Source organism: Perognathus longimembris, chromosome 11 (genome assembly GCF_023159225.1).
Source record: "Perognathus longimembris pacificus isolate PPM17 chromosome 11, ASM2315922v1, whole genome shotgun sequence".
Lineage (NCBI taxonomy): Eukaryota > Metazoa > Chordata > Mammalia > Rodentia > Heteromyidae > Perognathus > Perognathus longimembris.
The window spans coordinates 56,446,228-56,518,038 of record NC_063171.1 but is presented as its reverse complement, the minus strand read 5'-3'; the positions used below and the strand labels follow the sequence as shown (position 1 = coordinate 56,518,038).

Sequence of the window (71,811 nt, the reverse complement as noted above, 5' to 3'; positions counted from 1 at the left end):
AAAAAAACAAAACAAAAACTACAGGACAGTGCTCAGGGGCTGAGTTCAAGCACACTGTGTGTGTGTGTGTGTGTGTGTGTGTGTGTGTCTGTATGTCTGTATGTCTGTGTGTCTGTGTGTCTGTGTGTCTGTGTACCATAAAACAAGCTGGGCATGGCCTCATATGACTGTAATCTCAGCACCCAGGAAAATATGACAAAAGGACCAAGATTAAAATAAGACAAGTGGACCAAGATTTTGAGACCAGTATGAATTATTTAGGGAGACTCCATCTTAACAAATGATAGCCTAATACAATAGACATTTCTTCTGTAAAGTACAAAAACCAGTTCTTCCTGGTGAGCTCTCCAAGCAGGAACTGGAGCTCAATTCAGGTCTCCTTCCTTTTCAGTGTGTGGGTTCCAGAGTTACCATATTTCCTTACAGTGGTCAAAGAAGGGAAAGAGAAGCTACTCAGAAGGTAGAGCTACTTCTTAACCAGCTCACGGTCTTGTCTTGGAAGCTGTATATGCAGAAGCTTCTAGAGAAGGAGATGGCAGATCTTCAGAGCAAAGCTAGTTGTCTCCACCATACCCAAAGGGAGACAGATTTCCATGATTGTGGATCTTCTCTCTGGAGTTAGTAGCTTGGGCCCTAGTACAGAATATAGAAACCATAATTCAGGTGACCTATGGCTGGAATGAGATCAGCCAAGATGGCAGAGGGTGGTTGGAAAGCTGACTTGACATCTCAACTTGAAAAATCACATAAGGCTTCTCAACTTAACACATTTCCAAAGTAGCCCTTTGCTTCCTCTGTCTGCCCTGCCCAGTCTATACAATCTGTCCCAGCTTAAACTACTTCTGTTGAAAAGCCTCAACTCCTTACTCAGACCCATGGATCAACTAAAAGCAGAAGAAAAAGAGAAAGCTCAGTAGGTCTGCCTCCATTTTGATATCTACCTTTGCGCTAAGCGGTCCTCTCTGCAGTCACTTTGCAGTCAGCTTGGGATCCGGGAAGAATGGGACTTAATGATAACAAAGGAAGATGGAGGGAACTGTCACTAAAGGGAACTTCTCCTCAGGACAGAACACTTCACAAGTGACAATGTCTCATTGATCCTCACTAAAATTGCCCTCCCACATCAATCAGCAAGTCATATTTTAACCAGGACTGTTTAGTAATTATGCATATTTCTCTCTATCTGCCCCCATCTCTCTGTCTACTGAAATCAAAAGCTCATGTCTCTATCAGAAGATGGCTGAAGATGGGCTGAAGTGCTTGCTTCACCTCTCCATGCCTGACCGTATCACATAATAATAAATGTCCTTTCTCTGACCTTCACCATCATGGTTGCCTCTCTATTTGGTGAAGGGGAGCAAAGAGCTGGACCTGACATGTCAGAATCCCAGAAATTTGGACCAGGGGCCTAAAACTCAGGTTCTATGCCATTCTGCTTCCGGTCATGATAATATTAGTAAATAGTACTGTCAGCTTCCCAGGGTCCAAATAAGAATACTACAGGGGCTGGGGATATAGCCTAGTGGCAAGAGAGCTTGCCTAGTATACATGAGGCCCTGGGTTCGATTCCCCAGCACCACATATACAAAAAAAGGCCAGAAGAGGCGCTGTGGCTCAAGTGGCAGAGTGCTAGCCTTGAGCAAAAAGAGGCCAGGGACAGTGCTCAGGCCCTGAGTCCAAGGCCCAGGACTGGCCAAAAAAAAAATAATAAGAAGAAGAATACTACAAATTTCTGACCCTGTTTTGTATTCTCAAAAGTTATCTTTAGGGGCTGGGGATATAGCCTAGTGGCAAGAGTGCCTGCCTCGGATACACGAGGCCCTAGGTTCGATTCCCCAGCACCACATATACAGAAAACGGCCAGAAGCGGCGCTGTGGCTCAAGTGGTGGAGTGCTAGCCTTGAGCAGGAAGAGGCCAGGGACAGTGCTCAGGCCCTGAGTCCAAGGCCCAGCACTGGCCAAAAAAAAAAAAAAAAAAAGTTATCTTTAAGTGGTGCAAAGAAGTTTTGATTCAATGTGTCACCTTGTGACTGCAATGCAAGTTGATCCCTCCATTCACCATTTCATCACCACCCCATTTCATCATTCTCAATGTGATCTATTCTCAAATGCTGTTGAGTCTACTTCCAAAACGTATTTGAAGTCATTCTACTTCTTTCTATCTCTTCTGCTACTTCTATAGTCTAAGCTATCATCATTTCTGACTCATAATGGTTCATTTTCCTCACCTTTTGTCCCCTTGGATCCATTTACATTCAGCAGATCTTTCTAAAACACAAATTGTAGCAAATTAATCTCTTGCTGAAAAGCTCTAATACTGAACTTAGAACAAATTCCAAACATTGCCCTTTGGCTACGGGATTTTGTGGGCTTAGAATTCCATCTAATCCTCCAAGTTCTACCAGAGCCACTTTATTGCTTTTTCCTACTACCTTGGCCTTTTCTGTTGTCACGTAATCCTTGTACCTGGCTATCACCCTCACAGACATTCTCTTCCTGCTTTGTAAGCAGCTCTGTTTCAACAACAATTCCTAACCATCTTTCATGATTTAGCTTACATGTCATTTCCTCAGAGGATACTTCCAAATTTACTTCCCTATCTTAATATCCTTCATAGATCTTTGTTTATAGTTATTTTATAATTTTATGTTTATTGGTATATCAATTACTTAATGTATCTCATCTGTGAGGAAAAACAATCCCATAAAGGCCGAGCTCATGTCCATTTGCTTACAGAGTCTCATCCCAGCATGGAGCACAATGCTTGGTACCCAGTGAGAGCTTGAAACAGCATGTATTTACGAGGAACTACTGAAAACCCTTGACTGAAGGTTAAATTGAGACGTATGATGCTATGAGAAATTGATGGAGTGGGGAAAAACTTGATTAAGACATCGGAAGAGTCCGGTGACAGTCAGTGGTTATGAAAAAAATTGGATGAGTGGATAAAGATACAAAATAGGGATGAGAAGTTCAGTAGGGAGCAGTGGATATGGAATTTGGGGGCTTTAAGAGATAGAATTTCTTAAAGATTTCCCACCATGCTCGTGGGAAATAAAGAACCAACCAGACAAAGAAGGATCAGGATGCAAGTACTTAGGGCCACTTTCAAAAAGTCATTCCATAAAGTAAAGGATGACATCAGGAATCTGGCTGAAGAATGAAAAGGAGAGAGAAAATGTCATCAGTCAAAGGCAGAAAAATCTTGGGCTTATATATGGAGATTTAAAAAAGGGAGAAATGAAAGGTTGGCAGGATTAACAAAGACTAGTTTCTCTTCTACCTTGAAACCAGCTGGAGGTGGGGATTTCATAACCAACACCAGTTAGGTGTGAAGCAGGAAGACAATTGAGATTTGGTTTTATCTATAAGGTAGGAAGGAAGAAAGGCCAATTGTTTGACACTGGACTAGCAGCCTACCAACAAATCAAGGTGGAGCTGGTGATGGATTCATTTGAAGAAAAGTCAGGGGAATTTTGGTTGGTTGGCTGTGGCTGTGTTTTTTGTTTTTTTTCTGTTGTTTTGTTTTTGTAGTAGGAGTAGATAACAGAGATGAAGGAAACTGATGGCTTTCCCAGACTAGAGAAGAGACAACTGGAAGCACAATCCTGCCGGTTGAGTTTCAGGTTAGTGGCAGAGAGATGGCAAATTGATTTATTTGTGTAGGCAAGGCCGATTCCAAGTAAACACTCAGCTGCCTGGTTAGATTATTTAACAGCTCAGTAAGGATTCTTTTTTTTTTTTTTTTTGAGTGAACTATTTCTTTTCTTAGTGAACAGAAAATATTTTTTTAAACCTTGTTTTTGTCAGAATTTTCCTGTGTTCCTGAACTCTGCATTATCAGCAGGTCAGAAGGCCAAGTGCTGCTTTTCTTTGTAGGGCCAACAGCTTAGAGGGCTGTAGTCCCGTTTCCTTAGCCTTCCCAGGCCAAAGGTTGGAAGTAAAGCCTTTGTCTTTGGAGGAATAAGTACTTTTACCATAACACATAGGCTTCTTTTCCAGTTCCTTAGATTGCCTTGTGGTTAGAACGACTGAACTTAGAGGCACCCTCTGGTAAGGACCAAATTGCCCAATCTTTCATTTTGGTAATTAGAGATTGATCATTGCAAGCCTAGTTCTCCTAGCTGAAAGTCTTCTTTCCAAAGCTCACCCACTTAAACCAATTCAAGGCTTGGGATAGATTTGGGCAAGCTGATCTCATGAAAACAGAGAAAATGAAAGCCTTTAAAAGAAGTAGAAATCTTAGGTGAGTTGATCAGCAGGAATCATTTCATAGGAAAAGCTGCCTCCCTCAGCACGCTAATGAATAACACAAATGCAGTGATGGGGTTCAGCTTATCATGACAGAGTAAGAGATAGCTCTTGAACAGCCCCTGTTCCTTATACACTCTCCTCCTTGTATGACCATGGCAAACTTGTATCACCCATGTGTGGTATTTTGCAGTGTTGAGCCGCCACAGTGTGAAGGTACTTTCTAGTGTGTGGAATCTGGGAAATCTCTTCTAAAAATACTGATAGTCATGGCATCAATCACTTGGCCAAAATAATGGTTTTCTCCAGCGAAGTCACAGAAAGAGGTTGGGGACAAGAGAGAGGAAGTCCTGGTGCCTGCATGAAAATCTCTTTGGACCTGGACCACAATGTAGTCAAGAAGGCTAGAAGGAGTTAAGAGTCCTAAGATGTTGAGACAATTCCTTGTGTAGGAAGCCAAGCTTGAACTAGTCCTTGTTAATCCTGCCAACCTTTCATATCTGCCTTAAAACACACACACACACACACACACACACACACACACACACACACAGAGTAGAGGGATATAAATTGGTGCCAGCTGTTTAGGATCAAGTAAAAGAATCCCAGAGAGAATATAAATCAGGACAAGTGCCAGGAACTTTAGATACACAGCCACACCTGTACAATTAGAAAACTGTAGTTCGTATACCGGAACATTCTCAAGTGCTAGTTCATTTTGTGTTTCTTTTAGTGCATTTGTTTGTTTTACTTAGTATTTAAAAGGGCTTCCGTGAAGTTCTAATCTGCTAAAGGGGAAAACATGGAGCATGTGTCCACACTTTAGCTAAAGTTTAAAGGCACAGAGCTGGGCTCTGGTGTCTCATGTCTGTAATCCTAGCTACTCAGGAAGCTGAGATCTGAGGATTGAGGTTCAAAACCTTAGGAGGCTAAGATCTGAGTTCGAGGTTCTAAACCAGCCCAGGCAAGAAAGTTTATGAGACTTTTAATCTTCAATTAACTGCCAATAGGCCAAAAGTGGAACTGTGGCTCAAGTGATAGAATGCTAGCCTTGAGTGTGAAGGCATAGGGACAGTGCCCAAGTAAACCATAAATAAATAAATGGCACAGATTTCAACTAGGGGTCTACAGAAGATGGCAGAAAAAAAATAATAATGTGAGTGTTGGGGAAAAGATAGCATGAATGAAAGGAGAGAAAGAAGGCAGAGGCAGATCAGAACAGGATTGAATCATTGCTCCAGGGGAACTCCACATAACACCTTACCACCGAGCAGAGTCAGAGAAACAAGGAACCTCAAGAGTGCAGAGTGCAGGGTTTAAGTCTAACAAGGAAGTCACTTCTGGTACTTGGTTTTAAAAAAAACCAAAACTCCTCCTAGGGGTAAAGCATCCTTTCTAACAGGGGGAGGGGCTTCCATGAGTGGCACTGGGGTAGGGGTGGGGGTGAAGGAAAGGTCTGGTAAAGTGGATCTTGAAGACAGCATTGGGATGTGAGAACAGTGCACATTCCCACTGGTGAGTACCTCAAGGAGAAGGTGGGTTGGGAGGGACAGAGAAACTTGCCCGGCTGTTGGGTTCCATTCGCAGATAGGATGCAGAGTAAAACACCGGTACTGGGCTGGGAATATGGCCTAGTGGCAAGAGTGCTTGCCTCCTATACATGAAGCCCTGGGTTCGATTCCTCAGCACTGCATATATAGAAAAAGCCGTATGTGGCACTGTGGCTCAAGTGGTAGAGCTGCTAGCTAGCCTTGAGCAAAAAGAAGCCAGGGACAGTACTCAGGCCCTGAGTTCAAGCCCCAGGACTGGCAACAAAACAAAACACTGCTACTGCTGCATTTGCTTTTCCCAAGGGATCTGCTTTTCCCTTTCCAGGCAAACCCAGATTCTAAACAGTCTCGGATCTGAGATTCATTGCTGACCTTTAGTTGTTGTCATCCCAGGATGTTAGATCACCAACCAGCTGGGTGAGGTGGCCTCTCCCTTTCTAACGCAAGCAACCCAAGTAGTTTGGGCCCTCCTATTTGTTCTCTTATTTCTGTAAGAAACATTGGTTGCAGCTCAAGCTGGCTTCATGAATTCCCACTGTCAGTAGTTGCTAACTCAAATTAAATAAACAAAAGTTTCAGCATCTGGATTGGATTCAAGCTTGAACTGCTGTCATAAATAACGATGTTGTACTAATTAGCACTCTTTCTTTGCATCATCTTTTAAAAATGTTTCCAAAACATGTAAAAATATATCAAGTCTTATTTTTAATAGGTATTAGTTCTGTTTTAAAGTTGGGAATGATATTAAAGAACTGGAAATTTATACTAAAGAAAACAATGCTGTTGGTGGATGGGAATGGAAAAGTGCAATTGTGAAGTGCACTTACTAGACACTTTCTATTTAGAATTAGTCATGCTCTTGTTTTGTCTTGTTTTTCTTTTACCAGGTTTTTTTCAACCAGATTGTAAATGCAAATGAACTATAGGATTGCAATCAGATTAGCCCAACAAAGCTTATCATTTAACATGGTTTGGGGGAGGAGTTGCTTGTTTTTTGAGGCAGAATCTTAATATGTAGCCCAGGCTGGTCTTGAACTCTGAGATCTCCTGCCTCACCTTGCCAAGTGCTGGATTACAGGTCTGTATCACCATAATTAATTCTTTTTTTTTTTCTGTGCCCATGCTGGGGTTTGAACTCAAGAACTTATGCTCTCACTTGGCTTTTATCTGCTCAAGGCTGGTACTCTGCCACTTGAGCCACAGCTCCACTTCCAGCTTTTTTTCTTTTTGGTTAATAGGAGATAAGAGTCTCACAGATTCTTGTTGGTTTTCAATATGTAGAACATCTTTGACGATTTTTGTTGTTGTTGTTTGTTTTGGTTGCCAGTCCTGGGGCGTGGACTCAGGGCCTGAGCACTGTCCCTGGCTTCTTTTGGCTCATGGCTAGTACTCTAGCTCTTGAGCCACAGCGCCACTTCCAGCTTTTTTCTATATATGTGGTACCGAGGAATTGCCAGGGCTTCATGTATACAAGGCGAGCACTTTACCAACAGGTGTTTAATCCTCTTGCCTGATTTATGTAACTGTTTCATTCTGTGTTCAGTGTTGCTGAAGTTAAAGATCTTCCTCCAAAGGTTGCTGGCAGGTTGCAAGATGACAGTGCCTCTTGCTATTAGAGGGCCGCTGTCCCCAGACAAGGCCCGTGGGATTCTACTTCAGCCAGTCTTGTGGAATTAGCAGCCAGAAACTCACAAACAGTTTACTAGTTGGACTCTGGAGTGTAAACTGTGGAGGGAATCAATATGCTCTGATGGGACAGACCAAAGAGAAGGCAGGAAGGCTGTTCATTAATTAAGCTAGTATTTGATGAGCACTCAATTCAGGCTTATTGATGCAGGTATGACCGGAACATAAGTGGAAAGCTAAAACAAGAACTTCACACTCTCACGAACCCATGTCCATTCAGTCAGGTAAAGCTTCATGACTAAACTGAAGTCCAGAGTTGTTTCAGTTAAATATAAGCACCATGCGTAGGAATTCAGGGTCTAAAGAGACCCTTTTAACTCAAGGACTTTCTGGAAGAAGTGAGGCTTCAACTTTGTACCTGATGATAATTCCCTCTTAGCCTTACATGTGCCTAGAAATTTTGAACATTACAGTTTTTGGTACCTCTATTGGTCCAACCAGAGATGGAACAGAAATGGCATGGCATTCCTGAGACCATGTAGGCCGATGGGATTGGAGAAAGATGGCTCACCACAGGCCTGGTTATTTTACCATTAGGAGCCCTGTTAGTGCTTAAGTCAGAGACCAAAAAAAAATAGATTTTGTGTTCTGAGGGGGATTCAGAACAAATTTAAAAAATCTGTCTTTGTGACTCTGGGAATGTTGAAGCTTTCCCCAGCCTGGCTTTTATCCTGCCAGGCAGGAGCTCAGCCAAAGGCATTTTGAGGTGTCCACCATGACTCTTTCCATAGCTGGGAATTAAGACCAGACATTTATTCTCGTGTAAAACTGAACAGATTTGAGATTGCCAATGGACATGCTCTCCAGATGTCCAAAACATATGTCAACAAGACATACAAGGCCTAAAGAACAGGAATTCTAAGGTTGTAAAAAATAAATGAAAGAAACAGAACCCCAACTCATCTGACAGATTGGATACCCAGGAAATTTCTCCTGAAATGGTTGCTGTTTGGGAGGAAATGGCAGCAGTGTATTATGTGTATACATGCTTTATCTTGCGGTATGGTTTTCTCTGCATAGAAGCACATCATCTATAGTATACACAAGGAAGGTTTGCAGTGGTGTAAGTTCTTGGAACTAAAAGAACTCCTAGTTTAACAAAATGAACTCTGGGAAGCTGAAACATGTGTTGTCAGAAATAGGGGAGGTCACGGGCAGGGGGGAAGACAAATGGAGAGAGAAAGAGCAGGAGACTGCAGTGATAATACTCAACATGCATTTATGAAAATGGAGCCAGCTACTTTGAGGAGATGCATGGGGTTGGGAGGGATGGGGGAGAATGATGGAAGGGTTGACATTGATCCAGATGCATTGTACCCATAAATTAATATGTTGAATTGGAAACTCTCTGTACTGCTACTTAAAAGATAGGTTATAAATTTTAAAAATACACTAGGAGAGAGCAAGGGAAGGAGTGACCTTGTCCAAAAAAAAAAATGTACTTTGTAGCTGACTTATGTAACTATAACCCCACTGTCAAACATCACCTTTATAATAACAATTTTAAAAATTAAATTGGAAAAATTTTAAAAACTGAAAATCACCTACAGTTGGAGTTATTCAGATGTGTGATTTGCACACAATGGGGTATACTTTATGAAAGACTAGCCTTTAAGCAACAGGTAGCTCTAACAACTCTCTCTCTCCTCAGCTTCCTCAACAACTTGTATTTCCTTTCTGTAATTTCCTTTCTGTAATAATGTTGTCAAACCCCAGAGACATGAGTCTACCCAGATACTGTGAGAATTGTGTATTACCCAGATATTGTGAGAATTGGGTATTAGTGGGAAGAATATACCCTCTGTTAAAATCTTCCTAACCATAAGAGCTTGTGGTATGAGATTTCTCAGCCAGACAGAAAGAATTTTCCAGGAAAGTGATACCTCTTAGCCAAATCAGTGAAAGGAAAGGATGTGGCACATGCGCAGTAATTTCCTTGTGGTTCAGAGTCAACAGGAAAGAGTTGTTCATTTTTTACAGTAAGATTCCAAAATAAATCTTTAGAAAGTATTTATATAATTATAACATGGGTGTGTATCTTTTTAATCTGCCTAGCTCATCCTCCTTTGGATTTTCTGTCTGTTTTAAAGGATTCTACATTTAAAAGAAAAACCCTCAGCTATATGTTAGCCATAAAAGTCATGCAAGTTTGTTTTTTTTTTGTATTGGATGGGAAAGATATTTTTCTCATATATTTTCTTCTAGTTTAAACAAGAGACTTGCTTGGCATATCTATTTGGGGGTGGGTTGGTTACATGTAAAGATACTGGAGATGGATGGAGGAGGATATTTCTGTTCTCATACCTCGTATTTTGACTTCTCAGCTCTGCTCAAATTAACAAGAAAAAAGAAGGCATAAATGTCTTTCACAGATGAAGCTGTTTTCCTGCTCCAAACTCACGGTGCTTTCAGACTTTGAAAACAGTCCTTCCCTATGCAATAGTCATTTGCTGTAGGATAGGAAGAGGTACCAAAGTCATTCCGTGCTGACAGCACAGGCAAACCAACAGCCCCTGGCTAGTCTTGATGAGCGAGGATATGAGGACCACCCTACACCATCCTGTAGTTATTCCATGATCATTTATAATTTGACAGTGTGTCTTATTCTTAGCAGATCCCTTTTCCCAAGGGAAAAAAAATTCATGTGCTACCAACTTTTCAGGAATATTTTTGGAGGAAAACTAGCCACAAAATAATCATTGATATACCCAAAGTTCCACACCCCCTTCAGTAATTGCTGGTTAGTACTGGCAAGAGTCTACTTTAGAGATCACTAACTAAATATTATGGTGTCAGGGATTCCTCAGATTTCTAGTACAACTGCCCTTGAATAGATGTACTAATCCCTACCCAGACACTCACGTGCGTGCACACACACACACATACACACACACTTATGGTTTGAGTCCCTGACAAAAGTCTGAATCAGCATGTCAGCTTTGGATTAATTGGTGATTAAAAACCTTCTTCTTTCTCTCTTAAATCTTCTACCCAGGCTGCTGCTGAGCAACGTCCGAGGATCCCCAGGGCTGCCCCAGCCAGCTGGGGTAGGCACGCCATTTGGCACAAGCACCACGGGACCCAGCAAGCCGTGCAACCTATAATTCCCAAAGCGAGAGTCGAAGAGGGAAAGGGGAAATAAATAGATCTCACTTGAAGTACAATTTAACCAGCCATAGCTCCCTTTGGAAGAAACCAGCTCAAAAACGTCCCTGGGAGTTACTGATGTGAAAGTCCCATGATGAGCACAGGCTGGTAAAACAAGCGTGAAGATGAGGCGAAAGGTGACTGGAACGCCCCTCATACAGCCAAGGTCACCGCGCTCAGAGGCAATGGCTTTGCCTGGAAGTTTTTTTAATCAGGATAGCTGGTTTGTAAATGGGGGATTAAAAGTTTAGCCTTAAAAAAAAAAAAAAGTGTTCCCAGTGGTGACCATCTCATGAGCCAGAACGAGAGTTGCCCAGCAACCAAAGGAAACAAAGGCAAGTTCCAAGAAGGTCATTAAAACCCACAGCTGCAAGGCTCGCCTCGAATGTTCTCCACCCAAATGGCCAAATGGAAAAGACATTCAGTCAATATGGATCCTTCTTTTCCTACGAGCTCCCCCTCCAAGTCCCACACTTTACACTGCTGTCTACCAGAGTGCGTGTTGCTCTATACGGTAGCGTCTAGTACAATGGCATATTTTCCAATTAGATCGCTGGCCTTTGAAAGGCAGGCATAATATTCTGTTTGTCTCCTTCTTAGCTTCATCCTTAAAACAAGGTGTTATGGACCATAAACTGAATGTTCATGGCCAATCATTGATCTCTACCTATTAGAAGTTCCAATTTTGCTTTAAGATCTATCTCGAATGTTCTCTCTGAAATCTTTTCTTACCTCCTCATGTGATTTAATTTTCCTCTGGATTCCCACAGACCTTTTTTTTTTTTTTTTGTCAGTCATGGGGCTTGAACTCAGGGCCTGGGCACTGTCCCTGAGCATTTTTGCTCAAGGCTAGCACTCTACCACTTTGAGCCACAGCTCCACTTTCGGTTTTCTGGTGGTTAATTGGAGATTAGAGTCTCATGGACTTTCCTGCCTGGGCTGGCTTTGAATTGCTCTTTAGATCTCAGCCTCCTGAGTAGCTAGGATTACAGGCTTGAGCCACCAGCGCCTTGCTGTGAAGAATGTTTTAAATTTACATCGTTACTTTTCCTTTAAGAAACTGAAATCTACCCAGATAAGGTACTTATTTTTAAAAAAAAGGGAGACCCAACTTCATACATATAGCTAAATTAGCAAGGGCCTCATATATTCTGCCTCTCTACTATTACTAAATAGTCACTACTCTTACCACTTAATATTTTAGCTTCAGCATTTTTTTTCAATGTGAAGCCTCTCTTTCCTTATGGAAATATGTTGATACAGAAAGAAGGTCATTTACGACTCCCTACATCATTCATAAATTTCTGTTCTAGTTAAACAGTGGTGTTTTTGATTGTTCATCTTTGGAGAAAGAAGCCCAAGAGTGACACCTGGATCTTCCTCACAGTTAAGTTGGATGCCCAAACAAGGAGGAGGACTTTACAGTCCATGGGCACGTGGTTTCAAGGAAGCTAGCATTTTAGGAAACCAGCATTTAGAACATTTATTTTGCCCATCTACAAAATTTCAACAGGGAAGGAAAAAACAAAACTATATATAGGGTGACTATATAATTTACCAACCAAACTAGGACACTACTCAAATGAAAGAGAGAACCATTCATAATTACGCAGAAAAAAACAGGTGCAGCCTGGGGCCACACAGGTAAATAGGGACATAGGATCGTTCTATCTATAACTAAAATTCTTCAGAGATTTAGACATCTTGCTGTTCTTTTCTTCATCTTTATTGCAGATCTCTTTGTATAGAAAATGCTCTGCAAATAGTTGATGGTCAAAGAATCTTGCTAGCTATATCCTAGAAAATAGGAGAACATTTTCCCCTTTCCTCAGTGTCAGTCCTTGACACTTGGGTATTACACCTCTATAAAATCTCTAAATTCTGGCCAACTGCACAGCCAATTTTCATGAGCCTATATAACTACCTAACAGTGTTGGTGAGCTTGTACTGACTAATTCACAATATCGGCACTACCCAATAGAACTTTCTGCAATACTGCAATGTTCCGTATTTGCTCCATCCTGTGTAAGAGCCATTAGCTACGTGAATCACTGAAGAACTGAAACAGGCCTTGTATGACTTAAGAACTCGATTTTCAACTTTAATTTTCAGTAATGTAAGAATATATTCAAAGCCAGGTACCAGTGGCTCTCACCTGCATTTCTAGCTACTCAGGAGGCTGGGATCTGAGGATTGTGGTTCAAAGCCAGCCAGAGCAGACAAATCCAAGAGACTCTGATCTCCAATTAACCAGCAAAAATCTAGAAGTAGAGGTGTGGCTCAAGTGGTAGAATGCCAGCCTTGAGTGAAAATAGCTAATCTAGAACTCCAGGCCCTGATTTCAAGACTCAGTAGTGGCACACACAGACCACACACACACACACAAAGGGCAGTTCATATATTGGATCTCTAGATCACCAGAAGTAGATGGCACTAAAGTGAAAAAAACAGACAACTTTCACATGTGTGACCCCTGTGCATACACAGAGCTGGATTCCGAGTAGGTTGGGGTCGGGGCCCTTCCTTTGGTTGGATTCCACCTTCACAATCAGTTTCAAGGGCCTGGCATGGTGGTGAACACCAGTAAACCTAACTACTCAGGAAGCAGAGACTGGAGGATCCTGATTCCAGATCCATCCTGGCCTGAGCAAAGTTAGCTCTAGATCCTGTCTGAAGACTGAAATCTAAAGGACTGGGAGCTTGGTTCAAGTGACAGAGTTCTTGCCCAGCAAGTGCTCATGCCTGAGGCCTGAGTTCAATCCTCAGAACTGCCAAAAACCTTTTTCATTTCTGATAAGTTTAAAAAAGGAAGGATCATAAAGTATATAATATACAGTTGTCAAGAGTGTTTGCAAAGCAAACTGATGCCTATCCATTCTACAACAGCATGGAAAGTATTCATGAGTGTGGAAGGATATGAACAAATTCACAGGATTTCTTCATTCCACACATACATACTTCAAAGAAATCCATAATTCCTAATGGAAATCGTGTGGCTACCCACACTTTCTACAAATGGATCCTGTACCACCAGAGCTAAAGGCTCTATCTCCAGCATGTTTTTATCCCTCTGAGGGCTAGACTCAAAGCAGTTGATTTTGAAATCCCCATCTATTGAAATGCTTCCTTCTGTTCTCCTGTATGAAGCCTTCTATGTCCCCTCTGTGTCTCGTTACTTTCTAGAGTGTATGAGTTATGTCACTAAGAGAAAGAGCAAGAACGGAATACCGGGAGACAGGTGCACCTTACCTCTCTTACTGGGGACTAAGTATTGTGAAGGCCAGTGCTCTACTTTTCCACAACACTGGGCCCAGTTCTTCATACATAGCACATATTCAGGACATGACAGTTTACTAGGAAATATTTTTGTGGTTGTACTTCACGTACTATAAGAATTAAGTTTCTGGAGCATGAAAGAGGATCAGGCAAGTTCTTATACAACAAACCTGTTGTCAGAGTCATGGGGTTTCCTGTTCTCTACATCCTAAAGCCTCATTTTTATTTATTTATTTATTTATTTATTTATTTATTTATTTATTTATTTATTTATTTATTTATTTATTTTGCTAGTCCTGGGGCTTGAAGTCAGGACCTGGGCACTGTCCCTGAGCTTCTTTTGCTCAAGGCTAGCACTCTACCATTTGAGCCACAGCGCCACTTCCAACCTTTTCTGTTTATGTGGTGCTGAGGAATCAAACCCAGGGCTTCATGCATGCTAGACAAGCACTCTACCGCTAAGCCACGTTCTCAGCCCTTATTTTTATTTTTGAAAATAATATTTTAATAAAAGTGAGATGGTGGGGTTGGAGGTATGGCTCCATTGATATAGCGCTCACCAATGAGTAAAAGCATAAGTACCAAGTTTGAGTCCTGGTCTCAAACCTCAAAAAAAAAAAAACAAAAAACAAAAAAAAACAAGTGGCTCATGCCTGTAATCCTAGCTACTGAGGGGGCTGAGATCTGAGGATCGCAGTCCAAAGCCAGCCAAGGCAGGAAAGAAAGCCTGTGAGACTCTTATCTCCAATAAACTACTCAGAAAAGGCCAGACGTGGCCTTGTAGCTCAAGTGGTAGAGTGCTGAACACAGAGAAGCTCAGGGACAGAGCTCATGCCCTGAGTTCAATTCCCAGAATCAGCAAAAAAAATGAGATGGCAAAACAATTTTGATTTGCATGTCCCTGATGAGCAGTGATCTTGAGCACCTTTTCATATACCTACTGGCCATATGGTTGCTTTTATTTAGACAAAACTCTACAGTTTTTGTTTTTTGGTGTTTTGTTTTTTTGGGGGCCTAGTTTTAATTACATTATTTGGGTCTTGTTGATGTTGCTATTGCAGGCATTTCTTAAATAATTTGGATCTGAACACTTTATTAAAGACATGATTTGCAAATATTAATATCTTCTCACAATCTCTAGGCTGGCTCTGCCTTTTGCTGATTGCTTCTTTTGCTGTGTAGAAGAGCTGGAGTCTCGTGTATCTACTTGGTTTTGTTGCCTGTGCTTTTGGTATCATGTAGAAGAAATCATGGCCAACACCAATGTTATCAAGTTCCCCATCCCTCAGTGTTTTCTCCTAGAAGCTTTTTGGTTTCAGACCTTAGGTTTCAGTTAGATCCACTTTAAGTTGATTTTTGTGCATAATGTAAGCTAAGGGTCTAACAATGAAATAATTTAAGTCTTGATCAAAAGAACACAAAATATCCATCTCTACCATATTTATCACCGTAGAATACCAGAAACAATCTAAGCATCCCATAATAGAAGCATGTTTACTAGAGCATTGACTAGAGACACTATGGTATGACTATTCTGTGTGTGACTGTGTATGTGTGCACACACTTAATTTTTTTTCTCAAAACTGGTGATCTACCACTTGAACCACACCTTCATTTCTGGCTTTCTACTGTAATTGGAGATAAGTGTCTCATGGACTTTTCTGCCAAAGCTAGCTTTGAACCTTGATCCCCCTTTATCCTTTTTTAAATATAATTTTATTGTTATTATTAAGGTGTTGTACAAAATTCAAACTTCTAGAAAGCGAAGACATCATGGATTGGTTCTTCTCCTTTTAGTAAGGGTTAGGTAAATAGTAGATGGCTGACCATACGATTTTGATCAACAGGCTAAAATATCAAGCTCTTTTTTAAAATGGCTGCACATATAAGCACTGGCTGCCAAAGTGAACCGTGTCAGAAATACTCCCGTGGAAATGGATCCAATTTTTATATGTATTGACTTTTTTTTAATGGGTCTTGTAAAAGAATAAATTATCACTCTCATAGGAAAACTGCAATCAGTATAACGAATGAGATTGGGTCCTCTGTGTATTTATACTATCATGAGAAACTTATTCCAGCAGAAGTCATGCATTTTTATACCTCCCTCTGACAAAACTGGGACTGCTTTTCTGCCAAGAAAAATGTAAAAGCAATAAGTATAAGTGTCATAGAAGCAAAATAAAATGTTGGACAAGTCCCGATGCAGGTGGGCCGCTGAGGTCATCGCCCTCTGCAGTCCATTCTGGAATCTGCATTGGATAAATGTGAACCTCACTGCCCAGAGCCAACAGTCAATAGGCCCTGAGTGGATGAGAAGCACAAGTGGGTTCATATTTCACCTACTCAGAGTATTTGTTCCTTAGCATATCCCTTCAGGCGGCCTCTGGCTTTTCTAATAGCAATTGAAACAGAAGCCATTTAAATAGAACTGAAAAATGATAGAAAACAACGAGAAACATCGAAATGCAGTCTTTTCTTCGATGATTCACCATGTAAACCTGCAGCTGCTTTGAATGCCAGGTATCCTTGGTGGCCAGGGCCAGGGAAGGCACAGAAGGCACAGAGAGCAGGGTTCAAATGCTCCCCGAGGGCTTGGCTTGTAGCTTTCCACTCATTATGGAAGCAAGCCTGGAGAGCCTGTCCCCTCTCAGAGCCCATTGCAGTGGAGAGAGAGAGAGAGCCCTAAGGAACTGAGGAACATAAATTGGCAGGCATTCAGTGATTGCATTTAAGGAAGGGCTGTAACTTTTTAAGATTCAATTTTGTTTTGAATGGGACGAGAGATGGAAAGAACATGTTTAACATTCATAGCCAGGCTGGGGAAAGTGATATACGACAAGGTAGAATGGAATTCCAGCACTGAGTCCTCAGAGGATGGGACCTGAGGGTAGGTTTCCAGTTATCTTGCAGTGGGGTTCATTAATACCACAGGTTCTTTCTTCTGCTGCTGCTTCTGAACCTTTTTCCCGTCTCATCTCCTCGACCCCTTGCCGAAAAGCAATGGGTATTTTATAAATGTGTCTAATATTTCAAAATCACCTTAACTTTAAGCATGGTTACAGGGAAAAACAGGAGCTTTGGCACCAGAGAAATTTGTGTGTGGTCTCCATCTCATTGCTTCTTACTAGCGGGTCTGAGGGCAGTTGCTCAACCTGCGACCATGGGATTCTCTTATTGGTCAATGCTACCCACATCTAAGGGTTGTAGTAACACAATAGCCTATTTGCTTGTATACAGCAATCATATGAGATATTTTAGTTATGATTATCTGCTCAATCGTTGGTTTGAGGCTCTTTATGTGCTACCGGTCCTTACCATCACATTCAAAGGTAAAACGAAAGTAGGGAAATATAGGGCAGTAAGCAATTTAAAAAACAACAACAACAACAAAAGGCAGATATAACAATAAACAGCACCATGGATCCAGAGAAGAAAGGTGCTGGGGTTGAGACAGTCTCAGGTCTCCTATTTCACTTGATCCTCCCTTTACTCTGAACTAGAGGCAGCACAAGTGATCAAACACAGATGGCTTTCAGCTGTGGTAGATGGAGTGATGGGATTAAGAACATTCTGAGGTTTTTTTCAGGGCTCTCATTCTATTCTTCTTTGGCTTTCCTAAAGCAAGCCAGGTGGTTTGAATTCTACAACTCACATTTCTTGTTTCTCAGCCCAAGGACTTGGTGCTAGGCCCTAAGTGCTTGGTAAACAGGAGAATCTTGTTTGAAAGGAAAATAACAGATCCAGCTGTGCAGCAATACCCTAGTGTTAGTTAACATGTTCATCTCAGTGCAAAATTCCATTAAAACAGCTTTGACAATGTTTGTTCAGGTGTGATGGTGTCTGAAGAGCCATTCCTGCCTTCACACCTCGAAGCTCTTCTGTTGTACCTGCAGAAGGTCCTACTTAGTCCTGTTTGCCCCGTTCTCTCCCAGCTTCCTTCTACTTCAGCTTTTCCTTTTGCCACAAGAAACACACAGCTCTCCTCCTCTTCAACTTATTTCTTTTCTATCTGGCTGTTCATTCTGTTTAAAATAAATGCATACTGCTTTCCAAACTAAACCTTTCAACTTGAGTTTCTGTTCAAAAACAAACTAAAACACCCTAGCAGAAGAGCAAATGACACACTTAGAATACTGAAGATGGAGGCCATGCTCCTCTTTATGACAGTGTATGGGCGTGTGCTTTATGCCTGACTTCTTTACACTCTAGGCTGAACTGACGTCCAAAGTGGCCTGAGCTCCCCAAAGACCTGGGGACCTTAATTTGTTCCAAGAGACAATACCATAGCAATGTCATGTTTGCTTGGTTACAGGGACTTCCACAGAGGCCACTGTATTCCTGGCAAGCTTGAGCAGGCACTGGATTTTTAAATGACTATGGCATCTTTCTAATTTGACTGTGGATGTATGTAGTAAATCCCTACTATCTGAATTATGGAATATATTTGAGCTACCTTATGGTGTTGGATAAATTATGTTTGCATTACAGGTAGAATAACTACATTTTTCCTGAAGCTTTTCATTCTCCCATACCAATGATGCCACATCTGTTATGATAACAAAGATGGAGCACAAATGTGGCTTCCTGTGGCACTGTGGTAAAAAATGGTCTTTTGAGAGAGAGCAGTTCTCTGAAACTCCACATGAACTGTGTTCTCATAGAGAAAAGGAATCATAAAATGTAGCTGCTGAGAGGTCTAGAATCTTGAAAAGAACTCTGCTCAGAGAAGACCTGTGTCTCTGTGTCATACAGAGATGGGCTCAGCTAGCTCCTCTGAATTAAAACCCTTGATACTGTGCATAGGTCCCCAGTAGGTTCATAGTGGGAGTTTCTGATTTTGTAGCTAGAATAGGCATTTGGGAGTCAGCAGCTATGGGCTCTATTATCACACATATGCTGTTTCAAACTCCTTTTCCTTCTGGAAAAGAATAGCCATCTATAACAGCTACTTGTGTTGTATGAAATCAGAGAAAGTGTAGATTACTGATGTCAATCAAATCGATGTCAACATCACTTTGAGGCCTGTTATTAAAATATACCTGAATTGACTATTATTTAAACTTTGGAATAAACATAAGGAATATAGCATTAAGAATGGTAGGCACAAGCCAGGCACCTGTACTCGTGTCTGTAATTCTAGCTGAGATCTGAGGATCATGATCCAAAGCCAGCTCAAACAGCCAGACAAATCTATGAGATTCTTATCTCCAGTTAACAAGCAAAGAGCCAGAAGTGAAAGAGTGACTCAGGTGTTAAGGACAGGAAGCCTTGAGCAATGAAACCAAGTGAGGGTATAAGGTACCGAGTTCAAGCCTCAGGACTGACACCAAGAAAAGAATGGTAGGCACCCATGACATGCACCACACGAATTCTGCAAGTAACCAGTGGGAGCTTCAGGACCAAGGTTAAATGGACACAGCAGAAGTGCTGCGAACTCCCAAGGGGAGCGATGAGAAGCCAAGGGAAAGGAGAAGAAGTCAAGGGTTGCCTGCATTGGTCAGAAAAAAATAAAAATAAAAAACATACTGGATATATAACACAGGCAAAACCAAGCTGAGGCTGTCTCAGTTTGTGTTTCCTTTGTTTTTTTGAAATTAAGATATCTCAAGCTGTGTGCCAAATCTTAGACCAGGAGGGCAAGACAAGCATGCCACTTTCCCTTGTGCGAGAGCCTGACAAAGATTATTGTTAGTGATTTCTACCCATGCATTAGTTTGGGATTAGGATCTGGAACTCATAGCCAGATCAAGTTCAAAGGTGACATGGAGGTTTCCTAAATTGGAGTAGAGGTAGACCCTGAAAAGGTTTGAAGCAGCAGGTAAGATCCACCCAGCACCCTGTAAAACAATGCATATTTTCTGACACCTGGCCAGGATTTTTTCCTTATATTATCTCTCTCTCTCTCTCTCTCTCTCTCTCTCTCTCTCTCTCTCTCTCTCTCTCTCTCTCTCTCTCTCTCTCTCTCTCTCTCGGTATGTGTGTATGTGTGTGTCTGTATCTCTCCCTCTCCCTACCCTCTGTGGTCAGTCTTGGGATTTGAACTCGGGGCCTAGGCAATGTCCCTGAGCTCTTTTGCCCAAGGCTAGCATTCTACCACTTTGAGCCACGGTGTCACTTCCAGCATTCTGGTGATCAATTGGAGATAAGAGTTTCAGGGACTATCCTAGCTGGGCTGGCTTTGAACCACAGACCTCAGATCTCAGCCTCCTGAGTCGCTAGGATTGCAGGTGTGAGCCGCCAGCTCCCTGCTCGTTTTCTCTTTGACTGTGGCTACAATTATATTTAGCCAAGGAGTTTTGCTATCATTTTGTTTTTATTATTTAGAGATTAAAAAAAGAAAACTTCCCCCTCACATAGTGACCTCTTTCTACTACCAAATCTTAAGAAAACAAAACAAAACAAAAAAACAACACTGAAGTATCAGCATTTTTCAGTCCTGAGGCTCGAATTCAAGACCAAGTGCTGTCCTGAACTTTCTTTTTTTTTTTCTTTTTCTTTTTTTGGCCAGTTCTGGGCCTTGGATTCAGGGCCTGAGCACCTTCCCTGGCTTCTTCCCGCTCAAGGCTAGCACTCTGCCACCTGAGCCACAGCGCCCCTTCTGGCCATTTTCCATATATGTGGTGCTGGGGAATCGAACCGAGAGCTTCATGTGTAGGAGGCAAGCACTCTTGCCACTAGGCCATATTCCCAGCCCCTGTCCTGAACTTTCTTAGTTCATAGCTAGCACTTGCCACTTGAGCCACAGCTCCACTTCTGGATTTTTGGTGGTTTGCTGGAGATAAAAGCCTCCCTGCCTGGGGTTGACTTCAAACCACAGCCCTCAGATCTTAGTCTCCTGAATAGTTAGGACTACAGATGAGAGCCACCACCAGCACAAGGCTGGAGAAGTTTTAAAAGCAAGTGTGGCCTGTCTCGTATTCATTCCTCTGCTGATACCACCTCAAGGAGAAGGTTCCCAGGGGTTCAGGCAGCGGCCCGTAGTGCAGAGAGATGTTGCCTATGCGGAGGCCATGCTCATGTATGTGCTCAGGAGGTCAGTGCTATAGACACCTTGCCTTGAGAGAAGTGAGAAAGATGAGAATTAGGCCGAGACAGAGAAGCAGCTTTGGACTACTAAGAATCAAAGCCTTCCTTTCTCCTAAAATACCAGCCAAGTGAAGCTCGAAGATGGTCTTTGTGACAATGGCTGATACTTGCCCTACATGTGCTAATTCACATTTTAAAACTATCTTCCACTGAGGGAGGAAGAGGTGCTTGGAGGAAGATGGAGACAGGGAGGAAAGATGGGAAGGAGGGGACACAAAGGATGCAGAACGTCAGCCAACAAACACAAGAGCCAATAAGGCTTCTGTTCAGTTTTGTGTTGCAAACCATCCCGAACACCTTGTCCCGCCACGGCCGCCGGGAGCAAATCAATGGTAGAGACTGGACCTGGGAACCGGTTTTGGGGTACCAAGGGACTTGCCATCAGCAACAGCACCAGAGGGACCCGTGAACAGGGCTTTTATTCTTTATCAAACAGGAGAGTACGTGCAGAAAACAAGGTAGCCTTCCTTTAGAGATAAAAGCACCAGAAAGGGAGAGGGGGGGAAAACAATCCTAGGATTAGTGACTTCCTGAAAACAGGAGTTGAAGATGACCAGTAAACAACCAAATGGAATAGGCCCCTGGCTAGCTCCAAGATCTTGGGAAGGCCCAGCACTGAATAGATTACCTCTAGGATAGAAACTGTAGCCCTGGTAATGCTAAGAGCAATAGATCTTACTAGGGCCACTTTCAGCCTTCTGAGTCAGAGGTGGCATTCCAATTCTCTTTGGCAGACCTCATGGCTCTGCATTTATGAGTTCCCACAGTTTTGTGTCTATGGGCTTCTTTTCCCTCCCCCCCCCCCCCCCCCCGCAGTAGATCATCTGAGGATTTAAGATGGTGAGCTTCATCCAGCTTTGGTATTTTATCTGGAAATTACAAAGGAAAAGAGCAGCAAGACAGGAAAGTTAAGTGCACTGAGAATAAAATTTTTTTTAAAGTTTGTACCATAGATGTCAATGAGTTGAGGAAAGCATGAGACCAGATAGGGACTGAGGGAGACAGAGAGCAGGGAACTCCTGAAAGTCTCAGTGAGGATGGAGGGACAGGCTGCAGCCCGTTTCTCAAAAGCTATGCGCAGAGAATCCAGTGTGTGAGAAAGCAATGTGTTCAGAGCTGGGACAATCCCAGCAGAGGGCAGGTTCCAGGGTGTGCCTGTGGCAATGGTTGGCTGAAAGAGAGGACATCCTAGAAATGAGTAAGACGAGGAAATAGGTATACAAAGTGTCACACATGGATATGAGATCACTCTGTATAATGGGTGGATAGTGGGTTGGAAAGGAAAGCTCTGGATGCCTTAGTCTGCCATGAATCCGGAACAGTCAGAAGGAGAGGCCAGTCGCTGACGGCAAGCAGAAGGCATGGCATAGAGTTGCTCAACAGAAATGTTTCCAGACCAGTGGGATTTTTTTTTTGGGGGGGGGGGCAGGGGTTTGAACTCAGGGCTGTCCCTGAGCTCTTTTGCTCAAGGCTAGCCCTCTACCATTTTGAGTCACGGTTCCACTTCCAGTTTTCTGGTAGTTAATTGGAGATAAGAGTTTCCTGGACTTTCCTGCCCAGGGCTAGCTTTGAGCTGCAATCCTCAGATCTCAGTCTCCTCTGATTAGCCAGGATTATAGGCCCGAACCACCCATGCTCAACAGGACTTTTATTTTCTTTTCTTTTTTTTTTTTTTTTTTACAAGAGGGTGAAGGAGAAATAATCTGAAGTTGTCATTGTGGAGCACAGAGATTTTCTTTAGTAATATATAGAAACAACATCGAATTGGTGATTGGTGTTTTTAACTTCCTTTTTAGACTTTTTAAAGTAAATATGAGTTAGTACCTCATAAATGGAAGATGGTGTGTTCTCTTGGTTGTATATTTTTTGGTCATATTTTCTGTCCCTTGAGCTTAGGTTAGCTGTAGACTCTCCATTATACTTCCCTGTTCCTGGTAACGATTATCTTTCTTATACAGCCTTGTAATAAATATAATCCTATGACACAACATACATACATACACACCCAGCCCCTGTGACTCATAACTGCTACAAGAGATTGAGAGACATTTAATCATTCAAACTGTGATCTATTATTGTTTTATTACTATAAATTCCTGAGATGAAAGACCTACAATAATCCATAAGGTATGCAGTGACAACAAAAGGGAATAAAACTGAACTAAACCTCTGTCCTTGGCGGCTCTCTCCTCATTCCTTCTTATGTTTATTGAGTATATCTTATACGTCATGCACTGTATTCATTCCTAGAGATATAAAGGTGATTAATCACTAATCTTTGTCCTTCAGAGGCCATGATCCAGTGACAAAAGTAAATAACTACAAATTATTGTTAAATGCAGTAATATAATACGGTACAGTGGTGTGTGTGTGTGTGTGTGTGTGTGTGTGTGTGTGTGTGTGTGTACACACACACACCATGGAATGTCATTGAAGATTTCACAGAGCTGACCACAGTTAGTCTACATCCTGATAGAAGAGGGGTTGGGAAGTCCTAAGAGGAGTTACAGGAAAAGTGTCCTAGGTAACAGGCAAAGCAGCTGAGGTGACGTGAATACACAATAGAGAAGAGGAAGCAGAATGGCACAGTGCATGAGGAGGCAAGAGACAGGTGACACACACAGGAAGATAGACAGGAAACACATCCTGAAGGGCCTTAGATGCCATAAAGGCCAAGGCTCTAAGCCATAGAAAGTTAAGACCACATAGAATTTGAAATACATTACTTGCTTAATGCAGTCATTAAATTCAATCTATGTTATATAAAAACTGAACCACATAACTTGAGGGTAGGGCTGGGAGAGAATGATGGAAAGGATTATGTTGATCAAGATGTATTGTCCTCATAGCCTTACTTACAGCATTGAAACAAACCTCTTTGTACAGCTATTTAAAAATAAAATGCATTTTTAAAAAATCATGACACTATCAACATGCTTTGGGAATTAAACTGGGTGAGGGGAGAAGAATTCCAGGTCAGAAGATCAATTAATAGATGACAAGGGATTAAGAAAGAAAAGGTTGGAATTGAAAATGAAAAGGGAGAGAGTATGGGCTGGGAATGTGGCTTAGTGGTAGAGTGCTTGGCTAGCATGCATGAAGCCCTTGGTTCGATTCCTCAGCACCACATTAAACAGAAAAAGGCGGAAGTGGTGCTATGGCTCAAGTGGTAGAGTGCTAGCCTTCAGCAAAAGAAGCTCAGGAGCAGTGCCCAGGCCCTGAGTTCAAGCCCCAGGTCTCCAAAAAAAGGAGGGGGGGAGTAAATAAGAGATATTTAGATGGTATAATTGAGAGGACTTGGTGGATGAAAACTGTTACAAATGAAGGAAAGGTAATTCTAGTCTGACTCCAGGAGTCTAATCCAAATTCTTAGGGTGTCTTGGATGGCCATTAATTCTAATACACACTGACGAAATAGAATTTGGGTTGTGTGATGAAGAAGAGGTTAGAGAAGCTGGTTAGAAGGGAGATGAGAATTTATTTTTACAGAATGGATTTGAGTGTAGCTGAGAACTCTCAGTGGTGGTCTTGCTTAAGTAGAGGGTTCTATGAGTCTCAAACTTACCAGCATTCAGCTGAAGGCACACCTTGGAAGTTAGCATCTAGATGCTTCCCAAAGCCAGAAAATAAGATGATTATTTAGAGGGAAGGCACAAAGCACAAGACACCAACAATTTTTAAAAAGTTTCTTCCACTACTTTGACAATTACCTGAGTGGTAAGGAAAAAAAAAGGCATTATTTCTCTACCAACACAGGTAGGACCCCAAACAAATCCAACTATAGGGCATCAGACCCTCTTGACATGAGTGGGAAATTACAGGCAGTGATGAGAGAGGGCATACGCCACCCACACCCAAGGGTCACATTCCAGGAGATGGAGAGCCTGCGAAGAGAGAAGACTCCAGTGTTGCTTAATCTTCTGATACTTCAGGAACAGGCATAAACCCATTTTATAGGGCAATTTCAGGTCATAAGAGTTCTATGCAAAAACTTATTTACTTAGTAACATTTACTGGCAACTAGAGTGTGAAGGGCTCTACTCTAGGATCTGGAGACTTTGCAGTGAACAAAGGAGATAAAGGTTTAATCCACCCGGTGACGTTCACACTCAATTGTGAAAAAAAAATTAGCAAGTAAAATGGATAAAATGTGTGAGGAAGAAGCATTGTTGGAGAGAGAGAAGAATGGAGTAGGGCGCTCTCTCAAGTGCAATAGCAAAGAGAAACTACTGAAGATATTTGGTTAAAGTCCTTGAGGGATAAAGAAGGGAGCTGCACAGATATATTCTCTCATACTCACAAGAGAAAAGATTCTTGAGCAGGACTTAGCTCAGGGACCTCACTTTAGCCTGTATAGCTAAAGCAGTGAAACCTAAGAGGGGGAATCTGAGGAGAAGAGCTCAAAGAAATAAGAACAGAATATTGTAGGGTCTTCTGGTCATTGTGAGGGTCTGAGTTTGCATCCCGACGAGTTAGGCAGCTATTGGCATACTGCATCCTGTGATGTGTGCTTGCTCCCTGGACAGCATACAGAATACAGTCAGGAATGAAGACCTAGAGGAGGTTTCTGTAGCAGAAGGTAACCCAGGCTAGAAATGAAGGTTGAATAGACCATTAGTAGCAAAGGAGAAAAAAAGAGAGTCAAATTTGGACTGCATGTTGAAGATAGAGATCATAATCTTTGCTAATAGATTTGGGAAAGTGAGAGAAAGTGAGGCATGGAGGAAGATTCCCACGAGTTGGACCTGAGCCATGATGGGATTGCCATTCGTGATGGCACTGCGGGAAGGGCAAAATAGGAGATCTCAGGGGAAAAAATTAATAGTGTATACCTGCTAGGCTTGAGATGTTTATTGGGTTTTCAAATGGAATTACCAATTGGGAAATTAAGTTTCTATGTTTTTAACTTGGGATCCGGATCCAGTCTGGACAAATAATTTGGAGAAATCTTAGCATTTGGAGCCATAAGTGTATATACCGTCATGAAATAAAGTGTCAGGTCAAAGAACTGAGAACACTCTCTTGGGAAATCAGGGCAATGAGGAGGAACCAGCAAATGCAATTGAGAAGACACGGGCAGCAAAATAAGACAAAGGCCAGGGCAATGTGGTATGCAAGAGAAGAAGGTGTCGTAAGGAGGAGACAGCAGTGGATGGGGACACCGTTGGCAGTCACAAGAAATGAGCATTTGGCAATGTAGTGGTGGTTAAGAGCAGGACTGATGGGGGAGAGGGTGCAGCTTAAAAACCTGACTGGAATAGGTTCAAGAAGGAACAGTAAAATTAAACCCAGTGAACAGACCCAAATCTTTTGAACAGAGAAGTAAGGATAGGGTGGTGGCTGGATAAAGAAATGGGCCGGAAATGCTTTGAGCAAACTTTGAACTCCAGACCTTGCATTTGCTAGGTAAATACTCTACTACTTGAGTCACATCAGAGACACTTAGGTCCTTCTAGCTATACCCTTAAAACCACTGGCGTCTCACCGAGGACCTGGTTTAATTGTTAAAGACTGGTATTATCTCAGGGGGAAAAAAATCCTATTTTGTGAACTCCTTTTGGGAACTTAACTCATATATATATAGATAGATATAGATATAGATATAGATATAGATATAGATATAGATATTTGCCAGTCCTGGGGCTTGAACTCAGGGCCTTGGCACTGTCCCTGAGATTCTTTTGCTCAAGGCTGGCATGGTACTTTGAGCCACAGCACCACTTTCAACTTTTTCAGAGTCATTTATTGGAAACAAGAGTCTCATAGAGTTTCCTCCTCAGGCTTCATGCATGCTAGGCAAGCACTCTACTACTGAGCCACATTCCCAGCCCTCATCATATTAAAGTGATGACAACTTCCTTTGAGAAGCAGAGGACTTCAGCTAGAAGTCATTATATTAGCACTCAATGCACAGTGAGTACCTGTGATGGTTGGTAACCCTTCTGGACTGGTTACTTTTTAAAAATTTTATTAGTATTATCTTTAGTGTGTGTGTGTGTGTGTGTGTGTGTGTGTGTGTGTGTGTGTGTGTGTGTGTATGCGCGCGCACGCATGTGCCAGTATTAGAGCTTTAACTCAAGACCTTGTGCTCTTGCTTGGCTTTGTCCGCTCAAGGCCTGCTCTTCCATTGGAGCCACACTTCTACTTCTGGATTTGTGTTCATTAACTGGAGACTCATGGACTTTTCTTCCCCAGTCTGATTCTGAACTGTGATCCTCAGTGTCTCAAATCTCAGAGTCCTAAGTAGCTAGGATTACACACCTGAGCTACCACCACCCAGCAGAGCTGGCTGCTTCAGGAAAGAAAGACTCCATGAATGAGCTTTGACCTCCCCCTCCACCAGGAGAAGCTCTGTTTTAGCGGGGCCAGTGATCCTAGTTCCTGGTATAAGGCCAGAGGCAAGATCAACAATTATTAAATTAGTGAATAAAAATTAGATCTGTCTGCCATTAGGAGCAATTAAGTCTTCCATCAGAACCTGGTCCTCAAATGAGCACTTTTATCCAGCCATTTGCCTAAGAAACAGAAGCATGAGTTTCCTTTGTAACTCACATGTGAATTGGCTTGCAAAAGACAAGATCCACTTTTGTTGCATCTTAATCAGCACTCTGGGTAAGAGCCTGCTCTCCAGATCTTGCACAGGAAAGAGCTGGTTCATTTGTTGGATATTTCAATCCTAAAACAAAGATTTTTTTTTCCAATATCCACAGTCTACTTTTCACTTGTGTATCCAGTTCTATCAAAGTGACTAGCCAAATGTTAAATAAATGCTTATATAGAAAAATATCTCTTTTAGGTTATAATAACATCACATGAAATAATTAAGTATCACACGCACATACAGACATATGCACACACTTCTGGTTTAAAATAGTAAAATGAACATTCATTACATGAACAGTCTACTAAAATGAAGAATCTTCTGGACTTTCCTGCATTGAACTGATATCTGAGCTAGGATTACAGGTGTGAGCTACCAGTGCCTGGCTAGTTTGGATTTTGTTGGTTTAATTGATTGGTTGGTTTTTAATTTACTTTCTTTTATGGTTCTTTTTTTTCTCCACCCTGAACTTCAAAAGGTAGTACAAGAGGGTTACAATGTAATATGACCATCATAGTATCCAGTGCTTCTTAATCAGTCACCTCTTGATCATCCTCCCCCATCCTGTCTGTTCCCTCTGCCCAAGGAAGCCTTTTGAAAGGTAGCAAACACAAGCCAGGAACAACAGATGAGAAGATACTGACAAGGGGTTGAATGGTGAGTGGTGTAGCAAAGGGTACAAAGCCAAACCTTCCTGCTGGTGTTGTTTTCTGGTGCAGAACTTCAGAATGACAAAGGAGTCACCAAGATCCTCTGAGGTTTTGACCAAGAGACATAACTGTAAATGGGGGGGGGGAGCTGAAAATCGATTTGGAGTCCATGGATCCGATGGACTCTGCTTTGTTTTTACTTTGTCGCACCACAGCCAAGCACTCTACCACTTGAGCCATAACCCAAATCCCTTGGCTGTTGTTCTGTATTGTTTTTCTCAGGTAGAGTTTCATGCTTTGGCCTCAATCCGCCTCAGACTGAGATACTCCTGCTTCTTCTCCCATGTAGCTAAGGACTACAGCATATTCCACAATGTCTAGCTTGTTTTTGAGATAGAATCTTAATAATTTTCATGTCCAGGCTGTCCATTAACGGTGATCTGGATCCTCCCATCTCGGCCTCCCAAGAAACTGGGATTACAAGCATGCTCTACCATGCCTTTCCACAGGACCCATGTCATACAAAATCAAGGTCATCTACAGAGCTTATAGGCAACGATTCTCTTCTACCATGAAGGATATGGGATGCAAGGGGCATGAAGTGGGGGGAAAAATCAAACCAAAGGGGTAGGAGGGCAAATAGTGCAACCTTTAATCTCCTTACCTCACTATTAGAAAGTTGGTAGCGGGCTGGGGATATAGCCTAGTGGCAAGAGTGCCTGCCTCGGATACACGAGGCCCTAGGTTCGATTCCCCAGCACCACATATACAGAAAACGGCCAGAAGCGGTGCTGTGGCTCAAGTGGCGGAGTGCTAGCCTTGAGCGGGAAGAAGCCAGGGACAGTGCTCAGGCCCGGAGTCCAAGGCCCAGGACTGGCCAAAAAAAAAAAAAAAAAAAGAAAGTTGGTAGCCAGGTTTGTATTTCTCTGTTCTCCTTAGGCAAGACTTTAGATTTCTTTCTAGTGAAACAAGGGAGACTATGAGAAAATGTTTTTGGAGTTTTCTTCACACTTACACAAATCAAGCAACCAGTGTAGAAGCCTCAATCATGAAGAGAAGAGGCTCTAACAAGCAAATACAGACACAAATAGGAAGTTGGGAAACAAATGACACAATAAGAAGAAACCATACTGACACCAAAACAAAATCCTATGCCGTTACGAGAATCAGACACAAGGTGGGACATTTTATATGTTGTGAGAACAGATGTGATTCAGTCTCCAACCAGAAGCAGAAAGAGAGAGCCGGGAGGGAGGGAAGCTGGGTCTTTTTACAGGTCCTGTTCTAAGAACCTAGGGAGTACATGACAAATATCTTTTGAGTTCACACCCCTTACAGGTTCCACCCCCCAATACCATCTCTCCAGCAACCAAGAGTAATTGCACAAACCTTCAGAGGTACACAACCATATTTACATCATAGATCGAGGTTAGCACTGCCTAAAGCTCCTATACTATATGAATGGGCAAGATAAATGACTACATCTGGTTGAGCAATCCTTGACAGATGACCCAGTAGAGGTTGGAATGGCTGATTGATGGATGGCATGGTTACCATGGTTAAGCACAGTAAGGTCGCAAGCCAAGAACAGCACATCACAGTTGATCGTGAAATGTAAAGTTTTTCTTCTGTCTGTTTCTGTGCAGTTCTAAATGGGTTCAGATTGCAAATCTGCTTCTCCGTTTGCAAGACCATAAATCAAGGCAAACACTGCACATGGGGTTAAAGTGGAGGTGGGGGAAAGAGGCCAATTTTAAACAATGTTGAATCCTTTAGTAAATGATCTAATGTTTGCCAGAACAACTCTATTGGGTGGGGACAGAATATGGAGAACAGCTGGATGAGCTCAACATTGTTGGCATCTGCTTTGAATATCTGATATATTTTAATAGATTTTTTAGACTCTGTATCATGGCATGTTCACTGTTTGTTTGCTTTTTTGCTGATTATATGAAAAACATTCATGCCAGCCATTATCATAAGTTATTGTTAATATTTATTATTTACAGTATAGCACACAAAATACCAAATGCTATCATTTTGTATTTATTATCTACTTATTTAGTGCCAATACGGGAGCTTGACCTCAGGGCGTGGGCATTGTCCCTTAGCTTTTCTGTTCAAGGTTGGTGCTCTACCACTTGAGCCACGCCACCACTTCCAGCTTTTTGCTAGTTAACTGAAGATGAGAGTCACATGGACTTTTCTTCCTGGGCTGGCTTTGAACCTCTATCCTCAGATCTCAGCCTCCCAAGTAGTGAGGATTTAAGGTGTGAGCCAATGCCACCCAGCTAACATTTATTCTTCACAAAGCCCTACAAGGTAGGCAAATGTAATCACCCCTATTTTATAAATGAGGAACCTTGTCACCAAGCAGTAGTAGTGGGCCACACAAGAAGCAAAGAAGCAAAGGGGTCCATTTTTATGCCCACATTTGTCTGAATCCAAAACTTATGCTATCCTGTGTCAGAAAAATGAGTGTCCATGCACACTTGCATGTGCACATACAAACACACACATACACACAAATGTACACACATACACACAAGTGCCCACATTTTCTTGTTCCATTCTCATCCTCTACTCTGGCAGCAAAAACTCACAGCAGGCTCAGAAAATTGTGGTTTGTCAAAGAAATAAATCTGATATTATATTACCATTTGACAGGTGGACCTTTCCTCATATACATGGGGAAGAAAGCTAGCTGAGAGCGAGAGGCCATTCTACCAGATAAAATGTCACCTGGTATTCGGTCAATGTGACCAAATTCTCTTGGATCTGTACCTAGTCAAACAAAGTATCTGCTCTACCACATTCAGTTACTGCTCTGCCCTACCACAACCTCAATTAGTGGACTATTAGGGAATAAAACTCCTTTATATGGAAAAACCTATCTGTTTAATTATTTAGAATCACTTTAAGAAAATAATCATCGCTTATTCTGCACAGCAAACTTGCCTGTACTTATAGTTGTATTTATGCACCAGATGACCTCAGTGGAAAGCTGTTGTTTCTCTCAGACTATATTTGAAGGTAAGTAGTAAACCAGGATTGTGAATGCAAGAAGAAAGGAGGGGCTTCCTGGCAGCTGAGCAAATGACTGGCACATTGAGTAAACTGGAAGAGTGGAGGAGGGTGCTGGGCACAAGGTAAGCTGGGAGATTTCCTAGGAGAGAGGTTGAGCAACCCAATGGAGGCCTACAGAGCCTCAGATGGCTCCACCCCCTTCTGAACTGCTTGGTTTGGGGCTCCATTTCTTAACTTTCCTAAACACCAGTAGCCTTTCACAGTCTGCTGTCCTGAGTGTTCAGAGAAACGAAATTATCCTCTTCCCTTTTTATTTATTTATTTATTTGGCCAGTCCTGGGCCGTGAACTCAGTGCCTGAGCACTGTCCCTGGCTTCTTTTTGCTCAAGGCTAGCACTCTGCCACTTGAGCCACAGCGCCACTTCTGGCCATTTTCTGTATATGTGGTGCTGAGGAATCGAACCCAGGGCCTCATGTATACGAGGCAGGCACTCTTGCCACTAGGCCATATTCCCAGCCCCTCCCTCTTCCCTTTTTAAATCTCCCTCTTTGTGTGTGTGTGTGGGGGGGGGTGTCTTCATACAGCCTGAGCTTCTGTTTGTGCTCTCTCTTGGTTAATTCCTCTTCAACCAGGTTCACACATCATCCTGGCCACATTTTAATATCATACTAGGTAGCTCTGCATAGACACCTTGCCAATGCCTTGTACACCCCACCAGCATGAGGCCCAATCGATTATTTCTTCCTTAAATGACCACCTTACTTTGGACCCTCGGATCTTTCCAACAGAGCCCCTCAGTCTCACAGACTCTCAAACTTCTGAGTCATCTTTGAGTTTGTTTTCCCTGTTTCTTATCTAATCAGGCACCAAATTCTGTGCACTCCTCCCCAGAAATTTCTTTGGTCAGAGCAGGAATGAAAATGCAAAGGTTTGTTAGAATCATTGTGTCTGTCTGGTGCATTCGATTGGTAAAGGGTAAAACAGGACCATTTTCCTTGCTTTCCATTTATTTTTAAGGGGAGAATTAAAGAACTTCTGTTCTCAAATTTTATCCACTTAACTCTTGTGTAGTTAGCTAAACTGGGTGTTGGCTTCTAGAGGCATTTCCATTCCAGCGACTTTGGCACAACGTCCAAAATGACCTGCACTCCCAGCTACAAATCCCCAAGTGTTCTCCAAGACTTCTCAGGGAGGTTCCTTTGGTCTCTTCGCAGCCTGCCTCTTCCTGGCTCCTACCCGGGGCCCCACTCACTCCCTAATTTCCTTGCAATCACCTGTGGCTTTCCTGACCTTTCTGCTTTGTTCTAAGAATTAATACCCATTTGTCATTGGCATTCCTCATGCACACATATATACTGGCTCTCCCTGCTCTTTTTCCCATTTTTCCCTCTCCCTCCCTGTCTCTCTCTGTGTCTCTCTCTGTGTCTCTGTCTCTCTCTCTCACTCTCTATTTCATATCAGAGTTAGAATTCAGAGCCTCATACTTGTTCAGCTTGTTTGCTAGTTTGTTGCATTACCACTTGAGCCATACCTCCGGCTCTGCTTTTTGTTGATTATTTTTATTTTGCAGATAGAGTCTAGCACACTTTTCTGCCAAGGCTGGCCTTGAACTGAAATCCTCATTTCCAGAGTAGCTAGGATTACAGGCATGAGCCATTGGGATCCCATTTCCTATTTCTCTTTTCTAAACTTTGAGTCACTCTGCTGTGTTGTTTTTCATAGCATTTATGACATAAAAATTCCCTAGTAGATTATGGGGTTTTGAGCACAAATATTGACAACTTTTTGTCATAGTAAATACTCTGCAGCTGACTAAATACTGTTTTATTTAGTCACTGGGGCAAAGATGAGAATTGTACTCTCTTGTTCTGATTTAATCATAGGCCTGTTCTGCATTTTCTTGATTTTGGTGCTGGTACTGAGGCTTGATCTCAACACCTGCATGCTGTCCATTAGCTTTTACATTCACGCTTTCACTTTAGAACTTCATCTGTACTCCTGACTTTTTGGTGGTTAAGACAGAGTCTCACAAACTTTCCTGCCCAGGCTAACTATGTACTGCTCTCCTCAGCTATCAGTCTCTTGTGTAGCTAGGATTATAGGTATGTGCCCCCTTATTTTATTTATATGTTTGGATCTAAGTTCATATTCCTACCATTCTGGAAATGGGAGAGACCTATAGATATTTTAGTCCCCTGGCCTTTTTAATCAATGTGGGAAGGAGAGGTATGCTGAGGTATGAGGTGAGTTAGCTGAGAATACATCTCTAATTGTTGGTTATGCAAGAATAAAAACTAGGAGTTACTGTTCACCAGAGCACACCAGATATTTCCCCCCACTTCCTGACACTGTGTTAGAGACATACAGAGGCAAGGAAACATAGAAGCTGGGGCAACTGCTGGAAATAAGACTGTCTTCAGTAAGTTACAAACTAGCAGCTTTGGTTTCCCTAAATAATGCTTAGATTTTAGCAGAGCTATCTTTGCTACATTCAGTCAATATATGTTGAATTTCCTTTTTCTTTCCTTTGCCCTCAGAATGTTGTAATTCTTTGGGTGACCATAAGATTATGGAAGAGGCCACCCAGTTATTTCTTAGAAAAATTACTTAAAAAAAAAAACCTTATTACCAAGAAAACAGCCTTTTGGAAGGTGTATGCTCAGAGTGTGTTTGGTATAGCTAAGTTGGGTAAGAGGGGTGTGTGTGTGTGCATGCGTGTGTGCGTGTGTGTGTGTGTGCTCGAGCCAGTACTGGGGTTTGAACTCAGAGCCTTGCACTCTCACTTGGCTTCTTGCTTGAGGCAAGCACTATACCACTTGAACCACATCTCTGCTTCTGGTTGTTGTTGGGTTTTTTTTTTTTTTTGGTGGTTAATTAGAGTCTACCTGGGTTGATTTTGAACCTTGATCCTCAGATCTTTGTTTCGTGAATAGCCAGGAATACAAGCATGATTTTTAAGATATTTTTCTGAGCTAATTTTTCTACGTGGATTTTTTTTTTCTTTTTTTTTTTTTTTTTTTTTTTGGCCAGTCCTGGGCCTTGGACTCAGGGCCTGAGCACTGTCCCTGGCTTCTTCCCGCTCAAGGCTAGCACTCTGCCACTTGAGCCACAGCGCTGCTTCTGGCCGTTTTCTGTATATGTGGTGCTGGGGAATTGAACCTAGGGCCTCGTGTATCCGAGGCAGGCACTCTTGCCACTAGGCTATATCCCCAGCCCCTCTACGTGGATTTTTTTAATCCCTTGGTTGTTCACCTAATAAGCACAGAGAGCTGCATCAGGTCTCAGTGTTAGCTCCTGTTTTGACCTTCAGCCCTTTCATGACACCACCTTGCCCTTCATATCAATACTACGCATCCCACAGGTGCAAAGGCCACCTGTCTATAATGGCACGACAGAGGAGAGGGCCTTGAAGCTTAACAGCCACAGAAAGCTCTGAGATGAGCAATGAGAGAAGATCACTTCTAAAATATTACTATGCTTTGTCATACTTGTTTTATATCAAACATGGGAGTGTAGTATTTTAATAGCAAATGAGAGGATCACAGAAGATAGTACCAAAGCCCCTTCCATCCCCCACCACTTTCCTGGACTTCTAAGCTCCAGATTGCTCAAATTCAGCTAGGTTCACTGAACACTGCAGAAGCCCCAGTTCTTGGAATCTCTATGGAACTGGTTCCTGCACTGAGCAACACTGGCTTAGACTTACTAAGCATCATTCCAGGTAAAGCTCTTCTAAAGCTCCTACTAACCAATTAAGAGCTACCAGAAATCATTCACTTAGAGACCATCAGGACAGGATGTAAGGATCACTCCACAGCTATTTGAAGGACCCAGACTGGACTCCCGGTGCAGGATTTCACAAGCCAGCTAAGGGAATAAGGACACTTAGGGAATAAGGGCTCTGCAGACAAATTATCAATGGGGAGCATGCTCCTGGAGCTCTTCTCCATGGAGACACTGTGTCTCGCATTGATTTTGATGTTGGAAGGGATGGCAAGAGCACTCACTGGGACCACACCATCACTCTTCCGTTTCTCAGACCTAGATGCACAGTGAAAAATTATGCCGAAATAATTCCCAGTCGTTCCCATTAGACAGACATTCTGGTCTAATTTGCCTGTGGCGCAGCTTGGGCCTCTTTTTCTTTTAAGGTTACTCATGTGATTCTAGTAAGTGACCAGCCTAGACGATTATTGGTTCTTCTTCAGGTCAGGAAATAATCTTGCTCTGGGAATTCCTTTAGCTTTCTGGCCTGTTGCTTGTTGCCAGTCTGCCCAGATCTCACCCCTCACCCTGAAACCTAGAATAATCTCAAAATGGACTGGGACACATGTTCAGGTTGCAAAGAAAGCGATTCCCACACAAATGTGGTATCAACAATGATCTCTGCCTGCTGTGTTGCGCCCCACAGTCCATTTTCTGTCTTTTTGGCTCTGTTAGTGGTATTGTGGCTTGAATTTGGGGTCTCAAGCTCTTCCTTGGCCTTTTTTATTTATTTATTTGTTTGTTTATTTATTTATTTATTTATTATATTTATTTTTGGCTTAAGACTAGAACTCTACCACTGGAGCCACACTTCCCCTTCCGGCTTTTTGCTAGCTAGCTGGAGATTAAGAGGCTCATGGACTTTACTTCCCTGGCTGGTTTGGATCCAGGATACTCAGATCTCAGCCTCCTGAGTGGCTAGGGTTACAGGCTTGCCAAGCTTGTGTGAGCCACCAGCTCTGAGAGGCTTGTCTTTGTCTTCTTTCTGAGACAAGATCTGGCTGTGTAGTCCAGACCTGTTCTCCTGGGCCGTTACCTACTTGCAGTTTTCAGGCTATGGCAACGCGTTCCGTGGGTTTTCACCCCACCCTCGCGAGGCATTTGGCAGACCATCCTTGGGGAAGCCACAGAAGCCCTGGGTGTGACCCACGTCTCAGCCTCCGTGGGATCTCCGGGCTCTCCGCGCCCACCGCGCAGCTGGCCGGCACGGATCCCGACCGCCCCGGGGGCACGCCCCTCTCCTCGGTCGCTCACTTGGCTCAGAAAGCAAATGTTTACCACTCCAGGCCGACCTCATCGCAGGCCCCACCCAGCAGCGGGAAACGGGAGGTCCCCGAGTCGGTCGGTCGGTCGGTCCCGGGGGTGGGGGACCTCGGGGGCGCGTGGGGACCCGCCGCGCCCCGCCCGCGCGCTCGGTCCCAGCCCCGTTCCCCAGCCGCGCCGCGCCGCGCCGCGCCCCGCCCCTCCCCGCGGTGACTCCGCGTCTCGGCCACGCCCAGGGCGCTCGATTAACCGCCCGGGCTCGGGCGGGCGGACCCGTTCCAGCGAGCGACCGGTCCCCAGCGCGGTGCTCCCGCTCGCTCGCTCGCTCCTCCGTCCTGCCGGCGCGCGCCGGGGTCCCCGTCCCCTCCGCCCCGAGCGCCATGAGCCGCGCGCGCCCGGGCGCCCCCGCCGCGCTGCACCTGCCCCGGCTCCTCCTGCTCCCCCTGCTGCTGCTGCTGCTGCTGCGCCCGGCCGCCGTGCGGGGTGAGTGCGGGCGAAGGACCGGCTCGGCGGCCACGCGGAGAGGCTAGGGGCCCGGGAGGGGAGGCGTGAGGGCGGGCACCGGGCATCGTCCTGGTCCTCCACGGAGGCTCGGGCGCACACGGTCCCCGGGACGGGAGATCGCCACTGTGGCAGCACCCCACGCCCCGTACCCCCCCTCCCCTCCCCTGGGCTGTGGCTTTAGGACACTGGTTGGGCTCCGAAAGGCTGATTCTGGACCGGCCCAACTGGAGAACATTCCGAGGGGACGAGATCGAGGAAGCCCCTCTGCCCGTCCGCAGGCGGAGGCCGCATAGCGGACCGCTCCCCATCCGGCTGGGAGTGTGTGTGTGTGTGTGTGTGTGTGTGTGTGTGTGTGTGTGTGTGTGTGTGTCACGCGGTGCCGCCTTATCTTGTGGCTGGCAACGGTATCGGCGTGGACACTCGGTACATTCGGAGCTGCTTTTTAAAGGGAGGGCCTCGCTCTCAACTTCTTCCAGCCGGGTGAGTTTGGCCTTGCCCGGCACCTCCTGGAAGGAGATGGCTGAGACCCCGCTCTGCGCCAAGCTGGGTTTCCTTCAGGGCCTGCCTTTCCCCCCGCCCCTTAGGTGACTGCGGCCTCCCTCCACCCGTACCCAATGCCCAGCCAACTTTGGGGGATCTGAAAAGCTTTCCCGAGGGCCACACGGTAACGTATAAATGCAACGAAGGCTTTGAGAAAATCCCAGGCAAGGCGGATTCCGTGGTCTGTCTCGACAGCCATCAGTGGTCAGAGCTGAGGCAATTCTGCAACCGTAAGTTCTTTTTCTGTTTAGAAAAGTGAGGGGAGGGGAATGGATCTTGGTAGGTTATTTTTATACCTCTTCGGTGTGACTGGTAATTGATAGTTCTCCAGCGTTATTAAGCCCTAGGGTGTTTCTGTGTTGGCACTACACCTGCCAGCTAATTGAAGCCATTGCTTCCCAGGGCAGGTACTGCTGCTTTATTAAGCCTTCCTTCTGGACTTGTATCTCCTGAACAGATAAATGCAGAAAATAAGCAATAGGTATTATTTAGGGGAAAATTATATATGAATATATGTGTGTATATATGTATGCCTATATATGTTTATATATGTGCTTCTGAACAGACTAATGGAGAAGATAAACAATAATTATATATCAAACATCACATATTATTATATATTATAATTATACAATATGCAATGTATATGATAAGTTACATATAATTATTATATATTATATGATACATTGTATGTTACATATATATTCACACACCTTGAGGGCTATACATGGGCTATGTCTTATTAAGTCACATTTTGTAAAGTTGGACTTAACAAATACAAGGTCTTGTTTTTTATTTTCTCTTTATTTTTCATGCGTGTCCATACTAGGGCTTGCACTCAGGCCCTAGGCATTGTCCTTTAACTTTTTTGCTCAAGGCTGACACTCTACCCCTTGAGCTACATGTTCACTTATAGCCTTTTGGTAGTTAATTGGAGATAAGAGTCGCATGGACTTTTCCTACTCAAGCTGGCTTCAAACCACAATCTTCAGATCTCAGCCTTCTGAGCAAATATAAGTCTTGGGTGGCATTTTTCCCCCTAAACTGTCTTCCTTCAAAAATCTATTATAGACACTACCCTATATTCACTGAGATATAGTCATGCATGCTTAAGCGATTCTGTTGCTCTCTGGGCATTACAGGGTGTGCTTACACATTTACACATCTAGGTAGTGTGGCCTGCAGCATACCTGGGCCACTAGGTATAGCTTATTCCTTCTTTGCTATGAACTCTACAACACATTATAGTATTGAATATGGCAGACGAACATAATAGGAATTACTACCCATAAGAGCAAACTTTATAAATACTGCATACTTGGGCTATGCAAAATATATTTACATTTTTCTTCAATAATAAATTATCCTCAACTTACTGTAACTATTTTTTAACTTGATAAACTATTTTTTAACTTTGCTTTTGAGCACCATGATGCCCAGTCTAGCCTCATATTCTTGAGTTTATGTGATTTTCTGCTTCAGCCTCCCAAGTAATTTGGGACTCCTGGCTATCATGTCCAGCCTACCTTTTTTTTTTTTTTTTAATAAAAACATCTCCATGTTTTGACTCTCCCCTAATAATACACAGCTTAACCTGATGTTGTTGGAGACCACTGAGAGGGCCGGGATTGGAGGCTAGCCAGGACAAAAATAGTAATCCTAGAAAAAAAAAAGCTAGGCAGTGTGTGTGTGTGTGTGTGTGTGTGTGCGCGTGTGCGTGTGTGTGTGTGTTCCTAGCTACGTGGGACTCATCAGTAGGAAAATCATAGTCCTAGCCATGTGTTGTCCCACTGAACTGTCCTTTGCAGTTGTACCACTAGGGCTGTCATCATCACGGTGCCTCTTCTGGAACATGTGAAAGACCTTGCCAGAAGCTGACTCACTGTTGAGTTTAAAGCATAGCCAGTACAGGAACTGACAACACCCACTCCTAAGAATATCCAGCATTATAGACTGCATATGCCCGATGTGCTGACCTTTCCTGATTGGACCCACGGTGACATGGGCGAAGGCTCGCCCTGCTGTGTTACTATGGCTACAGCATCACGAGGCCACCGGAATGTTTCACCTCTGTCATAAACTTATGGGAGTACCATTGTGTAGGGATGTGGTCCAGTTGGGCCAAAACATCTTCACATGGTGCCTGGATGCATGTATATAGAGACAGAAATTGTTCCTGCCTCTGAACAATTTGAATCATTAGAAACGTGAGGACATTTAGAGTTCATAATTGCCCCATAGGTATTACTTCATCTACCTTCCAAACAACTCCTTGAGTTCAGCAGACTCTTCTCTGCATTTCACTTAAGGAAAAGGCCCCCTTCCCTCTGATATCACTTGAGAAAAAGACCCCAAAAGGTAACTAACTTCCTCAAGATCAGAGCCAAGTTTCCATTATACTCCAGCTGTCCCTTGTTCACAGTTTGTACTTAGTTTATGTACAGAATTTATCTGCTCCTTGCCCTTCAGAGGTGGTTTTGCTATTCAACGAATCAATATGTGTTAGAAGCACTTAATAAATGTTAGCTACTACTATTACAATTACTGTTGCTGTTTCAGGACTCAAGCCCAAGGGTCTGACAATACTCATTCTTTTTTTTTTTTTTTTTTTTTTGGCCAGTCCTGGGCCTTGGACTCAGGGCCTGAGCACTGTCCCTGGCTTCACTCTGCCACTTGAGCCACAGCGCCACTTCTGGCCATTTTCTGTATATGTGGTGCTGGGGAATTGAACCCAGGGCCTCATGTATACGAGGCAAGCTCTCTTGCCACTAGGCCATATCCCCAGCCCCGACAATACTCATCCATTCCTATTCCACATGGCACTGAGGAATTCCTCAGGATAGCCTCAGTCTCAGAGCTGTACCCAGCTTGTTGTCACTGGTGGCTCACACCTGCAACCCTGGCTATTCAGGAGGCTGAGATATGAGGATCATGGTTCAAAGCCAGCCTAGGCAGAAAAGTCCATGACTCTTATCTCCAATTAAGCACCAAAAAAGCTAGAAGTAGAATTGTAGCTCAAGTCATAGAGTATTAGCTTTGAGCAAAATAATAATAATAATAATAATAATCCCAGGGACAGCACCCAGGCTCTGAGTTCAAATCCCAGGACTGACCAAAACAAAACAAAAAAACCCACAAAACCGGACTCAGAACTGTGTCCAGGTAACTTCATTGGGTTACATGTTTTGAAAAATGGGACTAGTGACATATTAAATCTACTTTACAATGGCAACCAGGACATCAATGTGTGTGTGTGTGTGTGTGTGTGTGTGTGTGTGTGTGTGTGTGTCTGTATCTATTAGATACACTGAAAATGCTATGGTGATATTTACATACGACGTATGTATGAAGACATAAAGAAAAGGAGTAACATAAAGATCAGCTAATTAAACATAGGAATGCATAAAATTATTTTTGTTGTTATTTGTTAATTCTCACAGAGAGCTGTAAAATTCCACCCAGGCTAACTTACGCAATTCTCAAAAAGGAGTATAGCAAACAGAATTACTTCCCACTTGGATCCATTGTGGAATACGAATGTCGGCCAGGGTACAGGAAGGATATTGCTCAGTCAGAAAAACTAACTTGCCTTCCGAGTTTAGAATGGAGCAAACCGACTGAATTTTGCCAAAGTGAGTATATTTTTTTTAAGTATTCTAAATCATCCGGTGTTTGAAGAAAATATCTCTTTCTCCACAGGTCCTTTTAAAATTTTCTACAAAAGGAAGGTAAAAAAGTAAAGAAGTCTTAAGAATTAGAAATATCAATGGCTTGGATGATGAATTTATATACAAAGATAAGTAGGTTTCACAGCCAGATTTTTCCGTCTTTACTTATATATAATAATATAACAAAATTGTGTGTATTCAAGGCATGTAATGTGATGCTTTTATGTACATGTGGATTGTAAATGATGATAAAAGGATCTCATAGTTTCATATTTTAATGAAAGCATTTTTTTTCACCTTTTAGAAAGATCATGTCCTACTCCTGGAGAAATACAAAATGGTGATGTCATCATAAAAACTGACATATTATTTGGGTCACATATCTCCTTCTCATGTAACAAAGGGTAAGTTTTGTCATACCAAAACTGTATTTCATACAACAGGAAACAAATTGGGATTTCAGATGGAGATTGTTGGCTTTGGGACCCGCAGGCACAGACTGGCAGAGGGTAAAAAACACAGCCCCTGACTCCAAAGGTGCTTTCATTCTGAGCTCATTTAACTTCATAAAATGGGTTAAAAAAAATGAAAGATTTATGCCACCATCTTCCCTAAGTTTATAGCATTTAGTATTTCAGGATTCGTAAAGAAAAAAAATGGGAGACATGTTAATGATGCTTACAGAAATAACAGTCCCTCAAGTGCTAAAAATGAAACCTATCTTTAATTGACCTAAGAATGAAATTGTATCTGATTTCTATATACAAACACACTTAGGAGATATCATTGAAATATATATAATGTAATATAGAAAAATATATATTCCTAGGATAATAGTATCCTTCTATATCCTTTCAGTCAAAAGTCTTCTATAGTTACCTATGTAAGATAAAGAAGTCCACTTATTGAACAGTATCCATGTCTCAAATACAGTTGAAATTTTTTCCATTCATTCTCTCATTTAATGTTGTAAATTTAATTTTGTGTTTTCACTGTCTCCCAGTGTATTTGCTGCTCTCTCTCTCCTTCCCTTCCTCCCTCCCCTCTCTCTCTCCCTCTCTCTATTCTTCATAAAATAGAAATAATAGTCACTTCTCTCTTATATTAGTAACAAATCTAAGTTGGATCACTAATGTAAAGTCTTTGAAATACTTTGAACTCTTGAAAAACGGGCAGATTCTATTGCTTTACTAAGCCTGTGTTAATTTGTGTGTGTGTGTGTGTGTATGTGTGTGTGTGTGTGTTCGTACTGAGGCTTAAACTCAAGGTCTTTCACTTTGCTCAGCGTTTTCACCCATGGCTGACACTACCACGTGAGCCACACACCTTTAGTCCCACACAGTGTTGGCTAATTATAGATAAGTGTGTCTCTGGCTGGCTTTGAACTACAACAATCAGATCCCAAGATCTCCTGAGGAGCTAGAATTACAGGCATGAACCATGGGAGACTGGCTGTAACTAATCTTCTAGAATTCATAAATATGAGATATTTGTTCATAAATGATAGCTACATAATTAATTTTTTGTATGGTCCTGAGGCTTAAACTCTGGGCCTGGGTGCTATTCTTGAGCATCTTTTTTTTATTTTATTTTATTTTATTTATTTTTTTGGCCAGTCCTGGGGCTTGGACTCAGGGCCTGAGCACTGTCCCTGGCTTCTTTTTGCTCAAGGCTAGCACTCTGCCACTTGAGCCACAGCGCCACTTCTGGCCATTTTCTGTATATGGTGCTGGGGAATTGAATCCAGGGCCTCATGTATATGAGGCAAGCGCTCTTGCCACTAGGCCATATCCCCAGCCCTCTTGAGCATCTTTTGCTCAAGGGTAGCGCTCTACCACTTGAGCCACAGCACCACTTCTGGCTTTTTCTGTGATTAATTGGAAATAAGAGTCTTACAGACTTTCCTTCCCAGGCTGAATTTGAACTGTGATCCTCAGACCTTAGCCTTCTGAGTGGCTAGGATTATACGTGTGAGCTACCAGTGCCAGCCTAAACATTTTATTTATATGTCTATGTTTTCTAGCATACACCACCTGCAAATAAAAATGTTCCTCTTGTTATACACTCTTTTCTTTTTTTGGGGTGGGGGGGGAGAATGGGTTAATCAACTCTTTTTTTTTCTTTTACCTACCTTATAGACTTTTATCAACTATCATTTGTCTCCATCTACTGGTATATTGTATATTTTAGGATAATATGCTGATGAATTTGACAAAATCAAATATATCAGATCATAACTTAAACTCTTTTTTTTTTTTTTGCCGGTCCTGGGCTTGAATTCAGGGCCTGGGCACTGTCCCTCAGCTTCTTTTGCTCAAGGCTAGCACTCTACCTCTTGAGCCACAGCACCACTACTGGCTTTTTCTGTGTGTGTGGTGCTGAGGAATTGAACCCAGGGCTTCATGCATGCTAGGCAAGCATTTTTCCACTAAGCCACATTCCCAGCCCTTCAACTGATTTATCTCCCCTTTTTGGTTTAGGTTTAAATTAGTTGGTGTCACTTCTAGTTACTGTGTTCTTGAAGATAACACTGTTGGCTGGAGTGATTCATTTCCAGAGTGTGTAGGTAAGTCTTTTATAAAAGTCTAAGCACTTAAGTTGTTGGGCTAAATCATCAATGGTAAAGAGCTTTCAGCTTGTTTAGAATTTTCATGGTGTATAATTGTAGTACCTTCACTTCTTTGTGTTTGTCTGTGTTGGTACTGGGGCTTGAGCTCAGGACTTCATACTCTCACTTGGCTTTTTCCACTCAAGACAGGTGCTCTACCACTTGAGCCTTATCTCTAGTTCTGGCTTCTTGATGCTTAATTGGAGCTGAGTCTCAAGGACTTTTCTGCCCAGGCTGGCTTCGAATCAGGATCCTCAGATCTCAGCCTCCTGAGTAGCTAGGATTACAGCTGAGCTCTTTTCCTTCTTGAAGCTTAGTACAGCTTAGGCCTAAGTGTTCCCTATCACATACAAAGTCCACAAAGTAGTGAGGCTGGCCATGGCCTGTTGACACTTCCATGTCTGTGTCTCATGTTCACAGTTAATTCTCTAGCTATGTGGGCTAGAGAATTCACCTCATTCATACACCTCATGCTTCCACTATTCCTTATGTGTGTGTCCCACCAGGAATGTCCTTTAGCCCCTTCTCTGGTTTGCTACATTATCTTCAACAAGAGTTGATTCTCCTTGCCTGTTTAATATCCTTCCTCTCTCTGTTTCCCGTATCACTTGCAAACATCTGTGATAACCCTCCCATTTTGCACTAGATCTTGTGGTACCTCATCCATTTTTGCACTTCTATTTACATACATACATGCTTCAAAATATTTGGACAAAACCAATGGATGAGCCAGGTGCCGGTGGCTCATTGCCTGTAATCCTAGCTAATCGGGAGGCTGAGATCAGAGGATTGTGGTTCAAAGCCAGCCTGCGCAGGAAAGTCTATGAGAGACTTATCTCCAAATAACCACCAGAAAACCAGAAGAGGCACTGTCCCTCAAAGTGGTAGAGCACTAGCCTTGAGCAAAAAAGCTCAAGGATAGTGCCCAAGCCCTGAGTTCAAGCTCCATGACCAATAAAACAAATAAAATGTAAAAAAAAAAAAAAAAACAATGGATGATACAAATAGTCTCTGTACACCTGAATTTAGTGTTTGTTCTTGGATTGATTAATGGCCTAAAATTACTTTAAAAATTTGGTAATATTATACTTGTCTTTCAGTTCATTTGATGTCATTGAATTCGAGGCACACATGTAATTTTATTACTTTCTGGCTTTACCAGCTGTAGGGCTTTAATGAATGTGGACCTACTTAACATTTTATTAGAATAGTTGCTGGAAGAGGCTGTCTTTGTAACATCACCGGTGTAACCCTGCTTGTATTTGTTTTAAAAACTCAGCTGCTGGTGGTGTACCATGCAGCTCTTATGAGAAGGGGTCCCTCTAGTATGGTCAGAGGAGCCACCACTGTACCCATCATACCAGTATGAAGAAACCAAGCAAGATGTTTTGCGCCCATGTTCTGGTGATATGATGTGGATTGAACTAGCATTCCAGCTCCAATCGTGGCTACAAGAGTTGTACCAATTGTCACCCCAGAGCCTCTCAGCATAAAATTCATGAGAACAGAAGATCTGGCTATTGCCAAAGCTGACAAAGCTGTTACACCAGTACTTCCTGCTAAGTACATATAGGTAGAATGTATCCTATCCTTCACATTCTGAGGCCAGATTACAGCCTTTTCAATAGCTCCAATCTCATTAGACATTCCCAAGCCATAGTAACAGTATGCCAAGACCCACAGCAGCCCCTCCAGCAGCAAACCACGTTCCCATTTGGTCAATTTTAAATACTTTTTCCATTGATGGTTCAAATGCTACTTCTTTGAGTTCTTGGGCAGTTTTCCCTTGGCACATCCCAACTCTTATCTTGGTGGCATGTTCCCTGCTGGGTGTTAAGAGCCATTGATTCTTTGTGATGGAATTCTTCACAACAGGGAGGCCTTGGTGAAAGCTGGGTGGAAAACCCTAGAAGGTAGTGTCTCCAGACACACCACCCTTGCAGCCAGCATGGTGATGAACCAGGTTAACTAAGCAGATCTGAAATGCTCAGCTCCCGGTGAGCTCCACCATGCAGTTTCCCTTCGCGGCCTGTGAAAACATGCATGCCGCACCTTCTCGGTCCTCCCCCAGGTCCTTACTGTGAAAAGCCAGAACAACTCCATCTTGTAGAAAACCAACCCTACCTCCACCCCTCACTTTCCAGTAAAGGAACATGAAACATTCTGGGACAGAGTGACCCATGGCTAAAACTGATTAAGGGCTAGTCAGAGAAGAAAAACAAGTTTTGGAGTTACTCCAGCACTCCCCCACCCAGGTGTGGTTTCCAGTATCTAATTAAAACCTTGCAGGTGTGCACGTATCCCCCTTGCTGCACCCCTATGACCTAAACCAATTAATTTTAAATGCATCCGTCCATTGATCTGACCAATGACCCTTTCCAGATTCCTTCCCGCCACCAAATGCGCCAAACATGCTTTAGAATTGTTTTATGATTTTCCCGTGGTGCGTGTTGATTTGTTAAAAAATGCTATGATGTATGCTAAGTCCCTACCTTCCCCAAAGAATGTATGAAACAGCAGGAAGCCCTAGGCTCAGGGCCTCTTAGCTTCACCAGTGTGCTGAGTGCAGAGGACCGAGCTAGCTCACAATAAACGCCCTTTTGCTACTTGCAAAAAACAAAAAACAAAAAAAACCTCAGCTGCTCGGTATGATTTATCTTGAATAAAAAACTCTGTGAAATAATATGTGCTAAGGACAAACAAAAAACAACTTTGCCATGGAAGTGACAATACAGATCTTGAGCTCAATGCTCCTTTCTCAAGCATGTCTCTGAAACTCCCAATCTCTCTCCTTGGGCATTGTTGGTTCCATGGGCTGATGAGCAAATTCTCCCTTTCCTCGCCTGTCTAGAACAGAGGACATCGTAGGCTTCCAGTTCCATCATCTTCTTGGCATTGTCCTCTACTTCTTCTTTTGACCTCTGAAGTCCAGCAGCATTTACTTCTCCTCATAGCAGTTTGATATGTGTCACGTGCGAATCTTATTGTGATTTTCTTTTTTCACTTCAGTATCCTAAATCTTATTATTTCTATAAATTGATCTCAGTTTAGCATTTATGTTCCACTACATTGGCCTTCAAATGTCGGGGCCTCTGAGGACCCCTTCCCCCACATCTCCCGGGGAAATGCCTGAACCTCAAATCTATGGAAGAAGCTCCGCCCTACCCCTCATACCGGCAGAAGGAGTAAGGCGTGTCCTTACCGGACTGCTCTAAGCTGAAGTGGGATGCCGAAATCCCTTCCTCGGCCCCCCATAATGTGTCAGGAGCCGCAGGACAAAGATATCGGGGAGACGGTTGGATGTTTGAATGGGTCTCAAAGGATTTAATTGGGAGGGAGGTTTATGTAGCGGTAATGGCGGGAAAGGAGGGGGGCTGGCCAAAGGGCCACTCATAGGCTAAAGGGCCGTGTCCATCAGGTGATGTCATGAAACTTCCTTTGTGGGCTGGACAACCCCCATCATGGTGGCACGCACGTGTCTGCCTCCCCCAGGGGCAGGGTCTTCTCTTCGGGTTGAGGCCGGAAGGTGGCAGTGGCTAGCCCCAACACTGTCCCAGGGCTGGGGGAAGGGCAGCGGTCTAGGGAGCTCTTGTCGCCCTTCCCCCACCAAGGCCAAAACTGAGTCCCCCACATTCATACTTCTGGAAATGCTGTCCGTAGCTTAAGAGCGATTTCTAAGCATCCCGTCTTGATTGATGCTGAGTGGTAGCTCTAATATGTTTTAGTCTTTACTTGTGAAAACACAATGCCACTTTTACTCAGTTAAAAGATGTTGTCTCTCTCTCTCTCTCTTTTTTTAAGAAATTCACTGTCCAGACCCACCAGCAATTAAGAATGGACTATTACGAGGGGAGAGTGACACATATACATATTCCCACACTGTACGATACCAATGCAATAAAGGCTTCACCTTGGTTGGAAATAGCTCCCTTTATTGTGATATAAAAGATAATGACTATGGAGAATGGAGTAGCCCCCCGCCTGAGTGCAGAGGTAATTAGTTCACATAGTTGCGTTTTTGTGTTATTTATTTCACCCTTAGGTCTATATTTGGATTATAGACATCCCAAGAATGTGCTGATAAATGAATGCAAAATGTGTATATATGTTTATTTTCACTTTCTGTGGTGCAGTTTTTCATAACAGTTCCAAAGGGATCTATTGCCTTGGTCAACACTTGCAAAAAAGAATATGAATATATGTATTAATTTATTTAAATATGTATATGTTTATACAGCTTTATTTGAGGCATATTAAGCTGTTGCAATGTGTTAGAAAAAGATAATGGAGAGGGGAAAAAGACAAGAAGGATGAGTGAATAAATAAAAAGAGAAAGAAGAATGAGAGTGAGAAATAGACAAAGAGCAAAATATTCCAAGAGGCCATAAGAGTTTTCCAAAACTGATTAGCTTCAAGAAGTTTTCTTGACTCTCAGCAGAATAAAAACCACTTCTTTAAGACATCTCACAGTAAAACTTTTGAAAGCCAAAACAATGATAAAAAAAAAAAATTAGGACAAAACAAGAGGAGTAGCAATTAAATATACAAGTACTGACTTCTCAGCCAAAAGTGGCATAAGCTAAAAGACAATCAGAAAAAAACTTGAACACTGTAAGAAAATCACTGCCTGTGTCAAATTCTATGCCTAAAGAATATATCCTTCAAAACTAAATGAAAAATAAGATAAGAACAGAGGGAATTTGTCTCAAGCAGAACAGGCTTCATGAAACCCTGGGATAATTCTTCAAATGAAACAGAAAGACCCCCATATCACATGTTAAAATGCAAGAAGAAATGAAGAACACTGAGAAGGGCTATTTTTTTGCATCATTTCAAATTATCTTTAACTAGTTGTACAAGACATGTACAATATCTCTATGTATGTAGTACATCTTTTAAAATTATTTATTTAGGGCTGGGGATATAGCCTAGTGGCAAGAGTGCCTGCCTCGGATACACGAGGCCCTAGGTTCGATTCCCCAGCACCACATATACAGAAAATGGCCAGAAGTGGCGCTGTGGCTCAAGTGGCAGAGTGCTAGCCTTGAGCGGGAAGAAGCCAGGGACAGTGCTCAGGCCCTGAGTCCAAGGCCCAGGACTGGCCAAAAAAAAAAAAAAAAAAAAAATTATTATTTAATGTGTGTGCCTGTCCTAGGGCTTGAACTCAGGGGCCTGGGTGCCAGTCTTGAGCTTTGTTGCTCAAGCATGGTGCTCATCCTCCTGAGCCTCAGCTCTAGTTCCAGCTTTTTGCTTTAAAATAAATAGAGAATACAAATGTGAAACAGCAAAACATGTGAAATAGCAGAAAATGCAAAAGGTAAGGTGATGGATGTAATTTAAAAATTATAGTAATCTAGCAATACTAAAAAGTTAGTCAGGGCTGGGGATATGGCCTAGTGGCAAGAGTGCTTGCCTCGTATACATGAGGCCCTGGGTTCGATTCCCCAGCGCTACATATACAGAAAATAGCCAGAAGTGGCGCTGTGGCTCAAGTGGCAGAGTGCTAGCCTTGAGCAAAAAGAAGCCAGGGACAGTGCTCAGGTCCTGAGTCCAAGCCCCAGGACTGGCCAAAAAAAAAAAGTTAGTCATCTCCATGGTTGCACTATAATCTATAAAGTATAAGAAATTCCTTAGAAAGAAGAAGAACTGAAAAAAAAAAAAACCTGGGGTAAGGAGCCAATAATAAAGTAGATGATATAAACATATGTAAATATATATATTGAGTATAATTTGACAGATTGTCTGCCTGAATTTTAAAACTGAAATCTAAATAGTTACTGTTTATAGTTATACAGTTGAATGATGAGAACACACAATAGTTGAAAATAAAGAATAGAAATATAAACAAAAAAATGCAACTATATTAATATCATTGTGTAAGACAATCCATTTGGTATAAAGGAGTCTTCATTGCACAATATGAAATCTCTATGCACTTGAAAAAAGAGAGCTCCTATTGATATGTAGCACGAAAGCATTGAAAGAAAACTGGACAAATGCAGACCATTCCACATGCCCACTTCAATATTGATATAAATCTACTTTAGTACCCTATAGTTAATATGAACACAGACATGATGTAGCATGAAATGAATAATAAGGGGCATTTGTGTGAAATAAGATAGCCACAGAGAGCAGGTAATAGCTAAGGAAAGTCTAACATAGACTGCAAGATTTACCTCAGTGTTTCATTACCTTTTTTTTTCCCACAGAGAAATCTTCACCTACCAGGGTCCCTCTCCCTCCTCAGCAGCCCACCACCACGGTAAAAGTCCCAACAGCAGGAGCCCCACCGACACACCAGACGCCCACTTCAGCCATAGTTCCAGGTACAGAGGCCCCACCAACTCCTCAGAAGCCCACCAGAGGCAAAGTTCCAACTACGAGAGTCCCACCAACACATCAGAAGCCCACCAGAGTCCAAGTTCCAACTACAAACATCCCACCAAGTCCTCAGAAACCTGCAAAAGCAGATGCTCCAACTCCATCAGCTCCACCAACTGCTCAGGCACCCACCACAGGGCGTGCTCCACCTACAAAAGGCCCACCAGCGCCTCAGAAACCAACCACAGTACACGCTGCAACACCAACAACCCCATCAACTGCTCAGAAACTCACCACAGGGAATCTTCCAGGTACAGAAGTCACACCAGCTCCTCAGAAACCTACAGCAGTAGACACTCCACCAGACCCACCAACTCCTCAGAAACCTACAAAAGTACATGACCCACCTCGACCAGTCCCACCAACTCCTCAGAAACCCACCACAGTACACGCTCCAACGCCAACAGCCTCACCAACTGCTCAGAAATTCACCATAGCACACGACCCAACTCCATCAGTCACACCGACTGCTCAGGCACCCACTGCAGGGAGTGCTCCACCTACAAAAGGCCCCCCAGCACCTCAGAAACCAACCACAGTACATGCTCCAACACCAACAGCCACACCAACCGCTCAGAAACTCACCACAGGGAATCTTCCAGATACAGAAGTCATACCAGCTCCTCAGAAACCTACAAAAGTAGACACTCCAGCAGATCCACCAACTCCTCAGAAACCTACAAAAGTAGACACTTCACCAGACCCACCAACTACTCAGAAACCTACAAAAGTAGACACTCCAGCAGACATACCAGCTCCTCAGAAACCTACAAAAGTAGACACTCCAACAGTCCCACCAACTGCTCAGAAAACCACCACAGTAAATAGTTCAGACATAGAAGTCCCACCAACTGCTCAGAAACCTACGAAAGTAGATGATCCAGCTACACCAGTCTCACCAACTGCTCAGAAACCTACAAAAGTAGATGCTCTAACTCCGCCAGTTCCACCAACTCCTCAGAAACCCGCCACAGTAAATATTTCAGACACAAAAGTCTCATCAACTTCTCAGAATCCCACCACATCCAACAATTCAGCCACCAAGGCCCTCGTAACAGCTCAGCCACCCCTCATACCAAAGGCTCTGTCTACAACACCCCCTTCAGCAGGCCACAATCCCAACATGACTGCTTCTGCTACACAGACCACACGCACAACCCACAGATTCACCACAGCAAAAGCCTCATTTTCACAGAGGCCTCCAGCAGCACACAAGTCCACAACTTCACATGTCCCCATGACTAAGAGTCTCCAAATCACACCGCGACTCACCTCTGCTCGTATCACTGCAACACACCATGCACCTGGTTCCAGGACAACTATGGTTTTTCATGCAACAAAAACATCCAAAGGGACAGGAATGTCTACTTCAGGTCAGTTGGCCTCAGGCAGGTTTCCTTCGAGTCGATCTAAGTGTGAGGTATCTGATCGTTTTGGATGGTTTGGTTTGGTTTTTATCTGAACCTGCACAAGGTTGTAGAAGAGGTTACAGTTTAACATGACCATCTGAATGTCTAGTACTCTTTTTTTTTTTTTCCTGGTCTTGGGGCTTATGCTCAAAGCCAGGGCATTGTCCTTTAGCTTTTTCACTCAAGGCTGGTACTTTACCACTTGTGCCATAGCTCCACTTCTGGCTTTTTGTGCTGGTTAAGTGGACGTAAGAACCACTCAATTTCTCTTCCTGGGATGACTTCATATACAAACTGAAATCCTTAGATCTCAGACTCCTGAGTAGCTAGAATTACTGGCATGAGCCATTCCTTTATTTCCTATCCTATCTATTCCTTCACCACAGATCGGGGGCGGGGGAGAGTAGGAAATTTCACATCTCCTGCTTCCTTTATTACAAATATACGTTGAGTCTTCTCGCTATATTTGTTCTCTACTCCATTTTTCACCCGTTTACATCCACTCCATGCCTTCCCCCTTCCAATCTCCTTTCAGCTTCCTGGTACTGATTTTGTTAAACTGATAATTATTCAAAAGATTTACTCCAGGGAGTCTCACTGGAGTATATACTATACATTAGAAAGCTAAATCGTGTATGTAAGTGTATTCCTCTGCATGTTTTACATGGAAAATTGTTTTGGGGGTCTAAGATCGACATGAGAGACAACATAACCCTTTTGTCTTTCTGGGCCTGGCTTCTTTCAGTGTGATATTTTCCAGATGGATCCATTTCCCTGCAAGTGCCATAATTTCTTTCTTTCTTTTTCCTTTTCTTTCTTTCTGTTTTGAGATAATGGTTTACTATGTAGCACCCTTAGCCTCTAACTCTTGATCCTCAGGCCTCAGCCTCCAAAGTGCTGGGATTGCAGGTGTAGAGCATGGTGTTTATTGGATCCTTTATTGACAGGTTAGATAGTAACTATTTACTACTCAGGTTCTTTAAACTTGCTTGTTACTATCACGTTTTAGAACCAGTTTTAGTTTGGCATTCAATAACTGTTTTAATTGATGTGAACATTATTGCTCCAACAGATTGCTGGTAATGGGATGCTACTTTAAGTGTATAATTGCCATTCTTTCACACTTAGTCTTTTCATTATGAAATTTTGAGTTGTTTTGTTAATCTTTCCAGCGTCATTTGCTGACACTTATCTATGTTAAGTTTCTAGCAAATCAATGAAAATTTAACACTTTTTTTATATTTGTCATTCTTCTTGCTTTTTAGGTGTTGCCAGTTATATATATGGTAAGTTTGGCTCTCTGGCAGTTAAAAGAAATTGCCGTCCCTGTGGGATATACAATCCATATTCCTGGAAGAGAATATTATCTTTTAAGTGCCTTAGGAAAACCGTCAAAATGCAGTGTTTCTGGGTACCTAAGAGGAAGCAGACGAATGCACTTTATCCCCATGTGTGGTGGACACCCACAGATACTAGATACATTCCTTCTGGTTCCCAGCCATGTTCCTGTTCCAAGGTGATGTTAGGGCAGCTGCAGGTCTTCTGGCCAATCAGTCGAGTGGTATTACAGGCGCGTTGTCTCAGTGCCTCATTCTAGCGACTTCAGGAAGCACAAGAAGGAAAAACAGTTCTCACTACTTCTATCCTCAAGTGTTTTACATTCATCATAAACTGCTCCCTGACAATTTTAAGATCTCCCTCTTATCCCCAGCGAGACAAGGAATGGTCCTATTGATTATGTCTTTTCCCTTTCTCTGTTAACCATTTGAGCAAAAGTTCTCTCAACAGACACTATCCTGATGTTGCAGACATGAGGCCTTACCTGTGTTACAATTTCTTCTAGCATTTTGGTGGTAGCTTCTTCTTTATCCATGAGTATATTATTTGAGGTCATGTGTTACCAAGATTAGTGAACTTCTTAAGGACGGTGGTAAGAGAAATATTTGTTAAGGGCAAAGCATCTAAGGGTCCCATTGATAAGTACTATCCAATAGGAAGGAAATACACTTTCATTAAAAAGTGTTGACTTTTCATTTATCAGTGAAGTCCCCATTTTCTGTATGTATGAATTAGCCAAGAGGCAGTAAGCCTGGAAACAGATATTTATCATTATTGTTTTTACTGTTACATAGTATGGTTATTTTATATCTAAAGACTTACCTTGAGAAATTCCAGCAATTGGAATCCAATTTGTTTTTTCTGTACTTTAAACAGAAATAAATGTATTCTAAATGAAAAAATTCTCATGATTTAATGATCGAATGTTCACAAAAGTGATGAATTTAATAGGTGAATTTTCACTGCCTTTAATGAAGGTGCAATACATGTTTGTTTGCTTGTTTATCAGTATTGGAGTTTGAACTCAAAGCCTTATAAGCTTTCTGCCACTTGAGATACAGCCAGCCCTTTTTCCTTTAATTTTTTCTTAGATAGACCTGTACAAAATGCAATTCTTTTCTCTTTGCTTAACTGTGTTGTCATTGTGAAACTAGAATACAGGTGAAATTGCTTATGTTTGTATTAATTGTGCTACCGAATTTTTCCCTTCAAGGATATTAGTATCATAACTAGTCAAAACTACCTGTGGCTGTGGACTTTTCAGAGTGAGCAGAAATTCTGATGATTTTTTTAAATTTATTTTTTCTTATTTATTTATTTATTTATTTTTTTTTTTTTGGCCAGTCCTGGGCCTTGGACTCAGGGCCTGAGCACTGTCCCTGGCTTCTTCCCGCTCAAGGCTAGCACTCTGCCACTTGAGCCACAGCGCCACTTCTGGCCGTTTTCTGTATATGTGGTGCTGGGGAATCGAACCTAGGGCCTCGTGTATCCGAGGCAGGCACTCTTGCCACTAGGCTATATCCCCAGCCCTATTTTTTCTTATTTATTGTCAAAGTGATGTACAGAGAGGTTACAGTTTCCTACGTTAGGCCTTGGGTACATTTCTTGTACTGTTTGTTACCTCCTCCCTCATTCCACCCCCCCCCCGATGATTTTTTTAAGCATTAATTCTTAACTTTTGTTTTTAAGACTTACTATTACATCAGTCATTTTTCTCCTAGCTTTATCTCTTTTTTGGATGTGTTGTCTCTTCATTCCTTCGATCTATAATTACTGTTCTAGTTGAACAGAATTTTTTTTCCCCTCCGAATATTCAAGGATATCCCAAAGGAAAATTATTTGAAAGCTAGAGCCTGTCTTTACAGGTTCACCTATTCTCTCTTTTTTGCTACTCAGTATATTTTATGATAATATTTGTACCAAAGGAAAGAAATTGAGAAAAAATGCAACCTCTAACACTATTAAATCATCTGTGATTAAGCATTTTTCTGCAATATATTTACTAATAGGCACCAGTCTAGCCAAACACAGTCCAGGAATTAAGAAGGCTGGCTCTGGAATACGAGTGCTTGGTTAAAGTCCTGGGTCTGCTATTCATGAACTACGTGACTGAGTAGATTGAGCTCTTTGGGCTTTCATTTTTTTTAAGTTGTCAAGTGGGAAAGCATCGCATCTTCCTCCTGGGAAGGGCGACCTATCAGAGTTCAGAACAGTAAACACTCAGGTTAAACCAGCGATGGTGGGAAATTCAGTAGTATTTGAAATAAATGTTCTCTTTGGAGTCTACCTAGGAATTATAAATGCCATGATGGGTTCGGTTGTTCACTATAAACACAACAGGGTGATTAAAATAGACCTTCTCTGTTTTGTAGTTGTAACTGCCCAGAAATTTAATTGTAGAGGTTTTACAAACTTGACTTACTAACCTGTTGCCCTATGCTTATCCAATTTTCCCCTTCATTAATAAGAACTGCATCTTAATGCTTTCTCTAAAAGTTTAAGTGTTGGCGGATGTAGCCTGTCTCCTTTCTTCCCTCTATAACACCTTCCTTTTCCTTTAAACTAATAATAGTATTTGAGCCTATTCAAAGAATAAGAACTTTATAAAAAACAATAAATAGATCAATCTTTTGGTTAAAAAAACAACAACAACACATAGTTGGTAAGAAGGTCCTGGGTATAGGGTAGAGAAGGTTAATAAGTTTTCACAGGGATTTAGTAAACCCCAATAAAATACTTTAGCAAATGTAGTAAGATGGCAGTTTTTCTTTTTCTCTCTTTTTTTTCTTTTTGCAGGTCCTGGGACTTGAACTCAGGGCCTGGGAACTGTCCCTTAGCCTCTTTGTGCTCAAGACTAGCACTCTACCTACCACTTGAGCCACAGTGGCACTTCGAGCTTTTCGAAGTAGCTAAGCTACTTGGAGATAAGAGTTTCATGAGGACTTTTCTGCCCTGACTGGCTTCCAGCTGTGATCCTCAGATCTCAGCCTCCTGGATAGCTAGGATTCCAGGGGCGAGCCACCATCTTTTATGTCTTCACACCAGCAGCTAGCATTTTTCAGACGTTTTGAGAATGTAGATTAGGGCCTAACAACAAAATAGGAAGGAGTGGAAATGACATATCTGGGCTTAATGAGAATGCTATCATTAGACAATTTGCATCGTGAGACAGGATTGTTGTATAGTGTTCATTTCACCTTTTGTTTGATGACAAACTTTCTAATACTTAAGATATTTTATGACATCTGTTGTTATTTTTAAAGTCATGTTCATAGAGTGTGTGTGTGTGTGTGTGTGTGTGTGTGTGTGTGTGTGTGTGTCTATACACTGTCCCTTTTGTGCTTAAAGCACTTGATCCCCCAGCTCCACTTTTGGCTTTTTTTTTTTTTTTTGGTGTTTATTTGGACATAAAAGGCTCATCGAATTTCCTACGCAGACAGGCTTCAAATCATGATCCTTAAATCTCAGCCTCCTGAGTAGCTAGGATAATTGACGTGAGCCACCAGTTCCTGGAGGGTTTGGTTTTTCTGTTTTCTTTCTTAATTTTATTTTATTTACATAAGTAATTAATTTATTTTTGCTTGAACAGGGGCTTGAACTCAGGGCCCGGGCACTGTCCCTGAGCTTCTTTTGCTCAAGGCTAGCAGTCTTCTACTTGAGCCACAGCGCCACTTCCGGCTTTGAAGACAGGCTCTTGCTATCTAGCCCAGGCTGATCCTCTTGCTTTAGCCTCCTGAGTGCGAGTCTTACAGGGTTTCTAGGCAACCCTGCTGTAGATCTTACCACATCTTTTATGTCTTCACACAAAAACAAATGGATGTAAATGTATTTTTGAAACTTTCTAAGTGTCTTAACCTCTTGATAAATGTTTTCCTGTACTCTTGTTTACTGTCCAGAGACTTCTTATTGATCTGTAATCTGAAACTACCTTACATGACTCTACCTCTGGGCTACTAAGTCTAAGAAATTAAAAACTAACAGCTTTACTTGTTCCTATGGCTATTAATCTGTACCTTCAGCAGAATGTTCGTACTCTAACTTACTAATTTACATTTGTTTGACATCCCAAATTAACCATTTTTTCATGTTTGATCACATAGCAACTGAAAAAATTAGTATTTATCATCAGTAAATAAAACTATCTTGATTTTGACTTCTTTTTTTTTTTAACTTTCAGGGCACACATGGGTCATACTGACAGTTTTGCTTGTGATGCTAGGAATTCTTGGCTAGCTGACTTAGCCAAAGAAGAGTTCAGAAGAAAGCACGCACGGCGACAGAGAATACTTCTAGTTGGTTAGAATCTTTTGGAGGAGAGGATATAATAAATGGAATAGTTCTCTTTGTTTTGCATGTTATCGTTGTCTTTAAGCTATGTGAGGAGTGGTAATGAAGCAAGGAGAAAGGAGCAGGCCTGGAACCCCATTCTCAGAGCATCTAAGGCCTCTTGAAAATAGAACTCTCTAGAACTGGAGATGTGGCTCAAGGGGCAGCATGCCAGCATGATTGGAAATAGACACCATGGACCTGGAAGAAATCACTTTCCTACAAAGGGAGGAAAGGGTAGAGACTTGTGCTTAGAGTGGGAGCATGAGCAAATGGGTTTGGTTTTATTTTTTCACTAGCTGTGTAGTGTTATTTTCACTTAGAAAGCAAACAGAAAACTACAGTAGTTAGTTAGCAAAAAGAAAAAGGAATCTAGTCTTCTCTCATACAATGCCAAGAAGAGATGAAGCACATTCTAAGACAGCCTTTGGCCTGGCTGGCACCATTCTCTACTTATTCCACTGAGATGAGTCCAAATTGGCTGGAGAAAAAACAACATAGCAATGAATCAGGAGTGTTTGTTTTTTGTGGGTTTGTTTTTGTTTTTGTTTTTTGTTTTTGGTTCCTAGTTGTTGGCCAAGGAAGAGTACATGGTGAGAGACTGGTGTTTTTTCTTGTTGTTGTTGTTACACAAACAGATCATAAACCAGGAGCTGGTCCCCCTGTTGTAAAAAAACAAAAACAAAAACCGAGCTGCAGTTTTGTTCTCAGGCTAACCCTCTCCCCACTTTTGTTCTTGTTTTCTCCAGTATGAGAGCCTTATGAAAAGGGTCCTCACAACATCACCAAGGATTCTATCATTCTGAAGCGAGATATTCCTAGCTGAACTGTAAATCTTATTCTTTTGTAAGAGTCAGGATAATTTATTTTTTATTTATGTCAGGGAACATTTTGGTTTTACATGTATAGCGAGAAGATTTCAAGAAGACTGTGTAAAGAAATATTTATTTTCCCTAACTAGAAATAAATAATTAATCATACTTTTTGTCTGTGTAGTATTGGAAACTTATTTTCTTAAATGTTAACATTTTATTTCCCTCTATGAGGTTCTTGCCTCTTCTAAGTAGTTCAGAGTGATATCCTTTGTCATGTGAATTATTTTACTTTTAAATTACACTGTATTATACTTACTCAGGCATGCCATATCCTTGCCTATTGAAGTGTTAATATTATTATTGCTTTCCAAAATGGCAGTCACATTCATTTCTAAATTCTTAATATATTGTAATTTTCCAATTACATTTTAAATGTTAGATCAGACCAGAACATACGCGTAATTAAGTTAACAATGATGATCTGGTTGTATTGATTGACAATAGTGATGTTGCCAGCAGATATTGCTTCATTCATTTTGTTCTTCTTGGTGGTAAAGTTTTTTGGGTTTTTTTTGGCCAGTCCTGGGCCTTGAACTCAGGGCCTGAGCACTGTCCCTGGCTTCTTTTTGCTCAAGGCTAGCACTCTACCACTTGAGCCACAGCGCCACTTCTGGCCATTTTCTGTATATGTGGTACTGGGGAATTGAGCCCAGGGCCTCATGTATACAAGGCAAGCACTCTTGCTACTAGGCCATATCCTCAGCCCGATGGTAAAGTTCTTTAAAGCAAACTCCATATGTTTTATTACATTTCACTATGAATATGTCAATATATTTCTGATAATAAGGAAATGTTGGAATCTAACCATGGTCATCACAACAAACAAGATCAACAAGTTGCTAATATTCATTTCTATTGTTTTCTAATAGTTTCTTTTCTTTCTTTTTTTTTTTTTTTTGCCAGTCCTGGGCCTTGAACTCAGGGCCTGAGCACTGTCCCTGGCTTCTTTCCGCTCAAGGCTAGCACTCTGCCACTTGAGCCACAGCGCCACTTCTGGCCATTTTCTATATATGTGGTGCTGGGGAATCGAACCTAGGGCTTCATGTATACAAGGCAAGCACTCTTGCCGCTAGGCCGTATTCCCAGCCCCTCTAATAGTTTCTGATATTAGGAACTTCTTTTGACCTCTCCTAAAAATTCTAGGAATAAACACTTACCTACTTACTCGTTCATTTCTTAAATATGAGGGCCTGCCCTGATTCAGATAGTCAGAAAAAAAAATCTTCATTTCCACTATGCGCAGTTTAACATTGCAGGCATTGAAGTTCCCAAGGTAACAGAAGCGTGCCATCTAGATGTTACAGTTCAACACAAATGACCAAGACAACACTTACTGATAGAAAGAATGTAGTGAGTAAGAGTAGGTTAAAGGTTCTAAAATTCACATTTTTGTGAGGAGCAAGTAAAATTTTCTAGAACAGTTAAGGATACATTTCAAGAGGAAAAGCATTCCAAACTTTGCAAGTAAAGTAGAATCTTATGGAAGAGCTCACCTTTGAGACATATAAAACTGCTCATCCTCATGAAAACAGTTTATAAAATAAGTATGATGCCTAACCCCCCCTAATCCTACTGTTTATATTATTTTATCCAAGTGAACTGAGCGCTAAATATTTTTTTTTCCCGTTTTTGCTCATCTAACTAGAAAGGTTAATCCAAAGTTAGATATTTTCCAATGCCTGGAATAATTGCTATTGTAAACCGCTCCCACTGATGTGTGTGTGTGTGTGTGTGTGTGTGTGTTTATGTGTGTGCACACACACACCAAACTCAGGGACTGTACTCATGGCCTGTGCACGCTGTCCCTTAGCTTTTTTGTATTCAAGGCTACTCGCACTTTACCACTTGAGCCACAGCTCCACTTCTGGCTTTTGAGTGGCTCATTGGAGAAAAGAGTCTCCTAAGTATCTAGGATTACTGGCTTGAGCCACCAGCGCCTGGCCTCCCCCTGAGTCTTTTAAATGGATCAAGGTGAAATTAAAAATCTGGAGTTTGCGCTTTTTCTTCCCATACTAACAGAGGACAAAAGCTAGTCCCTTCTGAGCCTTTCTGTTCAGTCAGTCACTTAGTATCATTCCCAACATTACCGTGATAAGCCCATCAATTTCTCCTCAGCAGCCTGTCTTGGATGCCTCCCTCCCCCCACCCACCCATGGTATTCTGTGCAGGTGTGTGTGTGTGTGTGTGTGTGTGTGTGTGTGTGTGTGTACATGTGTGCTGAACTGCTTGAAAACAACCTTCTTCCCTGCTGCTCTCCCCTGATATTTTGCTTGTCATCAAGGGCCAAGCCAGAAGGAAGGGAGAGAGAAGCACAGGAGGAAGGAAGAAGGAAGGTTCTGGTAAGCCACAGAAGGGAAACTGCTCCTAACAGCTTCTTTGCCATGGGTCCTGACGGTGACTAGAATGCGGTGGTATGACCCCGTGTGAGTGACAGGAAGTGGTATTGCCATAATTCTTATTTTGAAGTTGGAGCCAGCAGGATTAATGGATTCGCTATGGAACACCAAGAGCGAGATTACAATTTATGAAGACCTTTTGTTTTTGTTTCAGACAGGGTGTCCCTGGGTAGCCCTGGAGAGCTTTATATATTACTTCCAGACTTTGACTCTATCCTCCAGATATTTTGCAGATGTTCCCAAATCTAAAAATGTCCCAAATCTGCAAAACTTCAGGTCTCAAACTCAATGTGTGGTGCGCACAGGGAAGAAGAGCAGGAGAGATTTCTGGGCTCCAGGGGGAGAGCAGTTTGTGGGTTCAAGCCCACCACGTGACCCTCCCCAATTCTCCTTGCAACTTCTCTACTTTCTCGTTACTTACCCATGTGTACTGAGGGCTCTGGAGCCCACTACTTGCATGCTGGAGACCAGAAAGCCTGGGATGGAATTCAATCCACGTTTGAATGCTTGACAATCTGGAGTCTGAAGGCTGTAAAGCTCTGTCCAAGGTCAATGGCAGGAGAACCAGGGCAGGGGAAGAAGCTGTTTGCTAATGCAAGCCTTAGCTCTAAGTCTAGAGACACCAAAGCTAGGATTCTAGAGCCAGGAATAGGAGCAAAGAATTCACCCTTGTACTTTTTAACCAATTAGGGCAGGTGCTCAATGGACCAGACAGTACCTGCCTGCATGGGTGGGACTGTACACTAATTCAAATGCTTATCTCCTCCAAAAATGCCCCACTGACACACTAACACATCGTGTTTTACCAGCTATCATGGCATCCCTTTAAGCAGTCAAATTGACACAAAGTTAATCATCACAATGTGTGTGTATATACATATGTATACACACATATACATATGCACATATACATGATATTCACACATATACCCATATAGATATACATGTTTATTTGTATATATTTATTATTTGTATATATTCATATATTTGTGTTTCTATTTTTCATACATATATAAAATAAATCTTCATGGAAAGCTTAGAGGCGATAAGATTCTAGATTCTGTTTTCTAAATACTGTTTGCTAGTGAAAGAAATGAGTGTTTGTTGGAGGAGTAGCTGGCTTCAGAAATGGGGCATAAAAAGAGAAGATGGAACATCTTCCAGGATCAAGAATTAAGTGTTTCAGAAAATAAATGCCTAAATGGTGATGTTAAAGGCTCCGAAGCCCGTGTGAATAAACTCCCACTAAGCAAACCTGGGACAAGTAGGAAAAAAGTACATTAAAAGTTGGCAATGGGAGCTGGGGATATGGCCTAGTGGCAAGAGTGCTTGCCTTGTATACATGAGGCCCTGGGTTCGATTCCCCAGCACCACATATACAGAAAATGGCCAGAAGTGGCGCTGTGGCTCAAGTGGCAGAGTGCTAGCCTTGAGCAAGAAGAAGCCAGGGACAGTGCTCAGGCACTGAGTCCAAGCCCCAGGACTGGCAAAAAAAAAAAAAAAAAAAAAAAAAAAGTTGGCAATGGTTTTTAACCCAGAGGATAACAACAACAACCACCAAAGACTCCTTACTGCATCAATGAGAAAGCAGGAGAAGGACAGGTCCTGCCTTACAGTAGGATACCAGCCACTACATGGAGAAAGAATGATACAATTAGAAAAATTCACATTGGGCAACATCCCAGTAATAGTTATTACAGACAAGGATCATCTGTACTATACATTCTCCTGTTTCCTTCCTTATAGGATCTTATTAACAGGACTATATAGTGAACAAAAGAAGTTACTTCAAGTGATGGTAATTAACATCACTGGTAACGGAACAAATGATATTAAGTTCTACCTGATGTAACTCAGTGGGAAGAACTCAGTATGACAGTACTCCTGTCAAATTTTCACAATCACAATATGTACAAATTAAACACGCGAATGACGAAGCTTAGAAGAAAACACACTGGTTGAGAGTCTGCAAGAGTATTGACCTAATGTGATAGAGTTATCTAAATCAAGGAGAAGAAAGGAAATAAAATAACTTTAGTATTTTTTAAGAAAATAAACAATGAAGATAGGTGTAAAAATAATTAAAATAAAGCAGGCAGGAACAGACACTATTAATGAAGTTTAAAATGAGGTTTGTTCTGAGCACCAGTGGCTTACACCTATAATCATAGCTACTCAGGAAGCTAAGATCTGAGGGTCTTGATTTGAAGGCAGCCCAGGCAAGAAAGTCTGTGAGAGTTTTATCTCCAATTAACTGCCAAAAGGCCAGAAGTGAATTTGTGGCTCAAGTGGTAAAGTGCTAGCCTTGAACACAAAAGCTCAAGGACAGTTCCCAGGCCCTGAGTTCAAATTCCGGGATAGCCACAAAACAAAAAAATTACAACCTACATTTATGAAAAATATCAATAAAACATCTCCAATTTGATTGATTGACAAATATAGCAAAGACAAAAACCATCAGTATTGGTAAGACAATAGAAGACATTAATCATCACAGCCTAGTAAAAGAAAAAGTAAAAGTATGAGCAACATTATGCTCATAAAATCAGTAAATTGGATTAAATAAACTAAGCTTCATGTAATGATCAATCCAGAACTTGAACTTTCATGAAATAAAATGATTTTTAATTAAAAATCTTTTTTTTTAAAAGATAATGCTCCAAGTTTTAGGGCTTTGGGTGGGGGGGGGGTGGTGGCTTGAACTCAGGGCCTGGACACTGTCCTTGAGCTTTTTTGCTCAAGCCTAGGGCTCTTCCACTTTGAGCCACAGCTTCACATATGGTTTTGAGTGGTTAATTGGAGATAAGAATCTCACAGGGAATGTTCTGCCCATGCTGGCTTTGAACTGTGGTCCTCTCAGGCTCCTGAATAGCCAGGATTACAGGCATGAGCTATAGGTGCCTGCCCAACATTTCCCCAACATTTTATTGATAAATTCAAACATTCATTGAGAAATAATAGCAACTCTCAGCTACTCTGTAGATCAGCAGTTTTAGAGAATACTTAATATCTTACTGGAAGTTTTGACCACTGCAATCAGGCAATAAAAAAAAATAATGAATTGGAAGAATACAATCAAAGTTGTCCTATTGGCCAGTGACCTGATCATGGACATAGGGTCGAGAATAAGGTGTTCTCTCGGTGGCCACCCCCTATGACTGGAGGGGTCTCCCCTTGCCCCGAGCCCCCAGAGCCAATGCCTAAGGCTGGTATCTCGCTGGGGCCTCCATGAAATGTAGTATCCTGGTCACCCAGGATTTGAACTCACGATAATACAGTCACCAGCACTCAGTCCATCAGGCTACTGAGTCTTTATTTAGCTGTACACAGCGTCTGCTCTCCAGCATCGAGATGGTAAAGAACAGCGCTGAGCTGGGTTGGGGTTTTTAAAGGCAGAAGCTATGCATTCTACAGCAGGTGGTCCTGGGGTACACTCAGGGGGGGTCAATGCAGGGGGTCAAAGCAAGTCACAAACGGGTTAAGCAAGCCGTTTACAGAAGCAGAATTTTGCGGTTCGGCTGACCTAATATTAACTTCGTTTTAAACAATTGTTACCATGTTCCCCTAATATCACCTAAGCAAGCATGAGCAGGCTAAAACAATCAAGTAAGCAAGCATGAGTGGGGCAACCTGATAGTTACCATGGCATTTCTATAACTGCTACTATGATTATTCTTATAATTTATTGCTATGATCATTTTCAAAATTCGTTACTATGGTTGCTACCTGGATACAGAGAGGAACCAGGGCTACATATATTCTTTAAATGTCAAACTGTGAGGAACTAGTCTCATGGGTAGGGGTGCGGCCTTCTAGCATGGAGTCACAAAAATGGAATTAGAGAAGCTAAGCATAAACTCTAAGAGAGTGAAATTTTACAAGCCCTATGGTTTCTGGGAGCTCAGGGGCTTCACTTTTCCTTGGTTCTCACACATAGCCTTGGAGATCTACTAGGACTAATAACTGAATTTAAAGTCCCAAGGTACAATGATAATGTGTGAATATATACCAGCAACTACATTTCCAACAGCATCCAAAACCATGAACTACTTGGAGATCATTTAATACAACATGTTAACTCATTCTATAAAGAAAACTGTAAAACTTTCCGCGAGTTTTATTATATACAATTGTGTGCCACCAGTGCTAAAGATCTGCCCCAGGGAGGTTCTTCCTGCTCCATTTTTCTCAATAGCCCCCCAGAAGTGAACTGTAGGGGGCGCTATGGCCTCTTCAGGCAGTGTACATATTCTACTTTCTGCTCCGGACATGCTGAGCACCAAAAGGCTCAAGTGGTAAAAGGTGCTGAATCACGACTTCTCTGAATAGCACCCAGGAAGGCAAGTGCAGAATGAGATAAAACTCTTCTGTAGTTTGTTTGGAGGCAATCTATTGGCTGGGCAGAAATGCTGAAGTATAGATCCTTTTTGATTGGTTAATTAAAATTGAATACTCTAAACTGAGAGATGTAGAAGGCAGGAAGCTACTGGTTTTAATTCTTTATCCAAATCTGCTGGGACATCCCTTGGCTTAACCCTTAGCAGATGTTAAATGGAATCCTTCAGCAAGCTGCCCATTCCCCCTGAGAAAGCTAGGCCTTCATTATTTCATTCTCTTCCACAATGCCTATGAAAAACTAATGGTTGAGAAAGAAAATGGTATGGGGCAAGATGGCACTATCCATGGAAATCAAAAGTATTAAGTCCATGAATACATCTGCGTATATAAAAGTCATTGTCTCCTTTCTCGACTCAAAGGATCACGTAATTTTCAAGTGGGCAACCTATTTGGAGACTTGATCTTTTCAGTATTCATTTCTTCATTTCATATAAAGAATAATTGTGTTTTTTTCCAGCACAGTGTCCATAAAACACATACTTCTGATATGTGTTCCCAGTTTAGAAAGGATTTTATTGTTTCATTGTTTATCTCTTCTTTTCAGAGTGTTTAAACATAAGGGATTTTATCTTGATTTATTCATTGTGTTGGAGGCTTTGAAACTTAACTTCGATTTATATAAGCTTTCAGTGTTCTTTTTCCAGTACTACCGTGGCAAGTCCATTGCATTTGAACCACAACATTGCCTTTGTGTTTAAGAATCAGGCACACAAACGACCAAATTTTCTTTTATGCAAACTAGCTTAAATTCAGAATATATCCAGAGCTCCCCATGATATGATCTCACTTTTTAGGATATCAGCAGATCTTAAAGTCAAACAGCTCTGCAGGGGAAAGGCTACGACCCTACTTAAGACCCCTGGATTTCTCTTTGACTCATATTTATTTGACAGGCTTTCCTTCAAGAAGGAGAAGGGGACAACTCACAAGAAGAGAATGTGACCCAAGGCTGATAAGAGTAGAGGGACCAGGGCAGGAGAGGCTGGCCTCGTGGGCTGCTAAAGACCCAGAAGTTCTTGTCACTGCCCTGGGGTAGCTTCCAGGAATTAGCATGCCATTGTGTGTTTATCCACCAGGGGGAGACAGTGCTCTGCCTCGTGCTGTTGAGGTAAATGTCCAAGGAAGTCAGGGTTTGCCCACCAAGCTCCAGGTCTCTGCTGCTGGCACCTACATGGTCACACCACAAAGACAAAACTTGCCCCTGGGCAGCTTTTGATTCACACAAAGAAACCCACTGCCTGCATACGACATAGTCTGGAGTTCAAATCAGAAGTGTTCATTCAATTACTCTTTCTTAGATGGGAAGGTCTACAGACGGACATTCTCTTCAAAATAAAATCGATCTTAAGAATCCAACCCTGGCAACAGACACATAAACAGGAAGTTCTCTTTATTCCAATGGCCACAGATTCTCCAGCACATAGAAGACTCCTGTTAAAATTGTTCTGGGATCGATAGAGACAGACAGATGACCTGGATAGACTTCCTCACAACCACAAACAGATGTTACTCTTTCCTCGGTCCACCAATAGCCTCTATTTCAGCTCAATCCCGCTGTCCCCAAACAATCGTCCATTTACAAGAATGGGGCACCAGTGGATCATACCTGTAATCCTAGCTACTTAGGAGGTTGAGATCTGAGGATCAGGTTCAAAGCCAGCCCTGACAGTGAACCTTCAGTGAACCAGCAAAAAGCTGGAAGTGCACTGTGTCTCAAGTGGTAGAGTGCTAGCCTTGAGCAAAAATCTGAGCAAGAGTGAGAGGTCTTGTGTTCAAGGTCCAGTACTGGCAAAATTAATTAAAGTTCTTAAAAATAAAAGAGATGAAGTTTATCTTTTGAATAATGTGAAAGAAGAAAGCTTTGAAGCTCTTCCTTAAAAATAACATTCATGATCTTTGGGGGAAATACATGTGCAATTATTATATCTAAGTTTAAAATGATCAAAGCACACACTTTCAGGAGATATATTATGAACTGTATGTGACTTTTTTGTCCTAGTCCTGGGGCTTGAAATCAGGGACTGGTCCCTGTCCGTGAGCTTTTTGGTTCAAGGCTAGCACTCTACCACTTGAGCCAATATTCTACTTCTGGCTTTTGTGTGTGTGTGTGTGTGTGTGTGTGTGTGTGTGTGTGTGTGTGTGTGGTGGTTAATTGGAGATAAGAGTCTCATGGACTTCCCTGCTCAGGCTGGCTTTGAACTGTGATCCTCAGATCTCAGCCTCCTGAGTAGCTAGGATTATAGGCATGAGCCACTGACTCTCTGCTTAGAAGTGACTTTCATGTAATAATGGTTCTGAGGGTCTTTGTAGAAGGGAAGAGGGAAATGGATTTTAATTAGATTAGCAAACAGTAAAAAAGCCAAAGGGCTTGTACCTACAGAAAGTCCCACTCAGAGAAAAGGGCCTTTCAGCTAATTTATGTAACGTGTGATAGAACAAGCTGCTACCCCGCTACCAAGAAAGCAGAATTATTTACTGAAGAAAAAAAAATAATTCAAAGCAAAACAATGGAACTATTCATTGTGGAAAAAATGATAAAAACAAAAGGCTCTGTGTTGTGTTTAGGTTTCAGGGAAACAGGAATTCTTTCAACTTATAACCTCTGACTCTGCAGAATGAGGAACAAGTAAACTGCTCAACTTTGCCAAAACTGCAGAACTTACACTGCCGTTGAGTACTCTGCCTTTAATTTCTACACTCGGTACTGCCTTTAGCTTTAATGTCTCAAAACAAAGCTTGTCATATCATAAAAGTAAATCATGGAGTACAAACATATTTCTTAATAGATAAACCCATAGAACAAAATATAAGGAAAATCCAGATGGACTAAATATCTTCTTTTAAAAAATCATCTTTTTCCAGATATCAAACATTTAAACACACATATTTTTCTAAATTGTATGTGTATGTAACAAAAAATTTTAAAAACAGTACAAAAAATTATAAAGGATTTGACTGGGGTGTGTGTGTGTCTGTGTGTGTGTGTGTCTGTGTTTGTGTGTTTGTGTGCTCCAGTACTAGGGCTTGAACTCAGAGCCTGGGTGCTGTCTTTTAGTCTTTTCACTTCTAGTTGATGCTCTGACATTTGTTTTGTTTTGATGCTTGCCAGTCCTGAGCTTGAACTCAAGGCCTGAGCACTGTCCCTGGCATCTTTTTGCTCAAGGCTAGCACTCTACCACTTGAACCACAGTGCCCCTTCTGGCTTTTTCTATATATGTGGTGCTGAGGAATCGAACCCAGGGCTTCATGTAACCAAGGCGAGCACTTTGCCACTAAGCCATATTCCCAGCCCCTATGCGTTGCCATTTGAACCACAGCTCCACTTCAAGGTTTTGCTGGTTAATTGGAGATAAGAATTGTGTGGACTTTACTGTCCTGGATGGCTTCAAACCACAATCCTGGGGCTGGGAATATGGCCTAGAAGCAAGAATGCTTACATGAAACACTAGGTTCTATTCCTCAGCACCACATATATAGAAAATGGCCAGAAGTGGCGCTGTGGCTCAAGTGGCAGATTGCTAGCCTTGAGCAAAAAGAACTCCCCAGGGACAGTGCTCAGGCCCTGAGTTCAAGGCCCAGGACTGGCAAAAAAAAACAACAACAACAAAACTGAGTACAAACCACAATCCTCAGATGTCAGCCTCCTTAAGCAGCTAGTTACAGGTGGGAGCCAACAGCTCCCGGTTCCACTCAAATTTTCGGCATAAAAACTCCCACTCTGGGCTGGGAATGTGGCTTGATGGTAAAGTGTTTGCCTAGCATGCATGAAGCCTTGGCGTTCAATTCCTTAGTACCACATAAACAGAAGTGGCGCTGTGGTTCAAGTGGTAGAGTACTAGCCTTGAGCAAGAGAAGCTCAGGGACAGCACCCAGGCTCTGAGTTCAAGCCTCAGGACTGGCAAAAAAACAAACTAAAATCCCACTCTATAAACAGAAAGACAAAGTAACTGATATAACAAGATAATAAACCTTACTAAAAGAGTATTATAAAGAATAGTTAATTGCCCATAGGTAATTAAATGCAGGAAAAGAACTTGAACCCCGCAGGTATTTAGAAATATGCAAGTACCATGTTACCAATTGATTTTTGTTCATTATATTACCAAAATTTTAAGCATTCAATGTTAAAAACATTTTGGTAAAAAATAAACATATAGGGCTGGGGATATAGCCTAGTGGCAAGAGTGCCTGCCTCGGATACACAAGGCCCTGGGTTCGATTCCCCAGCACCACATATACAGAAAACGGCCAGAAGCGGCGCTGTGGCTCAAGTGGCAGAGTGCTAGCCTTGAGCGGAAAGAAGCCAGGGACAGTGCTCAGGCCCTGAGTCCAAGGCCCAGGACTGGCAAAAAAAAAAAAAAAACATATAAATCAACAATAGAATCATAAATTCCACCAGTGGAAAAATAATTAGAAGATTATCCAGATTTTATACAACATTTAGATATACATAATGCTTAACCTTGAACTCTTACTATGATACTACCTGTAGAAGTATAAAATAAACTACATACACTAGTATAATCACATATAATATATGACATCTACTTACAGAAACATATATGAAGCATTTCTACTGTAGATATAGATATACTATAGAAGTAAAGAAGGAAATTGTCCCTAATTTGAAGGTAGCCTTCAGTCTATAGGTGAATAAAGTCACATAATTCCAGGCAGAATGAGCAGTAAATGCATACACCAGGATTCAGTCTGAAAAAAAATTAATTACTTCTGAGATAAAATGACACGTGATTTAAGTTTTCTATTAGTATACCTCTTTATTTGTTAACAGAAAGAAAACTACATCCATAAATACATGTATTTCACAACTATAAAAATAAATGTTTATATATAAATACATTTAAATATATACTTGTGAAATACTAAAAGGTAAATAAATATATTAGAATGTAAAAGAAAGTTATCGTTTCAAAGGCTAATGAACAGGGCTGGGGATATGGCCTAGTGGCAAGAGTGCTTGCCTCGTATACATGAGGCCCTGGGTTCAATTCCCCAGCACCATATATACAGAAAACGGCCAGAAGTGGCACTGTGGCTCAAGTGGCAGAGTGCTAGACTTGAGCAAAAAGAAGCCAGGGACAGTGCTCAGGCCCTGAGTCCAAGCCCCGGGACTGGCCAAAAAAAAAAAAAAGTTCTCCCAAAGGCTAATGAACATGCCACTTGGTGTATACAAGCATTGGAGGGCAGAGGGAGCTGATTTGTGGTCCGTTATAGACATGTCTCCATCTAGTGGTAGCAATATATGCTGCACATTTGCACAATTAACTATCATCACACTGCAAAGTCTCCCGTACTGGCTATCCGGGATTACTGTGGTTGTTAGTGGTTACTATTACAGCAGTATTAGCACTGTACTGGGCTTTGCTTTTATACTCTAGGCTGGACTATCACTTGAACCATACCTCCATTTTCACTTTTAGCTGGTTAACTGGAGGTTAGAGTCTCACAGACTTTCCCGTCCGGGCTGGCATCCAGAATCCTGGATTTCTTTTTTTTTTTTTTTTTTTGGCCAGTCCTGGGCCTTGGACTCAGGGCCTGAGCACTGTCCCTGGCTTCTTCCAGCTCAAGGCTAGCACTCTGCCACTTGAGCCACAGCGCCGCTTCTGGCCGTTTTCAGTATATGTGGTGCTAGGGGAACCGAACCTAGGGCCTCATGTATCTGAGGCAGGCACTCTTGCCACTAGGCTATATCCCCAGCCCTGGAATCCTGGATTTCTTGATCCAAGTTCCTGTGCTGTTTGCAAGACCTGCCTCGTTTGAAATCACAATGATTAAGTGAACTCCTATCAGTGTAAAGGCTTCAGTGCATAGAAGGTGAGGACATGGTAGACTAAGGGGCTTTGGACCGCCATCTCCTCTGTACGCTGAATGGGCTGGAAGATCTCACAGTTTCCTCCTCACACCAGCGAGCTGTGATTGCTCTTTAAACAAGAGCTGGAAATGATAGCTGACCTTCCATGCAAAGTCCCTGCCACTGAGAGCAAGTCTGCTGCAAAGCTAGCTGAAGCTAGCTTGGCAGAGGCTCTTCCAAGAAAGGGCCCTGCCCCCTTCACTCCCTGTTTGCTTCAAGTCTAATGTTGCCTGTCAGTGGGGTGAACTTTTAGTTATAATTAGCAGTGGGACAGGCCCTCAACATGCAGGCTACTGCCTCAGAGACGTCTCAGCTGAATGGCTGCTGGTTTTCCTCGTTCTTCCCCTTAGTAAGGGCTCATCTGGATTTTGTTTGTTTGTCAGTCCTGGGACTTGAACTCTGGGCCTGGGCACTGCGGCTGAATGTATGTGCTCCAGGCTAGCACTCTACCACTTGAGCCACAGATCCACTTCTGGCTTTTTTTTTTATTTGCAGGTTAATTGGAGGTAAGGGTCTCTGGGACTTTCCTGCCCTGGTCTGGCTTCAAACCCTGACCCTCTGATCTCAGGTTCCTAAGTAGCTAGAATTACAGGCATGTGCTACCGGCTCCTGGCTTCATGTAGGTTTTAAGTACAACTACCAGGTGTTTTTGCTTTATTTCCACATACAGCGTGGAGCTGTTGTTCTTTTAAGGTCCTTTGTGGACTTCTGTCTGAAAGAGGTGCTGCTGGGGCGCAGAGCTCGGTCCTCTGCCCTCAGTTGGGCAACGAGGTCCATCCAGGGTGTCCTGCGAAACGCTGAGACCACCAAGCTTCGAAAATCTGCTGGCCCTTCCTGCCTGCCGCTCTGGAAACGCCGAATCCTTCCCCCACGAGGGTCCCCAGGAGCCCGCCGCAGGGGCCCGCAGTCACTGCGTGTCCAGCTCCTGGAGGACTCAGATGAATGTCATGCAATCTACCACCACTACACACACACACACGCACGCACGCACACATACACACAGTCTACCTCCACTCTACACGCGATCTACCTCCACACACACACACACGATTTATCTCCACTCCACACACACGATCTACCTCCACTCCACATACACAATCTACCTCTACCCTACATGCACACACACACACACACACACACACACACACACGTGCACTCTCTAAAGCTCTCCAGAGTCCCAGGTTTCC

The 71,811-nt window shown here is 42.3% G+C and overlaps 1 protein-coding gene and 1 pseudogene across 2 annotated transcripts; one reads left to right on the top strand and one right to left on the bottom strand.

Annotated features, from left to right (window-relative positions):
- Positions 1–36,580: 36,580 nt before the first annotated feature.
- On the top strand, positions 36,581–57,434 carry Cd55 (CD55 molecule (Cromer blood group)). Of its 2 annotated transcripts, XM_048356976.1 has the most exons (9): positions 36,581–36,789; positions 37,395–37,580; positions 40,791–40,982; positions 41,323–41,422; positions 43,499–43,584; positions 47,428–47,619; positions 49,839–51,383; positions 52,685–52,705; positions 56,935–57,434. In XM_048356976.1, the coding sequence occupies exons 1-9, from the start codon at positions 36,687–36,689 to the stop codon at positions 56,988–56,990; spliced, it is 2,481 nt and encodes an 826-aa protein (XP_048212933.1). In that variant the 5' UTR covers positions 36,581–36,686; the 3' UTR covers positions 56,991–57,434. The 2 variants fall into 2 exon arrangements, with proteins under 2 accessions (XP_048212933.1, XP_048212934.1); XM_048356977.1 differs by lacking the exon at positions 52,685–52,705.
- Positions 44,902–45,618, bottom strand: LOC125359764 (annotated as a pseudogene).
- Positions 57,435–71,811: the final 14,377 nt, after the last annotated feature.

Excerpts from the sequence above, each read along its gene's own strand:
- Cd55 (XM_048356976.1), top strand. The coding sequence starts at position 36,687 with ATGAGCCGCGCGCGCCCGGGCGCCCCCGCCGCGCTGCACCTGCCCCGG. Across the intron at positions 36,790-37,394 it reads GCGCCCGGCCGCCGTGCGGG|GTGACTGCGGCCTCCCTCCA; the intron begins GTGAGTGCGGGC and ends CCCGCCCCTTAG. Across the intron at positions 41,423-43,498 it reads TCCTTCTCATGTAACAAAGG|GTTTAAATTAGTTGGTGTCA; the intron begins GTAAGTTTTGTC and ends TTTTTGGTTTAG.